At 42.9% G+C, this 72,089-nt stretch overlaps 1 long non-coding RNA gene and 1 pseudogene across 3 annotated transcripts; both read right to left on the bottom strand.

The window, feature by feature from the left end:
- Nucleotides 1–34,660: 34,660 nt before the first annotated feature.
- On the bottom strand, nt 34,661–63,157 carry LOC140470987 (uncharacterized). Of its 3 annotated transcripts, none has more exons than XR_011956820.1 (3): nt 63,087–63,157; nt 58,324–58,406; nt 34,661–35,427 (listed from the first exon to the last, which is right to left on the bottom strand). It is a non-coding gene; the product is annotated as an uncharacterized lncRNA (long non-coding RNA). The 3 variants fall into 3 exon arrangements; XR_011956821.1 differs by lacking the exon at nt 34,661–35,427 and adding an exon at nt 54,460–54,752; XR_011956819.1 differs by lacking the exon at nt 34,661–35,427 and adding an exon at nt 56,537–56,560.
- A 7,094-nt stretch (nt 63,158–70,251) lies between these two features.
- Nucleotides 70,252–72,089, bottom strand: part of LOC140470628 (cyclic AMP-responsive element-binding protein 1 pseudogene) — a 4,915-nt pseudogene continuing 3,077 nt past the window's right edge.

Here is a 72,089-nt window from a genome sequence, read left to right as displayed (position 1 = left end):
CTGTCTGAATGTTGATTAGAGAGCACCTAAGCACAGACTGAACTGCTTTTCAATCCAACATTAGACCTGCTTTTATCTATTATATCAATAATCACAAAATCTGATACTTACTTGTGTCAGGTTACCAATAAATATGTGTTGGAAAATTCGCTTTAGCCACTTTGCTTTTACAAAAGACTTACATCTGTCCCTTTTTCCTCTAACTGAATGAAATCTAAAGGGAATTTTCACTTTTACAAAAAAAGGGGAGGTGTTTCCCATATAAATTAATGCTTCTTCGATCTACGCCTTTTCAGTTTATGTAAGATTTCGTAATAACGCTCTACTTTCGGCTAGTGGGGATACCAGTATCTAATTCTGTTGCTTATAGGTTCCTGGAGAATATTTGAAAATGTTGCAGAATTAAAGATTACGATGTCTAAATAATGAGAATGATCTTTTTTTGTTGTAAAGGGGCAAGTCCAAAAAATTGAAACACATTAAACATTATTCTCTCGTGCTATAACTTTGAAATAAAGTTGATATCTTCTTCAGTAAACTAACAAATGCTACCACCTATTACTTGTCAGTCAGCTGATTGCCTACTTTGTAACTAAATGTTGTGATTCATCTAAATATTACTCTGTCCTTTGGTCTAAGTGAATTTGTAATTGTTGTTCAGTTTATGAATTGTCAGAAACTTGTTTTTATTTTTCCATTCACCTGTTCATTTCAACAGTAAGATTGAAATGCTTTGAAAATATTGGAGTTTGTTCATTTAAAAATAAGGTTTGCACATCTCTCACATATCTCACTTCTTATAGTAAGATTCAAGAATGTTTCCTGGTGGAATTCAAGTAAATTCCAAACATTTGTTCACTTCAAATAAGGTCTTTAACACCCAGTTATCAATCTGTTGTTAATGTTTCAGCTGTTACATTGATATTGATTAGGTACTCATTCAGTGAGATCAACTGGCAATTATAAACTACTTGCAGGATTATTGAATTGAGCAAAAGATACAGACGTGGAAACATTTTTTAGAAGGAATTGCTTTGTCATTTAAATGTGTAGGCTGTTCAAGAATTCTATATCGCCTTCCATTGGTTCTCTTGTCGAGAATGCAAATTTATAATTCATGTGAATTTTAATGTGTTCTGTATTTTGAAATTTGTATCAGATTTAAGAAGAAAAAGAGGAGCAAATAACATGAAAACTTCATTGAATAGAAAGCACAGTAAATTAAATAGACAGAGGTAACTTTTAGTATTGTCTCTGAATACTTAGTCAAATATTACTAATGGCAAGAGCGTTGTGCCAGTAAAGCATAGCAGGTCAGTCAGCATTCAAGGAGAAGCAGAATCGTCGTTTTGGGCAAAAGCCCTTCCTCAGGAATCTTTTCGATACTCCTGCTCTTTGAATGTGCCTGCACTTTTGCAACAACACAGCTTTCCTCACTTTCTCCAAATATGCTTACTGAACATGAACTGAAAATGTTAGCATCAGCAGTTGAACAAGACCAAATAAACACATTTTTTGTAATATTTATATTGAAAACTTGTTTGAGAACATGCAACAAATCAAATGGAACAACAACTCTTGCCGTTAGAACCCTTGGCCATTCATAATACAGAATAACCATGCTTTGAACAACCAGTATGGTTATAACGACTGAGCTGAAATACCAGATGACAACGATTGCATTTATTGAAGGGAATGACAACCAGATCCTTACTGTGATAGTGGGGATTGATCTCAGAAACAGTAAAATTTTACTGTGATTATTCCACTGAACAGTAATTAGATGGTCATGAAGATCTTTGTGCGGCTTTATGTGCAGTGTTTTGTTTGAACATTGATTTCAGAAACATTGAGATATTTTACAAGATTGACAATTGACAGTTAAAGATAAGTTTTAAATGCAACATTTAAAAAAATGTCAGTTTTGTTTAGCGAAACACAATTCTAAATTTATGGAATCCCTACTATGTGGAAACAGGTCATTTAGCCCAACAAGTCTACACTGACGTTCCAAAGAATAATCCACTCAGCACCATTCTGCTCTCAGATTACTGGACATTTACTCCTGACTAATGCCTACAACCTACACATCCCTGAACAGAACAAGCAGCTAAGCATGGCCAATTTACCTCACCTGCATATCTTTGCATTGTGGGAGAAAACCAGAACATGCAAACTTCACACAAACATGTGACTGAGGATGGACTCAAACCCAAGTGCATAACACTGTAAGACACGAGTGCTAACCACTGATCCTCTGTTCTCAATACCCAGCCCCCATCTTCAAGAGGTCTATGTAGCTGTTCATTGGTTCTCTTGTCCAGATACTAATTTATAATTCATATCGCTTTTATTGTGCCCGGAATTTTGAGATTTGTCTCAAAGTTAAGAAGAAAATGAAGAGCAATTAATATAAGAACTTGAGAGAATAGAAAGTACAGTAAATTCAAATTACAGACTGTGAGAATCAAAGCTCACTCACTTCAATAATTTCAGCCCAAGACAAGATCTGAAGCAATCAGTTTGTTTATTAGACGCTTGCAAGCGTGGTGCCTGAAATAAGGCACACAGAGTTTAGCAAATACGTATCTTATATTGGACTCACTACTCCAAACCCGGTGCCCATTACTATTGTTTCTCGCTTGCCTTATCCGGCCTTGTGCTTAACAAATGACAAGCTTTACTTGGCCATTTCACCACATCCTGCTGTGGTCCATTGTTAGGTATATCCTCCATCACTTCTATCTAAATCCCCGACTTGTGACATTTCCTCCCTTGTCCCAACCATATTGATCCTTATGACTTTTTAATAGTGGTTTGTTTTTGTGTTTTTGCAAAAGTGGGAAACAGATGCTTATAACTACTGTTTGTACAAGCAAATCTCGCTTAACCTACATCCTCACAGCACCTTCTCTTGTTGTCTGTAACATCTACCATTGTTTGCAGGCACGTTTCGTTCTTGTATGCACATTTTAGTTAATACAAAAACAATTATATATTTCCTTCGCATAGTTTTCATTCTCGTTGACTCAGCTCTTGGTTGAAACAATTATGCACTGGTGTGAGTGCATTAACCTTACATAAATAATGACGATTGCAGAAGTGACACTACTTTACCTATATCCCAAATTTCCCCCTTTTTCTTTAATTACCATTTGTTATCTTCTGAATTTTTCTTTTAAGTATTGCTCCCAAGATTCGCAAGCATCAATCTGGATATTTCATCCATCTGGGTCTCACTCATCCCCTCATTATTTAATCGACAAAGTTCCTCTGCCTGATTCCATTTTAGGGGTATCTGTTTTATTAAGGCTGATTGAATCAGCCTTTGGTTGAGTCCTCGTATACAGGGCATGATACAACAGCCAATGGCTACCAATACCCCGGCTACTACTATCAGGGAAGTAAGGATCAAAACCACCACCCGCTTCCATTTTCCAAACCATGATTCACGCCATCCCGTGAGAGATGTGTCTACTCCTGAATTCTCAGCTAGTTCCTCTGCTAAGGTCGTCAATCCGCTTAATGCCCGAGTAATAGAACCATCAGGTGCAGTGTTATTAGGAATAAAGGTGCAACAGCTTCCTCCTAACATCACACACACACACACACACACACACACACACACACACACACACACACACACACCCTTTTTCCGTTAAAACCATATCAAGGGCCATTCTGTTTTCCCATGCCATCCCACTTGTCACATCAAGCTGTTCTGATATTCTTTTAACCGCATCTCTTGTATAATTTATAAATCGCTGTTGATTATAGAAAATGTAATTTATCCAATCTATATTTTTATTAATTGTTACCCATCAATAGAATGCTGACTCAAGCCTTCTGTAATCTGATTACGAGGCTTGAACTCATCATGTACCCTCCTAGGGACTCATTCAGAATCGAGATAAATCCTGCCATTGAAAGAAGTATCTAACAGTGATCTCTTACTCCTTCCCTCTTCCCCCACTATCTTTCCCTTCTCAAATGCCAGGGTAAATGGAATTACCAATTGTACAATTGCACATATCCCTCTCCAATCCGATGGTAGGGTGGGTCTCAATATTTTGCCTCCACAGTTCGACCACAGATCCGCTCGGGGAGGCTTTGGTGCTGAGTAGTTCCCTGCCTTGTTCATTTCGGTGATATTCTTAATCTCTGTACATACTTTCAGCTCCCCCAAATCTCGAGAGCGATTTGCACCTTATCTACGCACACACGTCGTGTGATTTCCGACTGCAGCTAAAAACGTGGGCGGTGTGGGAGCTTTTGAATCTTTCTTCTCCAAGGGAGCTTATGTCAGAGATAGGGAGGTACAATTCCTATCATTCCATGCAGTCTTATCCTGTGACAGGGTTATTATACATTTCATGCCCTTCCTGTCTCGCTTACACCCGAGTGGAAAGGGAACCTTGGTCACTGGTCTCCTGGAGACACATGCATAGCAATTGCTCTTGTTCAGACTTTTTACAGTACACTTTACCCATTCAACCCAGGCATTTGCATCCCAATATCCAGTTTCTATTTTGATGATCTGTTTCAAGTCCTTTATCACTATAATTTTTACTACTGTAGGATCATCGGGAGGGGTGAAAGGTTGTACCTTATTATCCAATAGTTCTGCCCGTTTTCCCTGTCCTACACTAATTTGAAAACAACAGCCCGAGAAATCCTTCCCGTTTGCTTACATTTCTATCCCAAATGTTTCATCTAATTGTATCTCATAGGTGCCCCCCCCCCACCCCGAGAATTGCTTTGTGCCATGTGGTTTTCTTTATCATTAGGTATATTGGGTTACGCTCTTTATCGGGACAATGGAGAGGTGATCGGAAGGTGGCCCAGTATATTGTGACAAGACCATTATACCAAGTACCATCCCCAAAGGACTTAAGATGTATCTCTGAGCTGTGGTACTGTCTCTGATTATCTACATCACCACAATTTACTAAACTGCATGCATCAGGTCTATTACGTATGGGTTATCAGACTCAGGGACCGTTAATAATACATATGAAATTATATTTGACAAAATCCCAATACTTACAGAACTCGCATCATAACTCTAAGATCCCCAGCATTCTAAAAATTCTGCTGAAGCACAAAAAAACTTAATACACAATCCTACAGAAATAATCCCGCACTCGAGTCGCCACTGTATAATCAGTTACTCTAAGTCTCTTCAGCCTGAGTTTCAGCGGGTCTTCCGTTGATTCGGCTGTCCAGACTTCTTCCTCAACTGGAGATTTCACTGGCCCTTTGATCCGAGTGTAGTGAGTCCAGCCTTTCTCTGCTGTCCTTATTGTCGTTTCGGTAATCAAAGGATCCTGATACGGCCTTCCCAGTCCGGCTGCAATTTAGTTTCTGTCCATGATTTTACTAAGGCCCAACCTCCTGGCCGGATGGGATGAACGGTGAATTCAAGGGGTGGAGTCTGTGCCAATAAACCCTGTTTCCTGAGGAGAGACAAAGAGGCCGACAAGCCCAGTATATATTTCTTTAGAACAAGTCTTTAGTTTCGGGAATTGTCAATTCTCCGTTCGTTCCCAGATAAGGTAATCCAAGTATAATTTCATAGGGGATAGTCCCAAATCTTTCCTTGGGGCTGTTCGTACTCGTAAGAGAGCGATAGGTAATCATTTGGTCCAAGGGAGTCTGGTTTCTATTATCAATTTAGAGAGCTGTCGTTTGAGTGTTTGGTTCATTCTCCCAACCTTTCCTGATGTTGGCGGGTGCCATGGAGCATGGAACTCCCAGGAAATTTCCAACCCTTTCATTATCTCCTGTCACACTTCAGAGGTAAAATGAGTTTTTGGTCGGAATCTATACGGTTCACTAGCCCATATCGGGGAATTATATGCTCGAATATTGTTTTAGACACCGCACTCGCAGTGGCAGTAGCTCGGGGGTATGCCTCAACCCAACCAGATAGATGATCTACTATGACCAGCATATACTTTAGTCTTCCTACCCTGGGTAGTTCAGTATAATCTACTTGTATACTCTGGAAGGATCTCAATCCCGGGTCTCTTCCTCCCGGGGTCTGTTTTCTCAAGACTTTATTATTTACCTTTGTGCACATTATACATCCCTCACATATGTGTTTAGCAATTGTATATATTCCTTTACATCCATATTCCCTAAGAACTAAATCACACATTGCTTGTACTCCCCAATGGCTGCTTTGGTGTTGCATGGCCATAATTTCTCTCATCATCATTTTGTTTAACATTTCTCTTCCATCGGGTAACATCCAATCTGCTGTGTTTGAACCTCCTAAATCTTTAAATTCTTTTTTTTCTCTTTCAGTAAATATAGGAGCTTCTGGGGATCAGGGACAGTAGGTATTAGGGAATGAATCAGCACGCCCTGTGGGTCCAAGGCCTGCTTCCTTAGCCACTTCATTGTCTAATCTATTCCCCCTAACTTCTGGTTCATTTCCTTTCTGATGACCATTTACATGCACCACTACTATTTCTCAGGGGAGTAATAGGGACTCCAAGACACGTTTAACCAACTCCTCATGTCCTAATTCCTTCCCCGGCTATTTATCAGTGCTCTTTCCTGCCATATCTTTCCAACAGTGTGCCCAACACCAAATACATATTTAGAGTCACTGTATGCTGCTCCCTCTTTATTTTCTAACGCCCTTAGAGCTCTTTCCAATGCGTAGAGTTCGCAGGTCTGAGGTGACCACCCATTTGGCAACCTTCCTGCCTCTACCACACTACCTTTCGTCCTGTCTACAACTGCATACTCATTATGTCTTTTCCATTCAGTCACCCGGGATGATCCGTCTCTAAAAAGTTAGGCTCCTGCATGAAGTGGAACATCTCTCAGGTCCATGCAGACCTAGTTTGGTATTCTATAATGTCAAGGCAGTTGTGCTCTGGATTCTGAGGAGATTCTCCTTCCTCTTTCCAAAGAAAGGCAGCTGGATTTAAACAATTGTACGTGACCAACACTCGATCATCATTTTCTATTAATATTTCCTCAAAGTTCAGAACCCGCGAGTCTGTCAACCATCTCCCAGCTTTTTGTTTTATGATCAGTCTCACTTGGTGTGGGGTGCTTACTATTAGGGCTCCCCCAAGTGTAAGCTTCCTGCTTTCCCCCACCAACAGTGCAGTGGCAGCCACGGCCTGCACACACTCAGGCCACCCTCGGGATACTGGATCCAATAGCTTCGAAAGATATGCTACTGGCTGTCTCATTCCTCCCCATCTCTGGGTTAATACTCCTAAAGCCGCTCCCTTATCTCCAGTAGCAAAGAGGTGGTAAGGTTAATCTAGAGAAGGTAAAGCTAACATGGGGGCATGGATCAAATCTCTTTTGAATACTCAAATAGTTATTTTTCATCTTCTTCCCAACTCAGACACTTTGGTTCCTCCTCCAATAGTTTGAGATATAAGTTATTTGTCTTTTCAGCATAAGAATCAATCCACAATCTGCAATATCCCGTTAAACCCAAAAAATTACGTAATTCCCGTTTAGTCCTGGGCAGCGGAATCCCCACTATACCCTCTTACCATTCCAGTCTGATCTTTCAATTTCCCTCACTAACTAAATGTCCCAAGTATTTCAATTCTCGCTCCATATATTGTATTTTGCTTTTAGATACTCACAGTCCCTGCTGACCCAGGAAATTCAATTTTTTTTTAGTGGCTTCTACTGCTCTTTCCCTTTTCTTTCCTGTTACTAAGATGTCATCGACATACTGCAAAAGTGTAGTTCCCTTGGGGCTGCTAAATTGCTCCAATATTTGTTCTAACACTTGTCCAAATAAATTCGGGGATTCTGTAAACCCCTGGCGGAGCGCGGCACACTGGTATTGCTGTTTCTGTCCTGTCTTGGGATCTTCCCGTTTAAAGGCGAAAAAAATCCTACTTTCCTCCGCCAAGGGACAAGCCCAAAAGGCATCCTTTAAATCTATCACACTCAACCATTTGTGGTCATGAGGGATCTGACTTAATAACGTATAGGGGTTTGGCACCACTGGATGCCTCATTTGTTCTATTCGATTCAATATTCTCAAATCCTGCACCAATCGATAAGTTCCATCGGATTTTCGCACTGGTAGAATTAGGATATTATAAGGAGACATACGTGGCTCCAACAGTCCATCTCTAGCCCCTCAATTACTGGCTGTAGTCTTCGTTTACCTTCTGTGGAAATGGGATATTGTCGCTCATAAACAACGTCCCCTTTCTTTTTTAAACTTATTTCTCGGGGACGGATCTGTTTTTTTCCATGATTCCCTTTTCTAGCCCATTTAATAGGGTCTATCTCTCTCTCTCCACATCTTCTGTCAACATTGCCATTTGTACAACTAATTCTTTTTCCTGAATTCAAATCTTCAGTCCTAAAAGGATAATTAAATCTCTCCCTAGTTAGTTACTTCCTATATCAGGGATATGCAACAGTTCCCCTGTGACTGTATACTTAGGACCTTCTGTCATCATAGGTTCAAATACTGGAACAGTAAATCCTTCCCCTTTTACCCTGGAAACAGTAATTGACCGTGTTGACATTCCGACTTCTTTGGTTTAAAATTCAGCGATGACTGTGCTGCCCCCGTATTTACGAGGAAGACGACCTCTTCCCCACAGGGTCCCACCTTCAAGTTTATCAAGAGTCCTAGTGGCTCCCCGGGGGCAGGAACCCCTGACACCCCTATTCTTCATCAAAATTCATAAGCGGAATTGCCCTTTCTTCCCTTTGTAGATGAGGACACTCCCGCTTAAAATGTCCGAGTTTGTGCAATAACAATATCCTGCCTGTGGAGACTTCCATCTCTGGTCCTGTCGCCCGAACCTTCTCTCAAATGCTCCCCCTTTTTCTCTCCCTCTCCCTCTTCCTCTATGTCCTAAATGCTGCCACCCACCGCTCTGGTTGCTCACTATTGGTTCCATTCTTTTCTTAACTACATCATCAACCGTAGCTACCATCATTTTTGCCTTCTGTTTGTATCTCATCCTCTCTCTTTGCAAACACTTTCTGTGCCTCTCTTAACAATTCATCTAATGGTGTTTTACTCCTCCCTTCTATCTTCAGTATCTTTCTCTGTGTCTGGCCATGCCTTTGTCACAAAATATACTTTCAAAAGACCCTGTGCCACTGGGTCCTCAGGGTTCATTCCAGAGTATTTCCGCATTGAGTCTCTTAATCTTTGCAAGAAAGCTGAAGGTATCTCATCTTTCTCCTCTTTAATTTCAAAGGCTTTAGTCAAATTCTGCGACTTCGGAACTGCCTCTCTTATTCATTTTAGTATAAGTTCTTTCAATTCCATCATCTCTTCCCTATGCTCCGGGTTTTGATTTTCCCACTGGGTGTCTCTGAGGGGAAACTCCGTCTCTCCCTGTCCAGTATCCCCATCGCCAATGGGAAGTTCCCTGTCCCATATTTTAATGGCTGCTCCTGGTATAAGTCCCCTTTCTTCCCCAGTAAATAGTATATTCAAAATAGACATTAACTCAGTCCACGTATACAGACTGGGCCCCAAAAATTCATCAATTTGTTCAGACAGTCCTACCGGATCCTCTACCAGGACGTTCATCTCATTTTTAAATGTTCTGCCCTCCCCACTGGTGAGGGGGGAACTTACAAACCCAATCTCTTTGTCCCCTATTGGTACTTCCCGAAGGGGATAAGTCTTTATATTCTTCCCCTTTTTTTGTTTTTGTTTTCACCCCTTTGGCTTTCGTTCAGATACTCCAGAGGCCTCCTCTACATCTACTTTATCTTTCCTTTCTTTAGTTGCGGATTGATGGTGGGGAACAACACCATCCCCGTCCACCGCCCCTTCGTCCTCCTCTTGTGGGTCATCCGTTCTCTGTCCCTGTCTGTCTGTCTCTCCTCCTACCCCATTTTCACCTAATCTGATTTTATGGTACGGGGGTGGGATTGCAAACAGGCAAAAGGATCCCAGGGACTGGGTGGGGTAGAGGGGGAATCCTTTGTCTTTACTACCATCATTCCCAAACTGCCTTTCCATCAGGACGCATACTCCGCCTATTCTTGACTAAAAGGTTGTTTTTTATTCACATACAAATTTCAATACTGACAGACCCAATCCTCGGCCGAAGCATACTTTGGCCAGAAGACAGCTGGACGAAGGATTGGTTCTTTGGTCCATAATAAACAACAATATTTAATCATTTTCTTTTTATCTTTTTCCCTTGTACAAGTGTTACTTGTCCATTCCCTCAACATCCTCCCCAAAGGACTTTTAGAAGGAATGTTACCAGGGACTTTTTCTTCCTTTACTCCATGACAGTTCGACTTACTCTGCCTACCCGCCATTTCTTGGGGCCCTCACCAGTCCCTCAGCGATTAAATACCCCTTTACCCGGCCACCAAGTTAATACTTAAAAGTCAATTTTCTGACGTTCGTCTGTGCACAGAGTTGCCTGGCCGCTTTTTTCCCTTTTTTTTATTGACCTCCTTTCACTGTCTGACTCAGATGTCTCTCTTGTGGGATTCATACCAGTCTCCCAAGGGAGTGGGCAAAACAGGGTCAAGAAACCGCTCCTCAATTGTGAATGGGAGGCATCTTCCCAGTGTCCAGGGCAGGCCACTCCCCCCGGCGATGGAAGAATATCCCGGATGATCCCCCAATTGTGAGAAACTAAGGCCACTCACATCAATAATTTCAGTGCAAGACAAGATCTGAAGCAATCAGTATCTTTATTATACGCTTGCAAGCGTGGTGCCTGAAATAGACTCGGAGAGTTTTGCAAGTACATAGGATTCGCTACTCCAAACCCAGTGCCCATTACTATTGTTTCTCTCTTGCCTTATCCAGCCTTGTGCATAACAAAGTGCAGGTTTTGCTTGGAATTTTCACCACATCCTGGCTGTGGTCAACTGTTAGGTATATCCTCCTTCACTGCGATTTATTTCCCCCACTTGTGACATTTCCTCCCTTTCCGTTTACTGTATACTTGGCTCTGGAATTAGACTTTCCCAAATCATCACCTCACATTTGCTTGGATGGAACACCATTTGCCACTTCTCCGCTCAACTCTTCTCTCTATCTATATTCCCCTTCATTCTTTGACAGTCCCCTCTGTTTTCTGGCTACTCTGCCAATCTTTGTGTCATCTGCAAATGTAGTGGCGAGTTACTGGGCTAGCAACCCTTGGAGATTGGAACATGGCAGTTATTCATCCCATGCAGCAAGGAACCATGTTTGGACGCTTGTTCCCAGTGAGGTACCACTGTCTCCTGATGTAGATCAATAATTCACACTTTTTTATTCGGAGTCAAGATGTAGAAATTTACTGACGATACATAGTCGTGTCGTTGACTATGATGAATAATGTCAGGGACCACAGGGATGTATCCAGCGGGTGGAAAGGAAAAATGGCGAATGGAATTGAATCCAGACCAATGAGTGGTAGTGAATTTGGGAAGTTGTAACAATAAAAGTGAGGATTCTGAGTGGTGCACAGGAACAAAGAGATCTTGGAGTGGACATTCACAGATCCCTAAAGATTGTTAGGCAGGGAGATCAGTCGTTCCAGAGGATTTTGGATATTTCTATTGTTGACAACAGAAAGTGGATGATATTCGATCTTTAGCAACCGCCGGTTTAGGAAACAACGAAAGGAACGAGCACAAGTCTGGTCCATGCAATAATCTACATTTTTAAAAATTGAAAGATGAAAGATAGACGGCTGAAGTGTAACTCTTTGCCCATCAAACTACTTCACCGCTCAATGAATTTACCACTGATTCCTCTCCAGGTCATGCTGGTATGTGCCTTAGAGGGTAATTTGCAAATGGTGAAGATTCAGTGCATCTTCAAACTTGTCCTTATAGTCGTTACAATTTTTGAGCTTTGAAGATTCTGCAAACAAAGCCTGGATGACTTACTCCAGTGAATCTTCTATGTGGTGCACTCTGCTGCAATTGCGCCTTAGCAGTTAAGGGAATAAATATTCAGGTGTTGAACAATATACAGTTTAGTGACTGCATTGTAGTGGAGGGTGCCCAGTTCCTTCAGTGGCATTGAAGCTGCACCCACCGAGGCAAATGGAGAGAGTTCTGTTTAACATCTAATTTGTGCGTTGCGGATGATGTAGGCTTCAAGGAGACAAGAGTTGAGTTAATAATCAAACTAAGTCCACCCAAGGACAGGTTTTTGTCGTCAACTTCTTTATATGGGCGGTCAGGTTCCATTTTTCCTAAATACTAGCTCCCAGGACGATTACACGGAGGAATTCAGTTACATTGAAGCCATTGAATGTCAATCGAATATGAGTAGATTCTCATTTGTCAGAGTTATCTTCGCTGTAATTGGTCCTTCTGTGGGTCAATCCGATTCTAATCGCTTTCTGATTTCAAGTTTCAATTCCCATCTGCGCCTGATATTTCAACCCGTTTCCTTGCCGAAATTTCTCCACCTGTCTTAATAATATGTAAGGACGCTGTAAGGGACAGCACAGACTTACAAACATGTTGCTAACTCTGTATACAGTAGAACTTCGTGAAATGATTGGTTAGACTGGGATTATTCTCCTTAAACAAAGGAGGAGGAGGGGAAATCTATATTCACATAATAACAATTATAAACTTCCAATATTCGTGGGATCTTGACAGGGTAGATATGGGCAGGTGGCTTGGCCTATGCTCTGAGGAGAGCACTAGAGGACATAATCTCAGAATTAGATATTGCCCATTTAATTCATAAATGAGGAGTAATTTCTTTGCTCAGGAGTCAAAGAATCTGTGGCATTTTCCAGTAACCGCTGTTGAGACAGTGTGGTTGGGTATTTTCAAACTGTGCCAGATAGTTAATAAGAAAGATGATGAAGCTTTGTTGATCTAAGTGAGCAGAAAGAAATTCAAGATTATCAGATGAACGATGTTAAAAATCACACAACACCAGGTTATAGTCCAACAGGTTTAATTGGAAGCACACTAGCTTTCGGAGTGACTATCACCTGATGAAGGAGCATCGCTACGAAATCTAGTCTGCTTCAAATTAAACCTGTTGGACTATAAACTGGTGTTGTGTGATTTTTAACTTTGTACACCCCAGTCTAACACCGGCATCTCCAAATCAGATCATCCATGAGTTCGTTGAGTGGTTGAGCAGACTCCTTGGGCTGAATAGCATACTTCCACTTGGTTTAACATTTCGTCTAACGCCTTATTTTATTCATAAGTTCAGAAATGTGAGGGGATGGGAAGAAGTGACAGAAAAGGTTCATTAAACAGATAAAACAGATCAGGAACAAGCCTCGAATACTCAGGAAGAAGAAATGTGCTATGACCTGGGGGCGACAAATGACACTGGGCCCCAGCACAGGTGGCTGTCCAGAAGCTGTGATTGCTGAAGGAAGTTGCCAGATCTTATACAGTTGGCAAGTCAATGATCACTCTGGATAATGGATCCTTGTATGATTCGCACACAGCAGAAATTTGTGAAAGAATGAAATGTTTGTTTCATTGAAGAAGTTTTCTGTGTTTCCAATTCCGAGTGACTGTTTGAAATGCTGATCAGATCTTTGTGTGAAGTGTTAGGTTAAAATACTCATGAACAACCCCACTGGATAAACTTGTGCTCCCGATCTCTTGTTAATGTTTTCTCTTTCTTTCGATGTAAATTCATAGAAAGACAAGATGGAATCTAGGGCAGAAAGAAAAATGCGTTCCATCTCATTACACCAATTTCATTTACAATTGAATAGAATGGCTGCTCTCACTCTTCATTTCGACTTTAATGTGGTGAAGATTATTTGTGAATCTTCCGTGCAGTGAAGGGCAAGATTCTCGATCCAGTGTATACCAGAGTGTGAGGTGCAAAGGAAAACTACTAGAGCGGTGTGTAAAGTTAGCAACCAGAGTGTGACTCGAACCCGTGAATGTGGAGCACAGCGGTATAATAACCCAGCACCGTAATCTCACAATCTCCTCTGCAAATTTTGTAGTGGGGTGACATGTGACCTCATCAGGTTATATGCAGTGAAAGTCATGGATGAGAAAGTTCCAGAGCGGAATCGAATCCACACCATTGTGTTACTGCTTTCACTAGAATTATAATAACAGCAAATTCCAATAAATAGCCATGCTGGTCAGAATGAATTGCTGTCATTGATACATACTGAGTCAGAACTGAGTCAGAATGAAACAGGACAAGAATTTTCCGTCATATTTACACCTACATTTGACTCATTTCTTCAGTCACTTTTTCTCTCACGTGAAGAAGCAGCCGTGGTGAGTGAAATAAAGGCGATGTTGTCGCTCAATGGCCTTTCTCATGTGGCTGAACCTGAATTGGATTCAATCGCAAGAAATGCTGATTTGTTCCTTTCATTTTAATTTAGCTGAAACCTCACAATTTTCAGAAGTGAATTAGATATATCTCATTGGAACGATTAATGTATTCAGATTTGCTCTGACTTTAATTCAGCTTAAGGAAAATACTGCTTAGAAAAACAGAGGGTTAAAATGCAAAAGAAATCCCACCAGTTTTGTTGCTTGTTGCTTTATTAAATGTTGAGTATTAAATGGACCAAACATCATGGTGTTTGTTCTCACATCCTTCAAGCATGTGATGAAAGCAGGAAGTCGATCTCCAAGCAACTGGTCACTTCCTATTCATTATGTAATATCTTCTGTTCACAATAAATAAAAATCCACTCAGTTCCATTTACAATGCTTTAGGTGGAATATTATGCCAAATCTTTCAAAATGCGAGTTTTGGAAGCGAATTTATTCAGTTGCACACATTAAAGAAATTTCTTTACATTTAAAGTCAAGCAAATAAGACATTGTTTCCCGCAACTTCCGACCGACTACACCCCACCTCTGCACCTTTACCTAGCCACACGCTGTGAAATGTATTCCTTGTATTTCACCAAATGTGCCTTTCCAAATATTTTGAAAAACAGATTCTTGGAGTGACAGCGATTCTGTTCTCATCATTTCTTTGCCCTTCCAAGGTTTTATCAAAGCTATTGAATGCCTGACATCTAGATGTTTACTTACTTGAAAGAGGGAATTTTCCACCTATTTAGTCTGTTCAAACATTTCATAACCTGAAAAAACCCCATTAAGTTTTCCTTGGTTCAGGGATAACTGGCCTCAATTTTCCCAGAAGACAAGTGAATAAAATCTCATCCTCAGTACACCCCCATCAGCATCTTCTCTAATGGCTTTACACCCCAGTAAACACCGTCATTATCGATTCATAGAATCACGGAATCCTACAGTGTAGAAAGAGCATTTCAGTCAATCGAGCCGGTGTCGACGCTCTGAAGAGCATCTCACCCAGACCTAGCTCCCCTCCCTATTTCCTTATATTTCACCTGAAGAAAGGGAATCCCTCCCCCATATGATTTCAAATAAACCTGTTGGAGTATAACCTGACGTCCTGTGACTTCTGACCTTATCCCCACGTTACCCATGGCTAATTCACCGAATTGACTTAATTCACTCCCTGGACATGAGAGGGCAATTTAACTTTGCCAATCAACCTAACCCTCCCTCTGAACAGCAATGCGAATTACTGAGACAATGTTCCATCATACTGAGCATATGCTGTATCATTTCGTAATGGTTTTCTACCCTGGTAACAGCCTCATCAAAACAAATGAACCCAAATTCAATGTATCTAAACGCTACTCTGTCATTTACAATTTCATTCGTGCTGCGGGAAATGTTTCTGCACTCATATTTGAATGCGTTCATGTTGTTTCCTCCTCTGCTTCCTGCTTCTCTTTAACACTTCAATCCGGAACAAGTCTGCCAAATGCTTTTCATTCCAACACAGTCACAAGGTGTAGTTTGCAGAAGTCACGTGTTTGGCCGTTCACTGACACTCTGCCTCCCTGAGAGTTGCAGTCCTTCCCCAACTTTAGGGAGAAAGTGAGGACTGCAGATGCTGGAGATCAGAGCTGAAAATGTGTTGCTGGAAAAGCGCAGCAGGTCAGGCTGTATCCAAGGAGCAGGAGAATCGACGTTTCGGGCATAAGCCCGTCTTCAGGAATCAGGATTCCTGAAGAAGGGCTTATACCCGAAACGGCGATTCTCCTGTTCCTTGGATGCTGCCTGAACTGCTGCGCTTTTCCAGCAATACATTTTCACCTTCCCCACATTTATTCAGGCAGCACTGTCCTTTCTGTGACATGCCCCATCGAGAATGGAAGGACAGGTATCAATACCCGCCCTTGGGAATGGAGCGACAGTTTTAAAATGTTTACATTGTCCCCAGGGGAAAATTGAGCCCTGTTACAGGCGGGGACATTAATCATTATACTACCAAGGACAAGACTGTCAAAGAAGGCCCTTCAACTAAATGTGGCCACTCTTGTCAAAAACAACTGCCTAATGAACTGAATCCCATTTTACAATGCTAACCCCACAGCCTTATATGTCTTGGTATCAAAAGTTCGCATCTGAATATTTATTCATGTTATAAAGGTTTCTGCCGCTCTGAACAATGCAGACAGTGTATTCCAAATTCCAACTACCCACTGGCTAATAAAGCTTTTTCTCACATCTTCTCAAAACTTTCTGTCTTTCTCCTTAAGTCTCTGGCCCCTGCTGATCGATCCCTCCATCAATAGGAAACTCGTTCAGTCAACCCTGTCTATACCCGAACTCAATCATGTCTTGTCTACATCCCCTTTACGCTGCGACAAACACTCCACTCTGTCCTGTCTTTCTTCACAACTGAAACTCTTCAGCCCAAACAGTATCCCGGTAAATAACTCCTGTAATGTTCTCAGTGTGATCGCATCCCTGCTATAATGTGACTTGCAAAACTGCACAACGACACTCTTGTGTGAGTCTTATGAGCATTTGTTTTAAAATTTCTGGATTAGTATGAGGGCGATTCTGGCTAAGCAGAATTTATTACCCATTCCGAATTGCCCAGAGGGCAGTTGAGACTCAACCATATTGCTATGAGTCTGGAGTCACATGCACCCCAGACCAAGTAAGGATAGCAGATTCCATTCTGAAATGACATCAGTGAAACAGATTTTCTTTCAACAACTGTCAATGGATCTATTGTAGTCATTAGATTCTTCCTTGCAGATATTTTTTGGATCCAAATTTGACAATCATGGCATGGTGGGATTCAAGCCCGAGTACCCAGACTATTACCTCGGACTCTGGATTATCAGTCCTATGAAATTACCACAAGACCAACGCAGAAAGCCATAAAAGCTGATCTTTAACAATAAAATGTCTTTTCACCAGAACTGTCCTGGGTATTTTCCATGAGCCTGACGCTACAATTGTCTCTGTCCTATATCAGTAAAAGCTGTTACATGGGGATTGATTTCACAACCGCGGTATCCAAATGGATCGATTTGTTTGAAGGTCCCGATGGTGGGATTGGGGCACGTTCACCCAACAACAGTGACCGCAGCAGCAGCACAGACAGAACAGTATGAATGTGAAAGAGAGTGATAGATTGGGCATTGCCTCAGAGAAATGGGAGGAGGGATGGAAAGGAGGTTTAATGATCGTGGGAAGGACCGGAATCTCTGACAACAGGTGAGTTTAATCCTGATATATGTAACGCAGAGATGTAAGAGAGCGGAATTTGAAGGTAAAACAATTAATTTCTTAGCATGTGTCACAAAAAGGACAACAGAGAGAACACTTAGTGCCGTGATTTGGTTTCAAATTGAGGTTGCTGTGGTCACAATTCAAAATACCGACAACCACGATCACAGTAACCACAGAACAGGATGCTTGCAAGCAGCAATAAGTATACTAGCAGAGGAAATGTTCGGAAGAATAGCACATGTACAATATCAGTACTCAGTGAACAGTGACAGACATGTGGGAACTGAGAATGAGCTGAATCTTTCAGTTCCATGTCTTCAGAGGCGGTGGAGATCACTTGAACGAGAATGTTGAAAAATGAGATTGATTGATTCCGACAAAACATCAAAGACTCGGGGGACAGTACAGGATATTGTTGAAATGTATGCTTCAATAGCATTTCAGCTTAACATCGGCACAGCCGCTCATCTCCAACCAGAAATGGAGATGGGAAAAAGTGCACAGTTACTCTCTGGCTCCAGTGATGCAATCGGTGAGCGTGCTGTCCTTCTATGATGGAATAGAGGCGCAGAAAATTACGAGGTTGAGTGTGCTCCTGCTCAAGGGAATGCTTGTCCCCGTTTATACTATCATAGCGATTTACACTGCATCTCTCTAAGACAGCTGAGTGGCACAAGTGGAGCGTGTTGAGCCCTTAACTTGCAAACACCAAAGAAACTGCGTCGTTCGGGAGCAGAAAGAACCACACTGATCGATTACAATTCAAATGCATTTGGCTTAAGGTTCGTAGCAGTTTATCAGCAGCACATAACCCTGACTCCAAAAGTCTGCGAGTCTCCAGAAGAACAGTGAGCGATCGTTGAAGGTACGTTTCTCCAGACGATATTTGTCAACGTTACAAGCTGCAGCTGAGCTGGTGTTGTTGCGATTGAAATTGCATGCGTCCGGACATTGTGCTTAATTTTGGATATCAGAGCAAATGGTTAAGTCGAGTATGCGCGTTTGGAAAAGTAAATGCTTTTTTTGTTGAAACCCTTTGCAACGAAAGGAAATACTTCAGACTGTCGTGCGATCGATAAGAAGCAGAAAATGCACAGCAGCCGTGGTTGTGTGCACCGGCAATATAGGCATTTGCTTTCGCCAGCCCGCAGGCATTGGTTGTTAAGCTCTGCTGGTTCGAGCGTGGTGCAAATGACGCCAAGGTCGTGGCTTCAATCACCACACTGAGCCTGTGCAGTGCTTGTGTTGTCAGCAGCGCAGTGTCACGGTTCACTGTCTGCAAGCGTTTGTCACATGATCAGTTGAGACGTGTATTCATACGAAAGCCGACAATCGCTGTCGTGGAACATGAATTCCCCGCTCCCATACCGGATCTCAGCTGTGTTTCCAAACAACGTGCTCCACGAAGCAGGAAGCGTCCCCTGCTCAATAAAACATTTAACAAGGATAGACGCACGACTTGATCGCCGTACCCGTGATGGCTGGTGGATGTTGTCTGTAGCAAAACAACCAGTCTCAATTGTTTTCACCAACAAATGCAAAACATGAAATATGTGCAGTATGAGGCAGACCTGGCACCGTCTCGGAGGAGAACCAGAGTTCAGGCTTCAATTCAAATCAAAGATTCGTTCATGTTATTTGCCTGGATCTCTGTTAATACTCGTCACACGACTTCCAGAGGGAATTCGTTCGCTTGCTCACCTCTCATGCATCGACACTGGAGTTATCATATCACCAGCAATATCATAGAGCCATTAATAAAAGCAAATTACTGCGGATGCTGGAATCTGAAACCAAAAGAGAAAATGCTGGAAAATCTCATCAGGTCTGGCACCATCTGCAAGGAGAGAAAAGAGCTGACGTTTCGAGTCTAACTGATTAAAGATAAAGATAAAAACAAAGGGGGAGTATTATGGAGCTATTTATACCACGCTGAGAGAAGGTGAGTCAAGGCTCCAGATGCAAAGGTGACAATGACAGTGCATGGAGAGATTAAAGGGAGATTAAGAGACGTGAATGACCCAGGCTGAAGCCAGCGCTATGTGACAAAATATGTGAGGGATGGGTGAAGCAGAGACAAAATGGAAAACAGGGGAGAAGGGTAGCAAAGCAGGAAGAGGAAAGGTATAATGTATTGAGAGAGTGGGGAGCGAGAGAAAGAGAGACAATCAAGAAATAAGAGGTACAGAACAGTGAAAAAAAACACAAATAAAAAAGATAAATAAAACAATTGAAATAAAATTACCTGAAGTTGTTTGAATTCAACAACTTCAGACAATTTTACTTCATTTTTTTATTTATCTTTTTTATCATTGCACCTGCACTATCATAGAGCCATTAGATATGGACAGCACTGAAAACACAGTCTTTGGACGAACTCGTCCATTCCGAACAGATATCCTCAACTGATCCAGCCGCGATTGCATGCACTTGACCCATTTCTCTCTAAACCTTTCCTATTCAAGTACACGCCCAGATTCCTTAACAGTATTGGAATTATACCATCCATCACCAGCTCGTCTGGTACCTTATTCCAGAAACGCACTACCCTCTGCGTGCAGCCGTTGCCCCTCACTGCCTTTCGAATTCTCACCCTCCCACACCAGATTTATACCCTCTAGTTCTGCACTGCCCCACCTGAGCGAAAGGAACTTGTCTATTTACCCGATTCATTCCCCTCATGATTGAAAAACCTCCATAAGATTAGCTCCCAGCTTCTGACGCGCCAGGCGAAATAGTGAGCGAGTGTTCAGCCTGTAAACGTTTGCACCTTTTCCATTTTCAAATGTAGGATGTAGCATGCTGTCTGAAGCAATCATTTTAGCAGCTGACCTGTCGCTGACAAACTCTGCAGGAAGGCCTGATAACCTGCTAAATATGCTGTCAAACGAAGATTTCATAAGCAACATGAGTCATTGAGCAAAACGTGCAATTGACTTCTGAGCTGTTGCTGACACCAAAGCAACTGTGTGGTTCGGGAGCAGAAAGAACCCCACTGATAGATTACAATTCAAATGCATTTGGCATAAGGTTCGTAGCAGTTAATCAGCAGCACCTAACCCTGACTCCAAAGGTCTGTGAGTATCCAGAAGAACAGTGAGCGATCGTTGAAGGTACGTTTCTCCAGACGAAATTTGTCAACGTGACAAGCTGCAGATGAGCTGGTGGCGTTGCGATTGAAATTGCATGCGTCCGGACATTGTGCTTAATTTTAGATATCAGAGCAAACGGTTAACTCGAGTATGCGCGTTCGGAAAAGTCAATGCTTTTTTTGTTGAAAAGCTTTGCAACGAAAGGAAATACTTCAGAATATCGTGCGATCGATTAGAAGCAGAAAGTGCACAGCCGCATTTGCTTTCATCACACCAGCTGCACTCCTCAGTTAGCTCAGCTCTAACCAGCACACAAACGCTGCACATCGTCAGTGTGGGGATTGAACCCACATTCTTCGCGCTACTCATAGCGCGCTCTAACCAGCTGAGCTAATCGACCAACGCCTGCAAACTACCGAAAGCAAATGCCTATATTGCCGGTGTTCACAATCACGGTATCAGGGGTTTTGCCCCGCGGAGCCACCGGGAACTCTTGATAAACTTGAAGGTGGGACCCTGTGGGGAAGAGGTCGTCTTCCTAGTCGATACGGGGGCAGCATGGTCGTCGCTGAATTTTAAACCAAAGAAAGTAGGAATGTGAACACGGTCAATTACTGTTTCCAGGGGTTCAAGGGGAAGAATTTACTGTTCCAGTATTTGAACCTATGATGATAGAAGGTCCGAAGGATACAGTTACAGAGGAACAGTTGTACATCCCTGATATAGGAAGTAACTTAGTAGGGAGAGATTTAATTACCCTCTTAGGACTGGAGATTTGAATTCAGGAAAAAAGAATTAGTTGTACAAATGGCAATGTTGACAGAAGATGTGGAGAGAGAGGTAGACCCTATTATATGGGCTAGAGAAGGCAATCGTGGAAAAATACAGATCCGTCCCTTAGAAATAAGTTTAAAAAGGTAAGGGGATGTTGTTTATGAGCAACAATATCCCATGTCCACAGAAGGTAAACGAGGACTGCAGCCACTAATTGATGGGCTAGAGATGGACTGTTGGAGCTAAGTATGTCTCCTTATAATATCCTAATTCTCCCAGTGCGAAAATCTGATCGAAGTTATCGATTGGTGCAGGAGTTGAGAATATTGAATTGTATGTTATTAAGTACGATCCCTCATGACCACAAATGGTTTAGTGTGATAGATTTAAAGGATGCCTTTGGGAGAAAAGTCGGAATTTTTTGCCTTTGAATGGAAAAATCCCCAAAAAAGGACGGAAACACCAATACCAGTGGACCGTGCTCCCCCATGGGTTTATGCAATCGCCAAATTTATTTGGCCAGATGTTAGAACAAATTTTGGAGAAATTTAGCAGCCTCAAGGGAACCACCCTGTTGCAGTATGTAGACGACCTCTTAGTAACAGGAAAGAGAAGAGAAAGAGTAGTAGAAGCCACGAAAAAAAAATTGCATTTCCTTGGTCAGCAGGGACCGTGGGTATCTAAAAACAAATTACAATATGTGGACCGAGAAGTGAAATACTTGGGACATTCAGTTCGTGAGGGAAGCGAAAGGGAAGCCTGGAAGGGTTAAAGGGAATAGTGGGGAATCTGCTGCCAGGAATAAACGGGAATATCATAATTTTGCGGTTTAACGGGATATTGCAGATTGTGGGTTGATTCTTATGCTCAAAAGACAAATAAATTATATCTCAAACTATTAGAGGAGGAACCATAGTGTCTAAGTTGGGAAGTAGAGGAAAAGGAACTACCTAAGAATTCAAAAGAGATCTGATCCATGCCCCCGGGTCAGCCTTACCTTCTCTAGATAAACCTTTCCATCTCTTTGCTACCATATATTAAGAGTGCGGCTTTGGGAGTATTAACCCAGAGGTGGGGAGGAATGAAATAGCCAGTAGCGTATCTTTCAAAGCTATTGGATCCAGTATCCCAGGGGTGGCCTGAGTGTGTGCAGGCCGTGGCTGCCACTGCACTGTTGGTGGAGGAAAGCAGGAAGCTTACACTTGGGGGAGCCCTTATAGTAAGCACCCCACACCAAGTGAGAACGATCATAAACCAAAAAGCTGGGCGATTGTTGACAGACTCGCGGGTTCTGAAATATGAGGCAATATTAATGGAAAAGGATGATCTAGTGTTGGTCACGCATAATTCTTTAAATGCAGCTGCCTTTCTTTGGAAAGGGGAAGGAGAATCCCCTTAGAATCCAGAGCACGACTGCCTTGACATTATAGAATACCAAACTAAGGTCCGCATGGACCTGAGAGATGTTCCGCTTCATGCAGGAGCCTGACTCTTTATCGACAGATCATTCCGGGTGACTGAAGAGAAAAGACATAATGGGTATGCAGTTGTAGACGGGATGGAAGGTAATGTGGTAGAGGCAGGAAGGTTGCCAAATGGGTGGTCAGCTCAGACCTGCGAACTCTATGCATTGGAAAGTGTCCTTAGGGCGTTAGAAAATAAAGAGGGAGCAGCATACAGTGACTCTAAATATGTATTTGGTGTTGGCACTTTCGGAAAGATATGGCATGAACGAGGGCTGATCAATAGCCGGGGGAAGGAATTAGCACACGAGGAGTTGATTAAACGGGTCTTGGAGTCCCTATTACTCCCCTGAGAAATAGCGGTAGTGCATGTAAATGGTCATCAGAAAGGAAATGAACCAGAAGTTAGGGGGAATAGATTAGACGATGAAGTGGCTAAGGAAGCAGGCATGGACACACAAGGAGTGCTAATTCATTCCCTAATATCTCCTGTTCCTGATCCCCGGAAGCTCTTATATTTACTGAAAGAATTGAAAAAGAATTGACAGATTTTGGGGCTGAAAAAAAAACAGCAGACGGGCATTGGATGTTACCTGATGGAAGGGAAATGTTAAACAAAATGATGATGTGAGAAATTATAGCTGTCCTACATCAAGTCAGCCATTGGGCCGTACAAGCAACGTATCTTTTAGTTCTTAGGGAATATGGATGTAAAGGAATATATACAATTGCTAAACACATATGTGAGGGATTTATCATATGCAGAAAGGTAAATAATAAAGTCTTAAGAAAACAGACCCCGGGAGGAAGAGACCCAGGATTGAGACTCTTCCAGAGTATACAAGAAGATTATACTGAACTACCCAGAGTAGGAAGACTAAGATATATACTGGTGATAGTAGATCATCTATCTGGTTGTGTTGAGGCATACCCCCGAGCTACTGCCACTGCGAGTGTGGTGTGTAAAACAATATTGGAGCACATAATTCCCCGATATGGGCTAGTGAACCATATAGATTTCGACCAAGGAACTCATTTTACCTCTAAAGTGTTACAGGAGATAATGAAAGGGTTGGGAATTTCCTGGGAGTACCATACTCCAGGGCACACACCATCATCAGGAAGGTTTGAGAGAATGAACCAAACACTCAAACGACAGCTCTCTAAATTGATAATAGAAACCAGACTCCCTTAGACCAAATGATTACCTATAGCTCTCTTGCGAGTCCAAACAGACCCAAGGAAAGATTTGGTACTATCCCCTATGAAATCATATTTGGATTACCTTATCTGGGAACGAACGGAGAATTGACAATTCCCGAAACTAAAGACTTGTTCTAAAGAAATATACACTGGGCTTGCCCGCCTCTTTGTCTCTCCTCAGGGAACAGGGTTTATTGGCACAGACTCCACCCCTTGAATTCACCGTTCATCCCATCCGGCCGGGAGATTGGGCCTCAGTAAAATCATGGACAGAGACTAAATTGCAGCCGGACTGGGAAGGGCCATATCAGGCTCTTTTGACTACCGAAACGGCAATAAGGATGGTGGAGAAAGGCTGGACTCACTACACTCGGATCAAAGGGCCAGTAGAATCTCCAGTTGAGGAAGAAGTTTGGACAGCCGAATCAACGGAAGACCCGCTGAAACTCAGGCTGAAGAGATTTAGAGTAACTGATTATACAGTGGTGACACGAGTGCGGGATTATTTCTGTAGGATTGTGTATTAAGTTTTATTGTACTTCAGCAGAATTTTTAGAATGCTGGGGATCTTAGAGTTATGATGCTAGCTCTCTTAGTATTGGGATTTGGTCAAACAGAATTTCATCTGTATTATTAGCGGTCCCTGCATCTGATAATCCACAAGAAATATACGCTGATGCATGCAGTTTAGTAAATTGTGGGATGTAGATAATCAGAGACAGTACCGCAGCTCAGAGATACATCTTAAGTCCTTTGGGGATGGTACTTGGTATAATGGTCTTGTAACAATACACAAAGCCACCTTGTGGTTTTCTCCCACAATCAAAAGATATGCAGGTTAGGTAAATTGACCATGCTAAGCTGCACGTTCTGTTCAGGGATGTGTAGGTTATATGCATTAGTCAGGGGTAAATGTCCAGTAATCTGAGAGCAGAATGGTGCTGAGTGGATTATTCTTTGGAACGTCAGTGTCGACTTGTTGGGCCAAATGGCCTGTTTCCACACAGTAGGGATTGTATAAACTTAGAATTGTGTTTTGCTAAACAAAACTGACAATTTTTTTAACTGTTGCATTTAAAACTTACCTTTAACTGTCAATTGTCAATATGTAAAATATCTCAATGTTACTGAAATCAATGTTCAAACAAAACACTGCACATAAAGCCGCACAAAGATCGTCATGACCATCTAATTACTGTTCAGAGAATAATCACAGTAAAATTTTATTGTTTCTGAGATCAATCGCACTATCACAGTAAGGAACTGGTTATCATTCCCTTCAATAAATGCAATCGTTGTCCTCTGGTATTTCAGTTCAGTCGTTATACACCATACTGGTTGTTCAAAGCATGGTTATTCTTTATTATGAAGGGCCAAGTGTTCTAACGGCAAGAGATGTTGTTCGATCTGATTTGATGCATGTTCTCAAACAAGTTTTCACTATAAATATTGCAAAAAATGTGTTTATTTGGTATTGTTCAGCTGCTGATGCTAACATTTTCAGTTCATGTTCATTAAGCATGTTTGGAGATAGTGAGGAAAGCTGTGGTGTTGCAAAAGTGCAGGCACATTCAAAGAGCAGGAGTATCGAAACGATTCCTGATGAAGGGCTTATGCCCAAAATATCGATTCTGCTTCTCCTTGAATGCTGTCTGACCTGTTGTCCTTTACCGGCACAACGCTCTTGCCATTAGAAATATTTGACTAAATATTCAGAGACAATACTAAAAGTTACCTCTGTCAATTTAATTTACTGTGTTTTCTATTCACGGAACGTTTGATGTTAATTGCTCCTCTTTTTCTTCTTAGATCTGATACAAATTTCAAAATACAGAACACATTAAAATTCACATGAATTATAAATTTACATTCTCGACAAGAAAACCAATGAAAGGCGATATAGAATTCTTGAACAGCCTACACATTTGAATGAAAAAGCAATTCCTTCTAAAAAATGTTTCCACGTCTGTATCTTTTTCTCAATTCAATAATCCTGCAAGTTTATAATTGTCAGTTGATCTCTCTGAATGAGTACCTAATCAATGTCAATGTAACAGCTGAAACATTAACAACAGATTGATAACTGGGTGTTAAAGATCTTATTTGAAGCCAACAAATGTTTGATATTTCCTAGAATTCCACCAGAAAACATACTTGAATCATAATACAAGAAGTGAGATGTGCAAACCTTATTTTTAAATGAACAAACTCCAATATTTTCAAAGCATTTCAATCTTACTGTCGAAATGAACAGGTAAATGGAAAAATAAAAACAAGTTTCTGACAATTCATAAACTGAACAACAATTACAAATTCACTTTGATCAAAGTACAGAGTAATAGATAGATGAATCACAACATTTAGTAACAAAGTAGGTAATCAGCTGACTGACAAGTAATACGTGGTAGCATTTGTTAGTTTACTGAAGAAGGTATCAACTTTATTTTCAATTTATACTACGACAGAATAATGTCTAATGTGTTTCAATTTTTTGGACTTGCCCCTTTGCAGCAATAAAAGATCAATCTCATTACTTAGACATCGTAATCTTTAATTCTGCAACATTTTCAAATATTCTCCAGGAATTTATAAGCGACAGAATTAGATACAGGTCTCCCCACTATCCGAAAGTAAAGCGTTATTATGAAACCTTACATAAACTGAAAAGGCGTTCGTCGAAGAAGCATTAATTTATATGGGAAACACCTCCCCTTTTCTTCGTAAAAGTGAAAATCCTCTTCAGATTTCTTTCAGTCAGAGAAAACAGGGACAGATGTAAGTCTTTTGTAAAAGCAAAGTGGCTAAAGCGAATTTTCCAACACATATTTCTTGGTAACCTGGTAATCTGATAAGTATCAGATTTTGTGATTATTGATATAATAGATAAAAGCAGATCTAATGTTGGATTGAAAAGCAGTTCAGCCTGTACTTAGGTACTCTCTAATCTCCATTCAGATAGATCTTGATATATTTGTGGTGAAGGTTTGATTTGAAACCTTCCCTCGGGTCTAGTAATAGAGACACTGCCACAGCTCCACAGGCTCCTTTCATAATGTTCCGACTCAGGACGGCAGGACTACAATATTATGTTTAATGTGGTTACACAAATGAAAACCAAACAGCTGTTTATTTTAGTAATTTGAATGGGAATTAATTAGGTAGTTTCTGTGTGTCATGGACTGGAAATGAAACAATATTTTACACTAACAATAAAGAGAATCTCATGACAATTCTTTGAAAGACAAATTGACAAAACTGCGTGATCATTGTACTTTAATTTTAAAAATGCATCAGTCATTCAATATGAACATTCAGCCGAAGACAAGTTCCCTTCCTGTCAACAACGTACAACTTCCACAATTTCAAAATGAACAGTCATTGATAAAGGAAGGAACAAACAGATGCTAATTCTATTTTCTTCACATAAACGTGCGATGAATTTTAAGTAAGTTTCATATATGTAAAAAGGAAACTCTTATTGTGGTTCTAAATACAATAAGTGTTAGCATGAAGTGAAACATAATCAAATCAATTTAACTGTGTTTTCTCAGTTAAAATACCGTTCAATATTCAAAGTAGTCGAGTGATTGTACACTGCAATATCTTTACATTAATTCAGTGCTGAGACATAATTCCACATTTATACCCCTTATAGTGAAGCAAACTTGTGCCAGGAGTCTGAGCGGTTGGGGAGATCTTTACTGAGTACTTTGCTTCAGTATTCACAAGTGAGTCGGACCTTGTTCCTTGTGAGGACAACGTGAAACAGGCTGATATGGTGGAACAGGTCGATGTTAAGACAGAGAATGTGCTGAAAATATTTAAAAATCATGGGGATAGATAAGTGCCCTGGGCCAGAAAGGATATAACCTAGGTTGTTATGGGAAGGGAGGCAAGTGATTACTGTGTTTTGGCAATGATCTTTGCATCCTCACTGTCCACTGGAGTCATACCAGATGATTGGAGGGTGGCAAACGTTATTCCCTTATTGAAGAAAGGCAATTGAGATGATCCTGGGAATCATTGATGAGTCAGTCTTACATCAGTTGTGGGCAAATTCTTGGAGAGAATTCTGAGAGACAGGATTTATGATTATTTGGAAAAGCATAGATTGATTAGAGATGGTCAGCATGGCTTTGTGAGCGGCAGGTTATGCCTCACAAACCTTATTGAATTATTTGAGGTTGTGGCAAACACATTGGTGAGGACAGAGTAGTGGATGTGGTGAATAAGGATTTCAGCAAGGTATTTGATAAGGTTCTCCATGGTAGGCTCATTCAGAAAGTAATGAGACATGGGATATAGGGAAACCTGCCTGGTTAGATAATAAATTGGTTGACCCATAGAAGATAGTGTGAGATTAAATGGATAGTTTTCAGCTTGGAGCACGGTGACCAATGGTGTTCTGAAGGGATCAGTTGTGGGACCTCTGCTCTTTGTGGTTTTTACAAATGATTTGGATGAGGAAGTGGAAGGGTGGGTTAGGAAGTTTGCCAATGACACGAGGGTTAGTGGAGTTGTGGATAGTGTGGAGGGCTTTTGTAGGTTGCTCGAGGACATTGACAGGATGCAGAGGTGGGCTGAGAAATGGCAGGTGGAGTTCAACCTCGGAAAATGTGAAATTATTCATTTTGGAATTTCAAATTTGAATGCATATTTTTCAGATTAAATACAGGATTCTTGACAATGTGAAGGAACAGAGGGATCGTGGGGTGCATGTCCATACATCCCTCATAGCTGACATCTAAGGTGATAGGGCTATTAAGACAGTGCATAGCGTGTTGGCTTTCATGAGTAGGGAGGTTGAGTTTAAGAGCCACGAGGTTATGCTGCAGCTCTATGGATCCCTGATGAGACTATACTTGGAATATTGTGTTATGTTCTGATCACCTCATAAGACATAGGATGTGGAAGCTTTAGAAAAAGTGCAGATGAGATTTATCAAAATGTTGTCTGGACTGGAAGGCATGTCTTATGAATAAAGGTTGACAGAGCTGTGGCTTTGGTCATTGCAATGAAACAGGATGATAGTTTACTTGATAGCTTTGGGTAAGCTGATGAGAGGCATAGATAGAGTGGATAATGAAAGACTTTTCCCTACAAAGTGGCATAATTTTAAGATGAATGGGGGAAGTTGTGCGGAGATGTCAGAGATAGTTTCTTTATAGATAGTGGTGAGTGTGTGGAATGCACTGCCAGTGGTGGTAGTAGATTCAGATCCATCAGGGACATCTAAGCGACTCTTGGATAGGCACATGGATGATAGTAAATGAAGGGCATGTTGGTTAGTTTGATCTTTGAGTAGGATAAAATGTCGGAACAACATCGTGGACAAAGGGCCTGTACATTGCTGTACTGTTCTATATTCTATGGATTGAAATTAACAATTATTTTATATTAACAACATATAGATTTTCAAAATTCTATTACCATACTTAAGAATAATGAAAAATTTCATCTTGTTATTTGACTGTGATATCTGCAGAAATGAACGGAATTATTGCAGGGAAAAGTAATTAGGATTTTCTAAATTTTTAAAGCTGGAATTACACAGATCATTCAAATGAGCAAAAGTCATATTTTTGACAGTGCGCATTGCATCAGAAATAATGGATTCTTTTGTAGGTGTGTTGATTGGAAATAAAATGGATTTTTATATTACTGTATAGGTACTAGGGAAGATTGGATTAAATTCAAATATAAACTTCACTGTAGTTGTTAGCAAGACTAAACTAAAGCATACTATAATTATTGTCATTCAAATGCATTAACAGTTACTGTTAGAATCCTGAAAAAAGGATATATTGCACCATTTTTGAAAAAGTCAATAAATTAAATTGTGAACCTCCGTACGCTTGTTACCCAGGCCAATTATGATGCAATTGTTGTAATGGTAATGACTTGATAACTAATGCTAAAACCTAAACAGATAAATTGGTTCAATACTTTGTCAGCATGTTCGTCTGAAATTGATTGGATATTTGTGAAGATCGGTAAACTGAGGGACAAAATATTGATCGATTGAATTGAAGGAAAAAATGAGACAGTGTTTACTGAGCAGGATTGTTTTTGTTTAAAAATGCAGTTGATGCAAGAAGAGTATATTTTCCTCCATTGGTTTTCTTGTAGATACACTTTTTTTAAATTGTCATGATTCAAGGTTGAGACACTTGTGTCAGAGTCTGCAAAGGGGAGAGTGAGAGAGTAAGAAATTCTAAAAAAGCAGTAAGGAAAGGAACTGGCGAGCAGAGGAGCTCCAACTGTAGTGTCTCACCCTGCTAACATCTTATTGGGTGATTTGGAACGCAGACTAGTCAAGCAACAAGCTGACACAGTCATACGCACAGAATCATAGCTTACAATGCCCTAGATACCATCGTCACCATCCCTGTATGTCCTGTCCCACCGGCAGGACATGGATGTAACTGAAATTCTGGAACATGCAGGGTAATGGACTAAGATCTGCAGAATATGATCAATGTGATTTATTTAACATTTCTCCAGAATATTAAACTCCAGTACAAATTGAAAAGTTACTAGCGCCATCAGACTTGAACTACAAATGTCAGAAAAAGAAATATCAGATATTTACAGCACACTTGGCCAATCCTGGGTATGTGTTGGCTGTAATAGAACTCCCCAGACTTTACAGCTTTTTGTACTCAACATTGAGAGCAACGATTTCAGACTGAACTCTGCCATCTATGCTTTTATAATCTGTTTTTAACATGTTACTTTGGCAGCTGGACACCTTGTTTCCTTGTTTCTTTCCCAGCTCTAACTCCATTCCCCGTGGCCTTGAGGGACGACCATTTCTGCCATTTAATCTCTCCTGCCTTCCCCCGTGTGACAGACTGTCTTTATATCCTTGTCTCACCCCCACCTTGCTCACAATCTGTTACATTTCTGATGGTTCCCAGACCTCAGTAACTTTCACTGCACCCCCTGGGTGAATGGCGCGAGTTTTGCATTCTCTTCCTCCTGAGATAATCAGAAATTTTTCCGGTTGCAGTGTCCCCCAGATTTTATTTTGAAAAGCAGAGCATTTGTGTCAGACTCAAGTATTTGTGAGCCTTCATCCACAATTCCTAGCATTTGGATGTAATTTGTGACCCTCCCACAGATGTGTAACGTTACTGGCTTGGGCATGCTAACATGGTCGCAGTGTGCAATTTAGGTGGGTTGGGCTAGCCATGGTTAATGTGTGGTTATTGTGGTAGCGTGGGTGAGCAAGTCATTGCAGACTTGATGGGCCGAATAGATCTTTCTGCAACCAAAGGATTCTGTGCTTCTAACTAGTTGTGATTGTTGTCATGTTTTCCTCATGCCAGGTTCATTCAACTCAGATACATATGCTTCCTTTATGATTCTGTGAGTGCTCACTCACTCATTTCCTTTAGTTTTACATCAATTTCACACTGTATGAGAGGGTGGGAATGGATTTGTAAATATAAATACTCCAACCAAAACCCCTCACAGGTCAGGAACTGTTTCTGCAACTTTCATCACTCACAAGGAAGAGGAAAATATAGGTTCTGTCACGGATCTTACAGGACCATAGCGGTTATACTCACCAGGAAAGGCTGACCAGCTCAAAACGCTTTTCTCAAGAAAAGAGGAGGCTCAGAGACAAGCTGTTACAAGTAGAAAGCTTTGTGTCTGTGTTTTCAGAGATTTGTGGTTGAAATCATTGGTTTGGAAGCATGTTTCATTGCCCCAGATCATCAAAGGTGCTGTCGAAATGTGCATATTTCTTTCTATCTGTCTGAGTAAACAATCAGATGGACAGGTCAATGTCTGAGTGTCTTACCAAATCCCTGATTGAATCTGTCTCCGCCCACAAACTCAGGTGCCTCACCACTCACTGGGTCATGGAGAAACTCTGCCGTTACAACGAGAACTGTCTTTGCTGTCACCGCTCCTCGTACTTCCGCCTAATCCCCACATCCCTTCATTATATCCCAGCTGCCTCTCGTCCACCCACATGGACACGTTGAAGAGCATGACAGGAGATTGGATTGAAACCGAGAGTTCAATAACCCGAATGAAATAGGAAGAAGGAAATAAACGGTGATTGTGGATCCCAGGGGATACAGACTCCAGGATTAGTCCTTGTGGGCATTCCTGCAGTAATACGAGACAGCATTCCATGATGAGAGTTAAACCCGGGTGGCAGGAAAGGGAGCCACTGACCATTAGCAAGTTAATTTCAAACACAGGAGGTTTGTTCAGTCAGTAACAATGTGTTAGACATGGAGGTGAAGTGAGCAGTGAGGGGAAATGTTGCCACAAGCTGACAACGGTTAACTTTCATTGGAACAGGAGGAGGCCATTCAGCCCCTCAACTCTGCTCTGCCATTCATGATGATCATAGCTGATGTGTGACCTAACGTACAATTTTCAAAACCCTCTAATTTCATCAATAAACTCCTCTGCAACAGACAAGAGGAGTATTGGAAAACTAAACATCTGCAAATGCTGGGAAATCAGAAAAAAAAACACAGAAATCGCTGGAAAAATTCAGCAGATCTAGCAGCATCTGTGGAGAGTGAACCTTTCAGGACCAGTGACCGGTCAGGTGACCAGCTGCAGCTGACCATTCTGCATCTTCTGGAACACACTCTGGAACAGGTTCTGGTGTGAGATTGTCAATAATAACGGAGAGAAACAGGAGGACGGGCTCAATCAGAATAAGGAATTCATTAAACCCTCCCAGTGGGACACTCACTGACACAGTCACACTGCGGAGAGGCCGTTCACCTGCCCCACGTATGGGAAGGGATTTACTCGATCTTACAACCTGCTGAGGCACCAGAGATGGCACAGTTGGTTCAGACCCTTCACCTGCTCCATCTGTGAGAAAGGATTCATTCAAATCTCTCACCTGCGGAGACATTGTTGCATTCCCACCGGGGAGAGGCCATTCACCTGCTCAGTGTGTGGGAAAGCATTCATCAGTCCTCTGACCTGCTTAAACACCAGCGAGCTCACTCTTGGGAAGGATCATTCACTTGTTCCCAGTGTGGGGAGATTCACTCAAATACAGGACCTGCGGAGTCCCCAGTGAGCCCACACAGGGGGAGAGGCCATTCAGATGGTCAGTGTGTGAGAGAGGATTCGGTGATTCATCCTGCCCCACTGAGACCCCAGTGAACCCACACAGGGGAGAGCTCATTCAGATGCTTAGTGTGGGAGAAGGGATTCAGTGATTCATCCCACCCCCTGAGACCCCAGCGTGTTCACACTGGGTAGGAGCTGTTCACCCCTATGTGTTACAAGGGATTTGCTGTGTCTTCAACTCGACTGAGAGCCCAGTGAGTGCTCACAGGGAAGTGGTCATCCCCCTGCTCCATGTGGACTGCAGGACTCTGATTCTGATGTTACTGTCCATCAGAGTCAGGAGTGGACCTTGTACATGATGACACTGCTGGAGTATTGATGTTGTTGTTAACCACATTAACTGGGCTGGAGGTGACTGAACTTACATTGCCACTTTCTGAACCTCAGGATGTCTCTCTAGGCAGTAAGTCTCCACAAACAGCAATGTGACAATGAACAGGGATCATCAGTTTTGATTTAAATTGTGACTGTAGCACGGCTGCTTCACAGCATCAGGTACAAGGTTGGAGTCCAGCCTTGGTCAACGGCCTGTGTGAAGTTCCCACATTCTCCCCATGATAGTGTGGGTCCCCTCCAGGTGCTCTGGTTTCTTCCCACAGCCCAAAGATGTGCAGGTCAGGTGGATCAGTTGTGCTAAAATGACCACAGGATCCAGGATTGTGCAGTCTAGGTGGATCAGCCATGGGAAATGCAGTGTTACAGTGCTCTGGGCATGATGTTCTTCGGATGGTCGGTGGGGTTTGATGGGCCAATGCTCTCCTTCCACACTGTAGGGATTTTATTCTATGATTGAGGATAAAGGCTACACAGCAGGGTGTCCTTGGAGAAGAAGCATGTGGTGTGCATCAGTGCTCTGGATGCCTTTAGATGGAGGTGGGCACCGCAGGGGATACAGTGCTTTATCTCCACCACTGCCCCCTCCTCACAACTCTGATTTAATCCCTTCTCACTCTGTCACTTGTAATGGTTTGCTTGGCCTGTAATGGGCTTTGTTTGGAAATATTTATTTGGTTACACAAATGGTTTACTGCTGTTAATTATATGTCTAGATTAGAGTGGTGCTGGAAAAGCACAGCAGATGAGGCAGGATCCAAGGAGCTGGAAAATCAACGTTTTGGCGAGAGGCCTTTTCCAGCACAACCCTAATCTAGGCTCTGGTTTCCAGCATCTGCAGTCCTCACTTTCGCACTGCTGGAGATTATAGGTTAACCAAAAGCAAAATGGCACAATGATGATTTTGATGGGGGGAAGTTTGCTGTGATCACATTTCTGGGTCGGAGAAAAGGGGAAAAAGAACACTTCACAGCTAACAGAATGAGAACTGAAAAGTAGTTCAATCAAACCAAAGGTTCAGATAGGGAGGGAATATTTCCCTGGAGTTTGAGGAACTGGAAAGTGATGGTGTCTGGGAATAGACAGGATTTTGTTTTACAGAGGTTGAAAACTTTAAAACTGTTATATTCAGACAGTTTAATTTATTTTCTTTAATTTTATTTGCTGTGCAAAAAGCTTTTACGACATTTTAAAACCAAAATTTACAAACCTTGTTTTAAAGATAAATGTTAAATAAAATCCATCAAACCATCCATCACTGAAAACTGTTGTGGAAGTGCAATCTTCTGGAGATTCCCTGCCCACTTCTTCCTACCCGGGCTCCATGGCTATATACATACCTGGGAGATAGCAGCAGGAGGAGACCATTCAGCCTTTCAATCCTGCTCCACCATTCAATGGGAAACAGCTGACCATCCAGCTCAGTCTCCTGTTCCTGCTGTGTTCCAATCCCCTTTCATGACGTTATCTCAAAGACTATATCTAAGTCCTCTTTTGGTTTCACTGTCTTTTGTTCCAGTGATGTTGCGGTGTTACTGTGTGGATGTAGGCAGGGGTAATGTGATGGTGCTGCTTCCTGGAGGATGCACTCAGCATCCCTCATCATCCTGCAGTAACATCAATTGGGTTTCAGCAACTAGAGATAGAAACCGTTTCCAGGATATGGGCATCACTGGCTCAGCCAGCATTTATTCACCATCTCTAGTTACCCTCGAGAAGATGGTAGTGAACTGCTGTCTTGAACCATTCACAGTCCGTTTGGTGCAGAGAGACCGACAACGCTGGGAGGGAGAGTGTTGCAGGATTTTGGCCGAGTGATTCTCCATCTTTGGTTCTTCAAATGTTGTTTAATCTAATCACAATCTGCACATGATTTTGAGATTTCAGTCAGCAAATCTTCACCATCTAGCACCCTGAATAAAGGAATATGTACAGATTAGAAATTCAGAGCAGACAATTCTAATTTCTCTGGAATATCTTATTCCCCTTTCTTCGCCCGAAGCTGTAACCCTCCAGCCCACTTACTCTCTCCTACCATTCTGACTCTGCTATCCCCTAATGTACACCCGACTCATTCTCATGGAGTTACTGGTAAACAGATCCATGCCACCACTTCCCATCCCTGGTTACAGTCTGCACCCTTTCTGGGTTTACTTCCTTTCCCTTCAGTTGCTGCAAGTCAATAATGTAAGAGCAGAATGAAACAGACGGAAACAGGAAGGGAGGTGGCAGATCCTGGTCAGAAGAGGCACCTTCAGGCTGGGAGAATGGGTCAGATCCTTCTTCGTTCCTCATTAGTTGATTCCCATCATTGCAATGAGTTGGAGATGGAGGATGGTCCTATATGGATGTGGTGACACTGACCCCCAACAGATCAATACTATGAGCAGATGCATTCCTCCTCCAGCCAATCACAGTGTGAAATACTTTCTGCAAAGTATACTTACCCAAAGCACATGTTGCAAAACCTGCCCACTTTCTGTACATGTACAGTGCCAGGTTTCCCCACACACGTGTGGGCCCTGCTTCAGGGATTGTGGGAGTTGTAGTCCCCATGAAGCCACTGGAGCCCCGTCTCTGGAAAGTGAATGAAAAGTGTGGACTGGAGGGTGTTGTGTATCGGATCCCCATTCAGACACACAGAACATATTGACCGCCACTGGGTTTTACTGAGACATCTGCTTCCACAACCTGATTTCTGATGTAAGGAATATAGATTTAGCCAACTGGGGAGTGGGGTGGTTAATAGGAGGAGCAGATTTTAAGCAGAGGTGGCTCAATGGTTAGCATTGCTGACTCACAGCGTGTAGGACCTGGATTTGATCCCTGCCTTAGGTGACTGTGTGAAGTTTACACGTTCTCCCCGTGTCTGTACGAGTTTCCTCTGGGTGCTGCAGTTTCATCCCACAGTCCAAAGATGTGCAGGTTAAGTAGATTGGCGATGCTAAATTCCCACAGTGTCCATGCCTGTGCAGGTTAAGCCATTAACCATGGGAAATACAGGGAATGGGTGAGTCTGAATGGGATGGATTATAGGGTTGGTGTGGACTCTATGGACGATTACCCTGTTTCTATTCTATTCTCATGAAGAAGAATGTACCTATATCAATGTGCTGTGAATCTGTGAAATTTCCTATTCAAAATGCAGTGGATGCCAGGACAATGAGCAAATTTACTGAAGAGATACAGATGTTGAATTTGCAATGAGTTGAAGGGTGAGAGAGAGAGAGCAGGTGGGAAAATCCAGCTGAGACCGAGGTGAGCTCAATCATCACCGTATTAAATGGTGGAGCTGGTTCGAAGGGCTGCATTGCCTCCCCTGTGCCCAGGGCTTATCTTCTTCCAGTAATAACTGGTAAGCTGAATCCAAAACTCACCACCTTCACCAAAGGAGATTTTCGGAAAAAGCAGGATAGTCAGGTGGATTAGCGTTCCAAACTGAGATAGTGAGGAAGCGTGTAGGAGATAATGATTTTGCAATTTTAAGCTAAGGTGAGTTACAAAATAACACAAGTTATCGTCCGACAGGTTTAATTTGATCATGATGAAGGAGCAACGCTCCGAAATCTAGTGTGCTTCCAATTAAACCTGAAGGACTATAACCTGGTGTTGTGTGATTTTTAACTTTGTACACCCCAGTCCAACACCGGCATCTCCAAATCATGTAAACTGAGGGGAGACGGTAATTTATGGTTTTAAACTGTGTAGTACATTCACACCGTCCAGAATACTCTGTTGTGAATATCTATCCTGTACTTTATTACAAAGCCAAGGTCTCTGACAATGAAAACCAAAACACCCAGGAAACATCATCTCACCTCGTAATCTGATAAAAGACTTGTGATAAGTATGGTTGAATTTCGAATACAGTTGGAAAGCGGGAAGATTAAATCCAATCCCACGCTCCTGTGCTAAAACAATAGGATGAGGCAGGAGTTGGCTAATGTAGACTGAAAGTAAAGACTTTAGGGTGGGACAGTTGACAGACAGTGGAGGAATATCAAAGAATTTTTCAAACTGCTCAGCAAAAGTATATATCAGTGAAAAGGAAGGACTGTAGGAAAAGGAGTAATCTGACACGGGTGGCTAAAGAAATAAGGGAGTTTATCAAACTGAAATAGAAAGCATTCAAATTGGCAAAGACCAAGGAGAATCGAGGAGATGAGAAAAACTTTAAAGATCAACAGAAAGCTAGATGGGATTGGGGGAGAAAAGTGATGAGTAGCTATCCCCAGGGCCAGAATAGCTGTTTATACTGCTAGAGGGGAACCTATTGTGTGGGGAACATATGGCCTCTGTAATTGTTGAAGCACTTAACTGTTACCATAGAGATAATCCTGATCAAGTTCAAAATCATAGCACACCCCAAAAGCTTGTACTTCCAAATAAACCTATTGGACTATAACCTGGTGATGTGTGGTTTTTAACTTTGCCCACCCCACTCCAATACCTGATCTTCCACATCAGAATCCTGACAGACAGCCCCACTGAAACTGAAGTGCCTGTCAGATATCTGACTGAGCCACAGGGGCGTGAGGGAGGGGTATGTGGTTTAACCACAAAGTGTTGAGCTGAACTCGACTTTTTAAACTGCCGTTGCCATGGAAATAATACTGAGAGACAGCGTCCATTGAAAACCACAAACCACAAAGGTATAAGAATGGGAGCCATACATCGGAAAGGCAGGGAGTTACCTGATGCTGCCTGAAGGTGTTTTGCATGTACACTATCCAGGTAACTGCCATGTCTCATCAATAAAGACTCAAAGAAGTCCTTTCAGAGTTCTGTGCCCAGGTATTCCTATCCAGCAGGGTTCAGGAATATGAGTACACAGCAGTCAGTCTTCACAGTGGAGGATACGAAGAACATGCCAGTAATTGATAAGGAAACTGAGGAAGGTGAGGAGCAAGGAACAATAATTATCACGAAAGTGTTAAAGCTGGGCAATCTAATGAGCTAAAGGTGGACAAGTCTCTTTGCCCTGATGGAATACATCCCAGGGTGCTACCAGAGATATTGGGAGAAATAGTAAATATACTTAGAGTCAGAATCCTACAGCAGAGACAGGCCCTTTGGCCCAAACTGGCCCATATGCTAACCAGAATGTCCATCCATGCTAACCCCATTTCCCTGCACTTGGCCCATCTGCTTCTGACCCTTTCCTATCCATGTATTTGTCCAAATGTCTTTTACATGTTGTTAATGTACCCACCTCAGCCACTTCCACTGGCACCTCATTCCAAATATACATACCACCCTCTGTGTAGAACTGTTGTCCCTCAGGTACCCTTTCATAATTTCTCCTCTGACCTTAAACTGATGCCCTCCACTCCTTGATTCCCTGGGAAAGAGACTGAGTGCATTCACCTTACCTCAGCATCTCATGTTCTTATACACATCCAGAAAAGATTCCCCTCTCGGTTTCCTCTGCTCTAAACAAAAAAAAATTCCTCGCGTGTCCAACTTCTCCCTATAACTCAGACCCGAGCCCTGGCAAAAATTCTTGTAAATTTCTTCTGCACTTTTTCCAGTTTAATAACTGAAACCTACACTGCACTCATCACGTTTCCAGTGTTTCCCCATGGCACTTGAACCGACGTGACAATGTCAATGGATTACAGACCATGATCGAGAATTAATTCCTTTACTACAATCCCGTTTTCATAATTTTTTCCATGGTGCAGGCATCCTTGTGTCTGTCTGGTTGTATGGTTAATTAAAAAATTGTCCTCATACAAAACAAATCTGCAGCTTAATTGTTCCTGGGAAATATGCCATGATTTTTTTTTTCAGACTTTTAACAACAAATGAACTCTCTCTCCACAGTCACCACTCTAACATGGATTGGCTGTGTCTCAGTACTTTTCCAGTCACACTGACATTTGAAATATTCGCCCACGGACAGAATACACACCTTTCCTTCCATATGAAAAGGCCAATGATATTCAGATCGGCACGTATCAAGTAACTATCAAAACTGAACATGGAGTTCAATTTGAATTTCTCATCCACAAATCCGCCCTTTCAGTACACACAACAGAGAAAACAAGTCGCCACCGTTAACACAGGATGGAAATTCATAAGACAATTATATAGTATTAAATATTAGTTTCTTTGTTCCCCCAAAGCTTTAAATCTCAGTCTCACAATTGCTCTCTTCTGTGAACTGAAATCCAAACCAATCTCCTCACCCTTTTTCCTCCACAACCAGTTCTCACACACTCTCTCTTCTCTTTGAAATCAGCTACCTAGCTCCTGCCTGCAGACTCAGAACCAAAAAAAAGGTTTCCTCCCAAAATCCAAAGATGCGTAGGTCAGGTGAATTAGCCATGCTAAATTGCCCATCGTGTTTCGTGCATTAGTCAGAGGGAAATGGGTCTGGGTGGGTTACTCTTCCGAGGGTTGGTGTGGATTGGTTGGGCCGAAGGGCCTGTTTCCACACTGTAGGAAATCTAATCTAATCAAATCAATGAATCTGACTCGGAGCCTCCTGGATGTTGGTGAACCCTCCCCCCACCTCCCAGGTTTCCTTCCTGGTCAGAACCAAACTGATTTTTTTCCCCCAATCTGGAACATTTTATTTATTTCCCCCACACAGACCCTCTGATGAAAGCCATCCTGTACATACTGGCCAAATCATATCTGATTGAACTAAGATGAACTAAATTAGAACTTTAATTACAGGCCCTTCTGTGTTCCTTTCCATTATATTCCTGAATCTTCACCCGAGTTCTGATAACTTTCTGCAAAATGCTCCCCCCACTGATAGCCGACCACTTGTCACGATATCAGGGCAGGGGCCATTTCCCTGGGTCCTGTTCCCAGAGGGAGGAAACTGCCAATGACAGATTAATCCCACACACGCACAGCCTCCCTCCTGGCACTGGCCCGCCCTGCACATACACCAACAATTGGCCAGCACTGCGCCAGTGCACTGTTCTCCCCTCCTGCCGCACATGCTCCAGATCACACACGAAGCTGGGTGATTGACAGCAGCAGCTGTCCAATAGTGTGGAGGGGGCAGGGCTGGATATTGTAAACAATGAATGAATGTGGAGAACACTGGGGGATGGACAGGTGAGTGAGGGACAGGATCAGTGCAGCAGTAGGAGGGGACCCTGGACAAAGTGAGCAATGGGAGAGTCTGACAGGAGAGCAATGGGAGAAACTACAGGAAGGTTCTGTTGAGGCTCAGGCAGGGACAGCTGGGAGACATTATGGCCTGGTGGCTTGGGCACGTTTTCCAATCAGCCTTTTCAAAGATGCTGTTACTCAACTCTGAGGTCGATTGTCCTGGTTCAGAGGTCAGGGCACAATTTCGTGGTGGGCTAGTGGATAGAAGGGAAGATTTTCTCAATCTCTCTCACATGGAAACTCCATGAGCTCCTCCCACTTACTGTCTATGGTGGGGATGGAGACAGAGCAGATGGGAGCGAGGTTAGGGATATAGGGACTGCCTTTCAAATGGAACTTACCTGTGTGGGTGGTATTAACAAGACTCAACACACAGTCACTAACACAAATCTGATGTACTTGAACTTTATCCAGAATATTAACACGCATAACGACACAGATCCCAATGTACAAAGTTAAGTCCTGGATATTAATAATGGCTTTGTGTATGAGAAATCACGCCTCATGACCTTGAGTCATTTTTTTTGAAGTAACAAAGAGGATTCATGAGGGCAAAGCAGTGGAAATGATCTACATGGACTTCAATAAGGGGTTCAATAAGGTTCTCCATGGGAGACTGGTTAGCAAGGTTGATCTCATGGAATACAGGGAGAACTAGCCATTTGGATACAAAACTTGTTCAAAGGTAGAAGATAGAGGGTGGTGGTGGAAGGTTGCTTTTCAGATTGGAGACCAGTGGGGTGTCACAAAGGATCGGCGCTGGATCCACTAATTTTCATAATTTATATCAATGATTTGGATGTGAATATAGGAAGTAATGTTAGTAAGGTGACACCAAAATTGGAGGAGTAGTGGACAGTGAAGAGGATTACCTCAGCGTATAACGGGATCTTGATCAGATGGTTGAATGTGCTGAGGACTGGCAGATGGAGTTTAATTTAGATAAATGTGAGGTGCTGCATTTTGGAAAAGCAAATATTAGCAGGATGTATACACTTAATGGTAAGGTCCTCGGGAGTGCTGCTGAACAAAGAGACCTCGGAGTGCAGGTTCATAGCTCCTTGAAAGCAGAATCGCAGGTAGATAGGATAGTGAAGAAGGTGTTTAGTATGCTTTCACTTATTGGTCAGAGTACTGAGTATAGGAGTTGGGAGGACATATTGCAGCTGTACAGGACATTTGTTAGGCCACTCTTGGAATATTGCGTGCAATTCTGGTCTTCTTCCTATCAAAACAATATTGTGAAAGTTGAAAGTGGCCAGAATAGTATTACAAGCATGTTGCCAGGGTTGGAGAATTTGAGCTACAGGTAGACACTGAATACACTGTTTTCCCTGGAGCGTCAGAGGCTGATGGGTGACCGAAAAAGAGGTTTATAAAATCAGTAGGGGCATGGATAGGTCTTTTCCCTGCGGTTGGGAGGAGACACAATGGGAGGTGGGAGATAGAGGGGGAAGACCGAGAGCGGAGGGTGACCGTTATTTTGTAGGTCCACAACACAACCCTGTTCCTGTTCTCTCCCTATCCCCTTCAATCCCTCTGTAGGGCTCAGAACAAGTGTACAGTCCCTGGAAAGTGGAGTTTCAGGGTGACCAAGTGCTGAAGGCTGCATTTGGGACACTGACCTTTATTGGTCTGTGCACTTATCAATAAATAGACCTGGGTTCAATTCCACTGTCGTGGATTTATGTCTGTGGCCACAGATGCGCCTGTCTCTGGCCCTGACTACTGAATCGCCTGTCACTATGGGTCTGCCATTCTCCTTCCTCCAGTTCTGTGCAGCGGAGCTATCTGTGGTGTCATGAACCTGGCTGTTGCTGATTTCCCCAGAGAGTCCACCCCACCCTGAGGAATCCCAACCGCTGCACAATATCTGTTTGAGAAGGGGAATGATCACTGGGTTGTCCTGCACTTCCTTCCTGAGCCTTTTACTTGATCTGATGGTCACCCATTCCCTTTCTGCCTGTGTAACCCTCACCTGCAGTGTGACTAACTCACTAAACGTGCTGTCCATAACATTCTCAGTATCGCAGATTCTCAACAGTGAGTCCACTCACAGCTCCAGGTCTGAAAAACAGTTTCCCAGTAGTTGCAGATGGGCACTCTTCCTGCACAAATAGCCGTCACAGACACTGGAAGCGTCCCTTATTTCCCATATTGTGCAAGAGGAGCACACCACGGGTCTGAGGTATCCTGTCACAACGTCTCTCTAGTTTCAGCTTGTTACTCCCATTAAGAGAATATAAATGATCTAGCAACCTTCCTTCACTTCAAACATGTCCTTTATAATCAAAAGCCCCGATCTTTACTTAAGCTGACATTTTACACTTTTAGAATCTGTTTTAAAGTAAACTTAGCAGGTATCACTTACAACTTGGCAGTTCCCATTGGGAACATGTGAATTTCTGAACAGCCTGAACTAAAACTGAAGCTGAGCTTCACCTTCTCCCTGTCTCCCCTCCCTCTGTTTACACCCAACTCCAAAACGCACTCATTGAGCCAAGCAACCCTCACAGTGCAGCCCTGTCATTTTCATGGTCTTCTCACACCTACACTGCCCTCAGCCTCCTGTACTGTTCCAATGCACCTCAATGGGAGCTCAGGGACAGCACCTCATCTTTCAATTCAGCCCTTTGTAACCCCAGAGTCAACATGGACTTCAGCAGTTTCTGAATGAACAGACAGTTGTCAGAACCTGGGACATTTCACCTGAAATGGTGCTGGAATTTGAGTCCACAAGGAATTTTAATGAGAAGTTTGCAGGGAATTGAAAATAAGGAGTTTACAGGCTAACATCATGAAGTGGGTGACTGGGACAAAATCTGACATCTCTGAAAAAGAGACGAAGTGTAATTTGGATAAATCTGTGCTCCCTCTCAGGGCAATATCACCTTCCACAGCTGCAGGGCCCAGAAGAGAGCACAAACCCAAAGGGTGATCCAACCACAAATCTTTCTGATTTTTGCTCGAAAATAAAAGATACTTTCCCACAGACAGAACAGACAAACCTTTCTCCTTTCCACAGTTAAATATCAATGGTATTCAGATTCTGATGACCCTGCTGATTATAGAAAATTGCTTTTGAGATCCCTGTCTCAATTATTCTCAATTAATATCCTGTAAAATGAATTCAGAAAACAAAGCTCACAGTCAATGCAAGATGAATAGTGAAAGCAAACACTTCTCTTGGTATGTGTTTGATGTGTAAATGTTCCTCTTCAAATCACCCCTTCCCCACCCAGGAAGAGGACATGTCCATGTGCCTCGCTGTACCTTGCCCTAAGTAAAGATGGCGACCATAACCCAGGACCTATCACTGACTGAGGCCCACAGCCGTTTTCCCATTTGCTGTAAACATGGGACCAAGAGTTTCTAATTCAGGCCTAACTACCTGTACAGAGTGTAATTAAACCCTCCCAGTCTAAACTGGATCCAACTCCCCTTTCCCGTTTCCTCCTCCTATACACACCAAGGGTCATTCCACGTCCAGTGACCCTCCCTCAGAACATATAGCAGCTGGGAAAATTAGAATCCCTAGAGTGTGGTAACAGACCATTTGGCCCAACAAGTCCACACCCACTCTCTGAAGAGTTTCTCAACCAAACCCATTCCCTGACCCTATTCTTCTACATTTCCCCTGACTAATGCACCTAACCTATACATCCCTGAACACTACGAGAAATTTAGCTGGGCCAATTCACCTAACCTGCATATCTTTGGACTGCAGGAGATAGGGATTAAAGAGTAAATAATAGGTGGGGACAGAGCCCAAAGAGAGACAGGAACATTTGGAAAGACAAAGGAGTGGACAACAATCTGGCTGGGAGGGTGCATAGCTGTTAATGGAGGGGACAGGAACCTGTGTCTGGCGGCATCTCAGTGGAGGTGCTGGAAATGGCAGCTGATGATCTACATTCTGCTGCAAAACAGACCCTGAACTTCCAGTTGCCTATCACTTTAACACACGAGTCTGTTCCCTGTCCAACATCTCAGTTTCATACTTACTGCAGTGTTCCAGTGAAGCTTGATGCAAGCTGGCAGAACACTCTAGAACACCCCATATTTCAAGGACTGCAATTTCCCCTTCCATGTGGTCAACAATACTCTCCAGTGTATCTCCACAACTTCCCACACCTCTGCCATTGAACCACACCTCTCCAACTGCAACAAGGATAGACCTCCCAGTCCTCACCTTCCACCCAGATACAACACATCATCCTCCACCATTTCCACCACCTAAAATCAGATCCCACCAAATATATTTCCCTCTCCATTCGTTTCAGCATTCCACAGAGACCATTCCCTGTGAATTCCTAGTCAGATCCATGCTCCCCACTAACCCACCCTCCACTCCCAGCACCTTCATTTGTCAATGTAAGAAGTGTAAAACCTGTGCCCACACCTCCCCCCTCACCTCCAAAGGACCCTTCCACATCCAGCAGAGATTGTCCTGCACATCCAAACACCCCACCTATTATGGCCTTTGCTTTCGATGTGGCCTCTTGTCCACTGGGGAGTCAGGACACCAACTTGCGGAATGTTTCAGGGAACATTTCTGGGACACATGCACCAACCAACCCCACCATCCTGTGGCCGACCACTTCAACTTCCCCACCCACTCCGCCAAGGACATGCAAGTCCTGGGCCACATCCACCACCAAATCCCAGCCACCCGACGTCTGCAGGAAGAAAACCTCATCTTCCACATTGGGACCCTTTCACCACAGAATCAAGGTTTCCTCATCTCCCTTCCCCTGCCTTATCGCAGGTCCAACCCTCCAACTCGACACCACCCTCTTGAGCTGTCCCATATCTTCCTTTCCAATTATCCACTCCACCCTCTCTCCATTACCATCCACCTACATCTACCTATTGCCCTCCTAGCTCCCTTCTCACCAACCCCACACATCTCTCTTATTTATCTCTCAGCCCTCTTACTACTCCCCCTCCCCCTCTAATCCCGGCATTCCTGATGAAAGGAATATGCCCAAAACGTTGATTCTCTTGCTCCTGAGATGCTGCCTGATCTGCTGTGCTTTTCCAGCGCCACACGTTAACGCAAGCTGGAAGACAACACCTCATCTTCTACTTGGGGACCCTGCACCGCTCGAGCCCCAGTATCAAATTCAATAATTTTAGGTCCTGAACTCTCCAATGTCCTAGTGCCCTAGCCTCTTAACCCACATGCCAGGCCTTGTTATTACAGCCAACCATTACACATTAACTATGGTTAGTCACTAACAGTCCCCATAAACAGGTATTCACCCTCCCCCAGCCAGATCATTATCCACTCCTTTGTCCAATTGCTCCCATCTCTTTGGACTCTATCACCACCTATCATTTACTCCTTAACCCCTACCTTCTGCATATAAACCGACATTTCTTTTCAGTAACATCTGTTCTGAGGAAGGGTCAGCTGACCAAAGTTTTAACTCTGATTTCTCTTCACAGATGCTGCCAGACCTGCTGAGCTTTACCAGTCCCTTTTGGTTGTTGTGTGAGATTGACAGCATCCGCAGTTCTTTTGGTTCTAATTTACCAGGAATTTCTAATTCAGGTCTAGCAGCCTAAAACCGTGCATTTATAAACCCTCCCAGTCCACAATCGCTCCTTTTCTTCCCCAGACTTTGCAGACTCTCCCACTCTCTTCACATTCACTAGGTTCCCCCCTCACCGTGACACTGCGCCTGCACAGATCATGGCCACGTGTTGGCCTGCTGGACCCATCCCAATTCACTCCCATTGGCTGGAGGATCACGCCAATTCTCCTATTCGTCTGAAGCTGCTGTCAATCACCCGAAACCCATTGTGACAAGCTCCTCTCAAGAGCATCGGATGCTGAGGGGATAGAGCTTTATAAAATCATGAGGAGTATAGATGGGAAAAATAGACAATGTCTTTTCCCTGGGGTGGGGAAGTCTAGAAGGAGAAGGTGTAGGTTTAAGGTGAGAGGGGAAAGATTTAAAAGGGACCCTAGATGCAACTTTTTTCACACTGAGATTGGTGCGTGTATGGAATCTTCTGTTCAGGGAAGTGGTGGAGGCTGGTACAATTACACCACTTGGCATCTGGATGGGTATGTGAATAGGAAGTTTGTAGAGGGATATGCGCCAAGTGTTGGCAAATGGGACTAGATTAGGTTGGGATATCTGGTCGGCATGGACCAGTTTGACCAAAGAGTCTAATTCTATGCTGTAGGTGTCTATGACTCTGCCCTGGGATGAGCTTCATCATTCACAGTGAATGGTGCAGTAACACAAAGCACAGGGGTTTGGAGCTATTCAGCCCATTGGGGCTGTACTCTCTCCCTCTGGAGATGGTGCCAGTCTATCCCATCTCACCTCCCATTTGCCTGTAGCCCTCCAAATCCTTCATTAAAAAAGTTAAATCCCAAATTTATTTTGACAATAACTACTGAATCTGCATCCAGCTGTCGGTCAAACTGTTCCAGATGCTCAGAACTTAGTGAGTAAAATAATCTTCACATTTTTAACCTGCATTATTTGCCAGTTACCTGAAGGTAGTTACTAAAAATTGTGACGTTAATAATTTCTCCCTCTGTCTCTCTGTAAATTAAATATACTGGATTCAAGTCTGCTCCTGGTCAAAATCACTGCCTAGCCTTCTCAACTCCAAGGAGAATTATCTGACCTTCTGCTAACTCTCCATAAAAGAGATACCCATCCTAATTTTAGTAGTGCCATAAAGATGTACAGCAGAGAAACAGAACCTTCGATCCAACTTGTCCATGCCAACCAGATATCCTAAATTAATCTCATCCCTTATGCCAGCTCTTGGCCTATATTCATCTAAACCTTTGCTAATCACGTACAACATCTCAAAAGCATAATTTGGTAATTGTACCAGCATCCACACTTCTTTTGGCAGCTCATTCCATACACATACCATGTTCAGCTGAAAACATTGCCCCTTAGATCCCTTTTAAATCTTTTCCCTCACACCTGAAGCTTGTGCCCCCAAGCATTGGACTCACATATCCTGGGAATAAGACCCTGGGATTTCACCCTATCCATGCCCCTCACAATTGTATCTGATGCTCCAGGGAAAACAGCCCCAGCCTATTCACCCTCTACCAATATAGCTCAAACCCTCAACCCTGACAACATCTTTGTGGATCTTTTCCGAACCCTTTCAAGTTTCACAATATCATTCTGATAGCAGAGAGACCAGGACTGAAAGCAGAATTCCAGAAGTGGCTGAATCAATGTGCTGTGCAGCCGCAAAATGATGTCCCAACTCCACTGCTCAATGCTCTGACCAGTAAAGGCAAGTACACTAAACACCTTCAACACTACCCTGCCTATGATTCCACTTTCAAGGAACTATGAACCTGAACTCCAAGGTCTCTTTGTTCAGCATCACTCCCCAGGAGCTTCCCATTAAGTGTATAATTCCTGCTCTAATTTGCTTTTCCAAAATGGAGCACCTCACATTTATCTGAAATAAAAACGATCTGACACACCTCAGCCCATTTGATTGAAGTCCCATTGTACTCTGAGGTAACCTCCTTCGCTGTCCAGTGCGCCTCCAATTTTGAAGTCCACTGTAAACCGACGATCTATACCTCATATATTGACATAGAAATCATTGATATAAATGATGAAAAGTAGTGGACCCAGCACCGATCCTTACACCATATTGCTCATCACAGGCCTCCAGTCCGAAAAGCACTATCCTCCGTCTCCAACCTTCCAGCCAATTTGTATCCAAATAGCTGGTTCTCTCTGTATCCCATGGTGTCTAACTTGCTAACCAGGCTGTTATGTGGAACCTTTTTGAAAGTCTTTCTGAAGTCCAAGTTAGTGATTTATGGACAAAGCCATGCTGACTATCCCTAATCACTTCATGCCTTTCCAATTACATATAAACCTGTCCTTCAGAATTCCTTCCAACACCTTGTCTGCCACTAACTTTAGGCTCACCAGTGTATTGTTCCCTGGCCTTTCCTCATCACCTTTCTCAAATAATGGCGCCTGTCTTGCAGCACCTCACCTGTGGCTGTCGGTGATAGAAATATCTAAGCGAGGGGCACGGCAATCACTTCCGTAACTTCCCACAAAGATTTGGGATACACCTGATCAGTTCCCACAGATTTACTCAGCTTTATGTATAAGACATCCAGTACAACCTACTCTAATATGGATAGTTGTCAAGTTATTACTCTTTATTTCTCCAAAGTCTCTAGCTTCCATATCCTCTTTCAGTAAAAGCTGACATGAAATCCTCAGATAGCTCTCTCACCTTCTGTGGTTCCAGAGACAGCCTTGTTGATCTTTGAGGGTCCGTACTCTCTGCCTGGTTACTCTTTCGTCCTTAAGTGTTTTGTAGAATCTCTTTGGATTGTCCTTAAACCTCTTTCCCCCCAAAGCTATCTCATGTATCCTTTTTGCCCTCCCGTTTTCCCTCAAGTGTACTCCTACTGCCCCTATAGTCCGAGGGATTCACTCAAACTCAGCTGTCTGTCCGTGCCATCTCCCTCCATCATCCTTTTGACCAGACCGTCAATTTCTCTAGACACACAGCATTCTCTACATCTACCAGACTTGGCCGTAACAGGAACAGACTGTCTATGTACTCTTGTTGTCTCATTTTCACAGGCCTATGGAGTCAATGGCAAATGAGGACATGGAAACTGTCATTCTCAGTAAAGAGGTAGTGTTGGGAAAGATAACAGCCCAAAGGTACATGGGTCTCCTGGTCATAATGGAATGCATCCCAGGGGACTAAAAGAGATGGTGAAGAGTCTACTGTCCTTCCTTGCTAGAGGGATGGTTATGCTGCAGCTGTACAGGATGCTGGTGAGGCCACACCTGGAGTACTGTGTACAGGTTTGGTCTCCTTACTTCAGCAATGATGTACTGACACTGAAAGGGGTGCAGAAGAGGGTCACTAGTTTGAGTCGGGAGTTGAGAGGGTTGTTCTATGTGGAGAGACTGAATAGACTGGGACTATACTTGTTGGAATTTAGAAGAATGGGAGGCTGTATTGGAAAAAATAAAATTAAGAAGGGAATAGATAAGATAGAAGCAGGGAGGTTATTTCCATTAGGGGGCGGGTCAACCTCAACAGCATGACGTCAAAATAAGAGGTTATCTGATTTAGGACAGAGTTGAGGAGGAACCTCTTCAGTGAAAGGGTTATGAATCTGTGGAATTCCCTGTTGAGTGTAGCAGTTGACATTATCAACTTGAATGTCTTTAAGGCAAAATGTAGATTTGCAAACAGCAAAGGAATTAAGGGTTATGGTGAGAGAGCAGGAATGTGGAGCTGAGGCCATGGAAAGATCAGCCCTGATCTTATTGAATGGCAGTGCAGGCTCGAGGGGCCAGATGGCCTACTCCTGCTCCTATTCCTTCTGTTCTTATGTTCCCACTTTCCAGCCGTCCCTTCACCTGGGGGTTGCAAAAAAATATTGAAAGTTCTCGCCTTGTACCGTCGTAATTCATCATTGTCCAATTTTGAACACCAACTTTTAGATCTGGTCTATTATTTTCTGCAACTATTTTAAAAATAGTTGAATTATCGTCAGAGAATCCCAAGTGTGGAAGCAGGCCATTCGGCCCATCACATCCACAATGACCCTCAGAGCCTTTTATCTTACCCCTGTAACGCTGCATTTCTCATGGCCAATCCACCTAGCCTGCACATCCCTGAAAACTATGGGCAATTTCACATGGCCAATCCACCCAACCTGCACATACCTGAACAATATGGGCAATTCAGCCTGGATTATCCACCCAATCTGCACATCGTTGAACCTTGGGAGGAAACCAGAGCACCCGGGTGAAACCCACACAGACAATCTCAATAAGGTGATCATCCTGTCCTTATTTCCCAGTTCCACCCAAGTAATTTCAACGGGCGAACTCCCATGAATATCTTCCATAAGCACAACAATGTTATCCCTAATCAAAAACACCATTCCAACTACTCTCTTACATCTCTTCCCTGGAACATTAAGCTACCTGTCCTGTCCAAACTAAGCCACGTTTCTGTAGTACCTACTATATCCCAGTCCCTTGTTCAAAACCTTATCTTAAGCTCATCTGCTTTCCCTGTCAAACCTCTTGCATTGAAATAACTGCAGTGCAGTGCTATCAAAAGGACAGACTGATGGGCAGAGGGGGTGGAATGGCCCTGTTGGTGAGGGATGACATTCAGTCCGTTGCGAAGGGGGAGACACAGAATCAGGAGACGTAGAGTCAGATTGCAGGGTGGCTAATGTTGTCCCACTTTTCAAGAAAGGTGGGATAGAGAAAACAAGGAATTATAGACCGGTTAGCTTGATGTCAGTGGTGAGAAAGATGCTGGAGTCAATTATAAGATATGAAAGTATGGCTCCTTTGGATAGCAGTAATAGGATTCGTCAGAGTCAGCATGGATTTACAAAGGGGAATATATTGACTGTGATTGAAAATCGGCTGGCTGACAGGAAGCAAAGAGTAGTGATAAACGTTTCCTTTCGGAATGGCAGGCAGTGACTAGTGGGGTATGACAAGGTTCGGTGCTGGGACCGCAGCTGTTTACAATATACATTAATAATATAGATGAACATATTAAAAGTAATATTAGCAAATTTGCTGATGACACAAAGCTGGGTGGCAGGGTGAAGTGTGAGGAGGATGTTATGAGAATACAGGTTAACTTGGACAGGCTAGGTGAGTGGACGGATGCATAGCAGATGCAGTTTAATGTGGATAAATGTGTGGTTATCCACTTTGGAAGCAAGAACAGGAAGGCAGATTACTATCTAAAAGGAGTCATGTTTGGTAAAGAAGAAGTACACCGAGATATAGGTATTCTTGTACATCAGTCAATGAAAGCAAGCATGTAGGTACAGCAGGTAGTGAAGAAAGCTCACTGCATGCTGGCCCTCATATCAAGAGGAATTGAGTACAGGAGCAAAGAGGTACTTCTGCAGCTGTACGGGGCCCTGTTAAGACCGCACCTGGAGTATTGCGTGCAGTTTTGGTCTCCACATTTGAGGAAGAGCATTGTGGCTATTGAGGGAGTGTTGGTAGGGTCACAAGGTCAATTCCCGGAATGGCGGTATGATCATACGTTGAAAGATTGGAGTGACTGAGCTTGTATACACTCGAGTTTAGAAGGCTGAGAGGGGATCCGATTGAGACCCCCAAGATTATTAAAGGGTTGGACATTCTGGAGGCAGGAAGCATGTTTCAACGGATGGGTGAGTCCAGAACCAGAGGACACACTTTAACAATAAGGGAGAGGCCATTTAGAACAGAGTTGAGGAGAAATGTCTTCACCCAGAGAGTAGTGGGTTTATGGAATGCTCTGCCCCAGAAGGCAGTGGAGGCCAAGTCTCTGGATATTTTCAAGAAAGAGATGGATAGAGCTGTTAAAAGATAATGGAATCAAGTGTTACGGAGATAAGACAAGAACAGGATACTGATTGTGGATAATCAGCCATGATCATAATGAATGGTGGTGCTGACTCAAAGGGCAGAATGGCCTATTCCTGCACCTATTATCTATTGTACCTTGTCAGTCCTACCTCATTCTGTACCTTGCCCTTGCCTGCCTTGCCTGTCTAACTTCTCAACTGTACCCGCCTCAGACTTACCTCCTTTCTCACTATCTCTTTAGGCTTACCCCCATGCCCTCACTGGTTTAATGTCTCCCGAGTAGCACTAGCAAATCTCCCTGCTTGGATATTAGACACCTTCCAATTCAGGTGTAATCCATCTTTCTTATGCACGTCAATTCTACCCCAGCAGAGATTCCAGTGATCCAAAAACTTGAATCCTTCTCCCCTGTATCAGATCCTTGGCCACGCATTCATCTGCTCTACCCTGCTATTCCCACTTATGTCATTGGTACCAGTGTACAGCGACCTCCCACTGATCATTCTCCCCTTTCAGAATATTCTGCACCCTCGGAGCCATCCTTCACTCAGACAGTAAGGAGGCACCACCCCATTCTGATGTCTCACTGTTAGCTACAGAAACTGCAGTCTGTGCTGCAGACTAGAGAGCCCCCTATCACCATCGATCGCGTGGAACCTGATATACCTCACATTACACTCGTAACTTGGCTGTCAGTGCGATATTCCCCTGAGAGTCTGTGACCCCTGACGCTTCCCAAAATAGTACACTTGTTTGAGATGGAAATAACCACAGGAGACTCCTGCAATACTTGCCCTCCACTCCTCCCTTACCGAGAGGAAACCCATCTACCTGACTGGATCGGCAGTTTTACTACCTTTCTGATACTGCCACCTATCACACCCCCCGGCTCCTGTAAATTCTTCATTACCTTTAACCATCGCTCCATCTGATCCATGAAATCCTACAGGATTTGCGTCCTCACTTCCTGCAGACAATCAGGATCATTGAAACTTTCCTTAATCTCCTATGTCCAACTGGAAGAGCACATCACTGTACAAATGGCCATCTCCGCACCTGAACAGTCCACAGACTCAGAAAAAGGCACACAGTCTTACAGCTTTACAACACACAACTCGAGAATAAATTAGGACCAATATTTTGTATTTAAAAACTTAATCAAAGTATAAGATGTGTATTTAAAGAAATAAACCGTCGCCCTACTGAATGTTGTAGCTCTACTAAAATAAAACAGACGAAGATTTATCTTTGAAGAGACTGAAACCTACCGAGCTGTGAGTCACAGATGAACAGCACTAAACAGAACCTTCGGTCAAATTTGTCCATGCCGACCAGATATCTGAACCTAATCTTATCCCTCTTGCCATCACCTGGGCCATATGCCTCTAAATCTTTCCTATTCATGTCAAGTATCCAAATGCCTTTAAAATGTTATAATTGTCAGCCTCCACCACTTCTTCTGGCAACTTATTCCATACACGCACCACTCTCTGCGTGAAAAAGTTGCTCCTTAGTTCCCTTTTATATCTTTCCCCTCTCACCCTCAACCTATGCTCTCTATTTCTGGACTCCCCTACTCAGGGAAAAGACCTTGTCTGTTTACCCTATCCATGCTACTAATGATTTTATAAACCTCTACGGAGGTCATCCCTCAGTCTCTGATGCTCCAGGGAAAGTAAGCCCCAGCCTTTTTGCTCTCTTCCTGCAGCTCAAGCCCTCCAACCCTGGCAATATCCTTCTAAATCTTTTTTGAACCCTTTCAAGTTTCACAACATCCTTCCGAATGGCGGAGAACAGAATTGCACACAATACTCTAAAAGAGGCCTAACCAATGTCCTATACATGACCTTCCAACTTCTGTACTCAATGCTCTGATCAATAAAGGAATGTATTTCAAACACTTTCTTCAATATCCGATCGATCTGCAACTCTACGTTCAATGAAAAATGAACCTGCACTGCAAGATATCTTTGTTCATCAACACTATCTAGGAATTTGCCACGAAGTGTATCAGTCCTGTTAAGGTTTGTTTTTCCAAAATGCAGCACGTCACATTTATCTGAATTAAACTCCATCTGCCACTTCTCACCCATCTGAACAACATCCTGTTGTAATCTGAGGTAACCCTCTTCACCGTCAACTATACCTCCAATTTTGGTATCATCTGCAAACTTACTAACTATACCTCCTATGCTCATATCTAAATCATATATATGTAAACGACGAAAAGTAGTGGACCCAGCACCGATCCTTGCGGCACTCTACTGGTCACATGCCTCCAATCTGAAAAACAACCCTCTACCACCACCCTGACTTCTACATTTGAGCCAATACTGTATCCAAACTGCTAGTTCTCCCTGTATTCCATGAGATCTAACCTTGCTAACCAATCTTCCATGGGGAACCTTGTCGAGCGCCTTACTGAATTGCATTGATCATGTCCACCTCTCTGCCCTCATCAATCCTCTTTGATACATCTTCAAATAACTCAATCAATTTTGAGAGACATGATTCCCACGCACAGTCATGCTGACTATCACGAATCAGTCCTTGCTTTTCAGAATACATGCGCATCTTGTTCCTCAGGATTCCCTCCAACAACTTGCCCAGCATCAATGTCAGGCTCACCGGTCGATCGTCCCCTGGCTTGTCCTTACCACCTTTCTTAAATAGCGGCACCACGTTAACCAACCTCTCGTCTTTCAGCATCTCACCTGTGATAATCAGGGATACAAATATCTCAGCAAGAGGCCCAGCAATCACATTCCCAGCTTCCCAGAGTTCTCAGGATCACCTGATCAGGTGCTGGGGATTAACCAAGTTTATGGGTTACAAGACACCCAGCACGTCCTCCTCTGTAAGATGTCGACATCTATTTCCCCACTTTCTATATTGCCCATGTCCTACTCCACAGTAAACACTGATGCAAAACATTCAGTTAGTATCGCTCCCATTTCCTGCAGCTCCATGCGTAGGCTACCTTACTGATCTTTGAGGTGCCCTATTCTCTCCCCAGTTACCCTTTTGTTCTTAATGTATTTATAAACACCCTTGGGATTATTCATATCCCTATTTGCCAATGCTATCTCATGTCCCCTTTTTGCCCTCCTAATTTCCCTCTGAAGTATACTCCTACTGTCTTTAATGCTCAGGGTTTTTTTGGGATTTTTGGATTGAAATAAATGCAAAATATTACATATTGATAAAACAAACGAGGGTAGACTTACACTAATTAAAAACAGGGCCTCGAGTAGTGATATGGAACAAAGAGGCCGAGGGGTTCGGGTCTTTCAAGTCTGTGTCACATGCAGACAGGGTGGTTAAGAAGGTGCTTAGCACACTTGCCTTCATTGCTCAGACCTTTAAGTACAAGAGTTGGGACGTTATTTTGGATGTTGAGTAGGCCTTTTCTGGAATTCTGTGTCCAGTTCTGGTCGTGCTGATATCGGGAGGACATTACGTAGTTGAATCGGATTCAGAAGAGATTTACCAGGATGTTGATGGGAATGGATAGTTTGAATGATAAGCAGAGGCGGGGTGGCTGCGACTTCTTTCACTGGCGCGCAGGAGGCTTAGCAGTGACCTTATTAGACGTTTCTCAAATCGTGGAGGGTTGGTATCAGTAATGTGAACAGGCGTCCTTACCAGGAAGGGACACGATTCAAGACTGGGTACATACATTTTAAGGTGACAGCAGAACAGCTTTAAAAAGGCGTTTGGAATTTTTTTTTAATTTTTCTTCACATAATGGTTTGTGTGAGGAATGAACTATCAGAGGAAGTGGTAGTTGTGAATCAAATTACAATTTTAGGGTGACACAGTGGCTCAGTGATTAACACTGCTGCCAGGGCCCCAGGTTCGATTCCAGCTTTGGTCAACTGTCTCTGTGGGCCTTGCACATTCTCCCAGTGTCTGCATGGGTTTCTTCCAGGTCCTCCAGTTTCCTCCCTAATGAGAGAGCAGCCCTTTGGTCTGGTAGGACAATGCTGCCTTTACCTTTTACACAGTGATGCCACTGTGTCTCTGGGATGGGAAGAGGGAATGCCGAAGGTGGTGGATGGGACACTACTCAGGCACAATGCTTTGTCCTGGAGGATGTTCACTTTCGTTAATAGTGTTGGGTGCTGCACTGATGCAGGCAAGTGGAGAATGTTCAAACACAATCCTGACGTGTGCCTTTTCGACAACAAAGAGACATTGGGGAATCAGGGGTTTGGGGAAACTGAGATTGTTCTCCTTGTAGCAAAGGCAATTAAGAGGAGCTGTGAAAGAGTGGTTTAGAAAAGTTACATGTTGGAATAATAAACCTTATACCCATCAGCTCATTATACAAGGATTACAGGACACACATTAAAGGTTTGGGAAGATTCAAAGGAGAACTTTTATGCATCAAATGGGATTCAGATGGAATACAATATTCACACACAATGTAAATATCCAGGTCCTGATGAATTGACTAATTCAATCAGAGTTAGGTGTTACAATCACTGAGATTACAATCTGAATGTCCACCTGTAGTATCCTGTAATACAAGTTTATGAAATCCATCACTGTCAGTTCAGGTTAGAAACTCACACCATCCCTTCCTCCTGGCCCAGGATGACTGGACACATTACCCCTTGTGGAGGTCAGCAGTCAGTTCAGGTGGAAATCTATGTGGGTTTCTAGGAGTTTCCACCTTGGAATTTCATGTGATTGAACAGGGCAGATCATTGACACATGGGACTGAATATTCCAAGAGTCAGTGAGATGTGTAGAGCAGGATTTGCTTCATTTTTACCCTTCGGTGTTGCTGCTGTGGTTCATCAATAAGACATGGGGGGTGAAAGGCTCATGCAGCTCGATGGGTAAGTTGCCTCCATGCTGACCAATGGGCAGCAAACTCCTCCCATAGAGTATCTCTAAAAACAGAGCAACTCTGCATGCTTCACACTGCCCAGTGCTCCCAGTAAATGTTTAGAAGAATGGGGGAGGGGGGGGCGGCGGCTCCTGGAAACGGCATAACTGTAAAGTTCTAAGAGGATTGTGAAGAGGGAGAGATGCACAGGAGAAGGGGGCAACAAGTTGTCAGATGAAGTATAATTTGGGAAAAAGTGAAGTCGGTCATTTTGGAGGGGAGAATAGGAGAACAGAGTGCTATTTACATGGTGAAAACTGTAGAAAACCGCACCACAAGGGATCGGTGGGGGGGGGGGGGGGGGGTAATTGTGCAGAAAACACTGAAAGCTAGCAGATTCTGTGTCAGTCATGAAATCAAGGGTTCATTTCAGATTCATCAAGTTTAAGGTAACACTGACACGGGTATGGGGTTTCAGTCGCAATGGAGGTGGGGTGAGGTGGAGACAACCAACATTTTAGAGATTGGATCCTGGTGTTTGTGATTGCGTAGATGTCTGATCAGAAGGTCACCTTGGGGTGACAGATATGACAGCAATGTTGTGAAGAGTGTAGTTCTGCCTCAGACTGCACCCAGTGAGAGGGAGGGGCTCAGCAGTAAGGGAAAGGAATTTGTAATAACAACTGAAAATAATGGGTTTAACCATAACATTGTTTCATTGGAGGAAATTGCAGCTAATCGAGTAGTGAGAATGTGATAAGCAGTTTGGTAACTGAGTAACAGTGGAGCAAAGGAGAGGGATGGTGGGGAGGGAGAACAGGACATCGTCAGTGTACATGTGAAATCTCACACTGTGCTTTTGGACGATGTCACCTCCTGGTAGTGCGTAGGTGAGAAACAGGAGGGATCAAGGATAGATCCTTGAGGGACACCAAATACAAGGAATTCAGAAAGGAAAGGGAGAGTGGAGATGGAGCAGGATTTACAAACGACGGCGAGATCAAATGTTAGTTTTTTTGCAGAATGGATGAGAAGGACATAACCAGAAAAGACAGACAGACATAACAAGGAACAATACCTGTGAATTGGCGAAGGGGAGTGATGAGAAGGAAAATGAGTTGGAATGTCTGTAGTTTTGCGAGACTAGTAAAAGATCAAGATGAGCTCTGATAAGGCTTGAGAAGAGACTGGAGAAAGATGTAAGTTTGGGACAAAAATCAGGAACACCACGTGAGGCAGTTTGTCTCGGTGGGCTAGTGGGAGGGAGGGAAGCAGCAGAAGCAACTGATCGGATTGTCTCAGTCTTAGTGACAGAGAAACTCAATGTGCTCCTTGCTCTTCTTGTTGGACGGAAGGATGAAGGAGACAGGGTGATGGACACAGGATGATGGACAGTTTTACAAAGAAACAAAACCAGGGTTAGTGATATTTAAAATGAGTGAACAAACCTAATGTATTTAACTTTTATCCAGAATATTAAAATGTACAAATGAAGTCCTTGTTCGAATCCCAGCTCGGCAGATGGTGGAATCTGAATTCAAGAAAAAAATAACTGGAATTAGGAATCTCCTGATCTCCATGGAACTATTGTCAATGGCGAAAACATTCCTGCCAACCTGACAGTCGCCCAACAAGCTACTCACTGTATTAATCACTGAAAAGTCTCAACAAAGGAATGAAACTGGATGGACCACTTGGCATTTAACAAGGCATTAGAAAATACAACCACAGAATCAGCCCTCTCGACTCTGCAACATCCTGCTCACTAACATCTCTTTTTTTTGTGCCAAAACGTGGCAAGTTGTCTCACAGACTAGTCAAGGAACAGCCTGGCATAGTCATACTCACAGAGTAACCCCTTACAGATAATGGCCAGACACCACAATAACCATCCTTAGATATCAAGAGTGTGATGATGGAAAAGCACAACAAGTCAGGCAGCATCCGAGGAGAAGGAAAATCGACGTTTCGAGCCTAAGCCCTTCATCAGCCTGACCTGCTGTGCTTTTCCAGCACCACACTCTTGACTCTGATCTCCAGCATCTGCAGTCTTCACTTTCTCGTGAAATCTCTGGATATGTCCTGTCCCACCAACAGGACAGACCAGGCAGAGGTGATGGCACAGTGGTGTACACACAGAAACCATTTGCCTTGGGAGTACTCAGCATTGACTTTGGACACCAGGAAGTCTCATGGCTCCTGCTGAGTACCACGTACCGTGCTCCCACGGCTGATGAATCAGTGCTCCGCCATGTTGAACAACACTTGGAGGAAGCACTGAGGCAATAAAATGGTGACAAGCCTACTCTGAGTACAGGATTTCAATGTCCTCTACCAAGAGTAGCTCAGCAGCAGGATGACTGACTGAGCTGGTCGGGTCCTCAAGGACAAAGCTGCTCAACTGGGTTTGCAGCAGGTGGTAACGGAACCAGCAAGAGGGAAAAACATACTAGATCTTATCATTAAGAATCTGCCAGCTGCAAATGCATCTGTCCATGACCATATCGGTAAGAACGACCATCCCACAGTCTTGTTGGAGACAAAGCCTCACCTTAAAGTTGAGAAAAACCTCCATTGTGCTGAGTGGTACTATCACTGTGCGAAATGGGACAGATGTAGGAACTCAAACTGGATCTCTCTGAGGTACTGTGGGATAACATTACAGCAGCAGAACTGTACTCCAGCACAATCTGTAATCTCATGGGTTTGTACATCCCACACTCACCCATCACAATGGACAGGAAAGGACGGCATGCCATGAGCAGCACCAGGCATACTTAAAAATGAAGTGCCAACCTGGTGAAGCTACCAAGCAGGACTACCTGCATATCATAAAACCATAAGACATAGGAGTGGAAGTAAGGCCATTCGGCCCATCGAGTCCACTCCGCCATTCAATCATGGCTGCTGGGCACTTCAACTCTACTAACCCGCATTCTCCCCGTAGCCCTTAATTCCCCGAGACAACAAGAATCTATCAATCTCTGCCTTGAAGACATTTAGCGTCCTGGCCTCCACTGCACTACGTGGCAATGAATTCCACAGGCCCACCACTCTCTGGCTGAAGAAATGTCTCCGCATTTCTGTTCTGAATTTACCCCCTCTAATTCTAAGGCTGTGTCCACGGGTCCTAGTCTCCTCACCTAACGGAAACAATTTCCTAGCATCCACCCTTTTCAAGCCATGTATTATCTTGTACGTCTCTATTAAGTCTCCCCTTAATCTTCTAAACTCCAATGAATACAATCCCAAGATCCTCAGCCATTCCTCATATGTTAGACCTACCATTCCAGGGATCATCCGTGTGAATCTCCGCTGGACACGTTCCAGTGCCAGTATGTCCTTCCTGAGGTGTGGGGACCAAAACTGGACAGAGTACTCCAAATGGGGCCTAACCAGAGCTTTATAAAGTCTTAGTAGTACATCTCTGTTTTTATATTCCAACCCTCTTGAGATAAGAGACAACATTGCATTCGCTTTCTTAATCACAGACTCAACCTGCATGTTTACCTTTAGAGAATCCTCGACTAGCACTCCCAGATCCCTTTGCACTTTGGCTTTATGAATTTTCTCACCGTTTAGAAAGTAGTCTGTGCTTTTATTCTTTTTGACAAAGTGCAAGACCTCGCATTTGTTCACATTGAATTCCATCAGCCATTTCCTGGACCACTCTCCCAACCTGTCTAGATCCTTCTGCAGCCTCCCCACTTCCTCAGTACTACCTGCCTGTCCACCTATCTTCGTATCATCGGCAAACTTCGCTAGAATGCCCCCAGTCCCTTCATCCAGATTATTAATATATAATGTGAACAGCTGTGGCCCCAACACTGAACCCTGCGGGACACTGCTCGTCACCGGCTGCCATTCTGAAAAAGAACCTTTTATCCCAACTCTCTGCCTTCTGTCAGACAGCCAATCCTCAATCCATCCCAGTAGGCCACCTCGAACACCATGGGCCCTCACCTTGCTCAGCAGCCTCCCATGTGGCACCTTATCAAAGGCCTTTTGGAAGTCTAGATACATCACATCGACTGGGTTTCCCTGGTCTAACCTGCTTGTCACCTCTTCAAAGAATACCAACAGGTTTGTCAGGCATGACCTCCCCTTAGTAAATCCATATCAAACAGCATCAGCAGCAAGCAACAGAGCTAAGTAATCCCAACAATCAATGGATCAGATCAGAGCTCTGCAGTTCTGCCACATCCAGTTGTGAATGGTCATGGACAATTAAACAACTCGTTGCAGGAAGCACTACAGATATCCCCATCCTTACTAATGGAGGGGTCTCACACATCCATGCAAAAGATAAGATGACAGCATTTGCAGAAATATTCAGCCAGATGCAAAGTGAGATGATCCATTTCAGCCTTCTCCAGTGGTTCCTAACGACACAGGTGTGAACTTTAAGCCATTTCAATTTAGTTCGAATAATACCCAGAAATGGTTAAGTAGTGTAAAGGCTATGGGCCCTGCTAACATTCTGGCAATAATACTGATGGTTTGAGCTCCAGAACTAACCACCCACCAAGCCAAGTACCGCTCCAGCACTGGCATCGACTGACAATGTGGAACATTGCCCAGGGATGTTCAACAGAAAAACACAGGGCAATCCAACCCAGGAAATTTCCCTCTGTCAGTCCACACTCGATCAGCAGTAAAGTGATGGAAGTATTCATCAACAGGGCTATCAAGCAGCAGCTGCTCAGCAACAGCCAGCTGAGCGACACTCATTTTAGGCTCCACCAGGGCCACTCAGCTCCCAATTGTGTTACCGCCCTGATTCACAACCTGACAACCAGCTGAATCCCAGAGGTGAAGTGAGGGTGACAGCCCAGTCCCACTCCAAGATCACTAATTCTAGCTGATTCTACCCTCATCTCAGCTCATATACTGAAACTCTCATACATCGTGTGTTATCTCCAGACTTAATTATCCAAACACACTCCTGGCCAGCCTCCCAAATTCAACCTCCCTGTCATCTCAAGAAAAAAATAAAAGCTCTATCGCCCACGTGCTCACTTCTCCCCAAACATGTTCATCCATCAAAAGGCTCATATTCATAAGCGACAACAATTTAAAATTCTCATTCTTGATTTGATTCCTGGCTGTGATCATCCCTAGCTCCCTGCACCACACATCCTTTGAGACCTCAACAACACATTTTCTTTGAGACTCCCAATGATTTGTTAATTCATTACTTCAACTGTGTGGCTGATTCTACAGTTGCTAAAGCAACATGGTCTGGAATTTGCAGACAAAACCTCACAGGTCTGCTTTCCACCTTTAAGACATCCCTCAAAACCTGCTTTTTGGCAATGTTTTTGATCACCTGACCTAATATCTCCATCTCTGGCCTTATATCTAAAACTCTCAATAGTATTTTTGTGAATTTATAAGCATGATAATAAAACTACAAACCGTTCTTGATTTGGACATTATCTTCAAATAATCAATGTTGCTGTAATGAACACTCTGTAATGTCTCTTACCCAACCACATTGTGGGAGCACCTTCACCACACAAACTGCAGCTGTACAAGAAAGTCAAACATCACCCTCTCCACAGACAACAGGGCTTTGGCATTAATCACTGGTTTCTGTGGAAGGAGAAACACAGTTGATGTTTCAGGGAGTACAAAATAGATTACAGGGAATGAAAATGGTGCAGAATTTGATAGTCAGAAATGGAAGGAAAATCCACTCGCTTATTGGAAAAAAAGAATTCTTGACTGTCAAAAGTATTCAAGAAGAAAGTAATCTGATAATAGAGCAGTACATGGTCAGGGGCTGGGCCGCAGTGAAAAACTCATTTACAAAGGGTCTGTAAAAGTAGTAATACAGTACTAAACAGACCAACAATACACCCATGGTTCGATACTGAGGAAGCTTGATATTGACAAAGTGGTCATGAGGGAGCCCAGAGGTGAATCAGAGCAGTATTGGCTGCTATACTAGAGAAAGGCTGCACATGCGCCTGACTGCACCTTGCCCCCTACAAAGATGGCGGCTCCGCACGTGTCCAGTGAATCTTTGTCCCGAATAAAGATGGCGGCGCACACTCAGGCCTGCAGCCGCTGAGGCAACTCTCTATTTACTGAAAACACGGTACTGGGGCGTTCAAGTTTGTCTTTTCCGACGTGCACAATTTGCATAACGTCTCCGCTATTAGCGACACAGTTTTTCTCCCGTTTCCCTGTTTATTTCTTTCCTTACCGTAACCTTTCTCTCCATAACTTCCCGAGCATTCATTATGGCGAATCTGCGCCACGCGCGAGGGTGATCACATGGTTTAGTTTAGCTCCGCCCTTCATTCCCTTTGATTGGTTGGAGGACCGACCGCCCCTTGGTCCTCCAGTCCCGCCCGCCCCTTGGTCCTCCAGTCCCGCCCGCCGTCCTTTCATTGGTCCGGTGTAGATATCAATCCCCGAGGGCCCTTTGTTGGATAGAGCATGCGCAGTGTGTCCTACTTTTGCTGATGTGTTGGGTAAAGTGATAGGGGGGTTTACTGAGGGGAAGGATCCCTTTGTGTGAGCGCTGCAGTAGATTTCCTTTATTCATGGAGGGAATTCCCTTCCTACTCATGACTGCATAGCTGTGATTGATGAGTCAATGCCATCTGAATCAGTACATAAACACCCCATTTTCACAACATCTGAGATCTTTAGCACATTGTATCGCACTCTTCTGTGGAGACAAGAAAAACATGAAACGGAGCCTCAAGGAATCGGAGCAGGAGAAGGCAATTTACCTCTTTCAGCTTGTTGCCCCATTCTATCAGATCATGGCTAGGCCAACCCAGGCATCAACACCTCTTTTATGCTTGATCCGCATAGCCCTCAACTTCTCAATATTTCAAAAATCTATCTGCCCTCTTTTAAAATAATTTGAGATAGAATCATAGATTCCCTACTGTGTGGAAACAGGCCCTTCATCCCAACAAGCCAGAACAACCCTCCGAAGAGTAAGCCAACCATTCCCCTCCCGCATTTAACTTTCACAAAAGTTCGGGCGAGAAAATTCTAGCCATTCAATGAGAGAAAAAAAACTTACTTTTTCTAAAATCAATGATCCCTTCTGTAAAGTCCCCTGGTTTGAGACTTTACTGGTGCTAGAAGATCTAGTCAACATCCACCCTGTCAAACTCTTCAGAATCTTGTTTCCATAAGATCACACCTGCTTATCTATTCTTGGTAGGTCAACCCTTTCGTCGTCGAAGTAGCTAAGTGAATCTTTTTTGAATAGTCTCCGATGTTGGTTTATCCTTTATTAAATATGGGAGCTAACATTGTATGCAGCACTGCAAGTGAGGACTCAGCAACAACCAGTGTGGTTAACCAATCCTCATTCCATTCTAATACATTACCCTGATACCATGAGCTCCGAAATTGTGCAATTAACTTTTATGTAACACCTTATCATTTGCATTTTAAAAATCCAAATACAGAACATCATTGGATTGCCCTTTATCAGCCCTGCTTGTTATCTCCTCAATGAATTGTCATAAGTTTGTCAAATATAGTTTCTCTTTCACAAAACCCAGTCTACCATGTTTATTGATAAGCTTTTCTAATTGTCCTGCAATTTCTTAATTTAATATTCAACTCTGTAGATTCTTTCAGTAGATTTGCTAAGCATGATTCCCCTCTCTTAAATCCATGTGGACTCTGTCCAATCCTGTCACAGTTCAGTAAGAAACTTGACTGTACTCCAATATAGTTAGTAAATGTATCTGTATTTATTTTTAAAAATTGATTACTTATAAATGCTGGACCCATGCAATATCAATGAATTAGTGACTCTGAATTTGTGTTATAATGTTTTTTTTTGTTAATTCCTCTTCATATTGTGTTATGCAGACAGCACCAAATGATCACTCTTAATTGTGAGTAACTTTGAAAATAATATATTTTAAAAATGACATCCCAAAATTCTGCCTCATTACTGTGCAAGGAGGATTTTGCATTCAATAGTTTGCAGATAAAAGTGAACACATTTTTGCTGCAATTTGGCCAGACTGCAAGTTACACTAAAGTGGCAACTCTGTTGTCAAATTCTTACTTGACACTGCCCAAGGCGATACTGATGGGACTTCACTTTGCCATTCTTGTTCACCAGCTTTATTTCCAAGTATAATCGTAAAATCATTCTAGAGCTTGTAATTTTAGACAACTTCTCTTTTAGGTACATATGTAAATATCATATTGAAATGTTGCACTGAATGGTACCAAATCTGAAATTAGTCTCTAATCTGATAGTAACATGGTCTGACCCGTGTACATATGTATTGGCATCAGTCTATGCCAGTTATTTTTCTGAAGCCTGTGATGCCTGATGAAGGGCTTATGCCCGAAACATCAATGCTCCTGCTTCTCGGAAGCTGCTTGACTTGCTGTGCTTTTCTAGCATGACACTTTTTGACTCTGATGTCTAGCTTCTTTGGTCGTCACTTTCTCCTTTGAGTAGATTCAACCAAGAATAATTTTTGTTGATCAAAGTGCGATAGGAACCAATTCATGAAATTCAGATATCTCACATTTACCTTAACTATGTGAAGGCTAAGACATTACTAAATTGTCAGTAATTGAAACTGTGCTGACAAACTTGTGCAGTATCAGTGCCTCACCTTTAGAGTGTTCCCAGATATCGCGCAGCTGCAGTATTTTGTTTTGCACTCAGCAATATGCTGTCCTCACTTGTTTCTTTGTGAAAGATTACAAAATTAACTTGGATGAACGAACTTATGATTTCTTTAACCAATGTTGGGAGAAAAGAAAATTTCAGTATTTCAAGTGCTGATAAAGTAAAACAAACTGATAATCAGTAGAAAGGGTTTAAGATGGATATGGAACAAATGCTGGCAAATGGGACTAGATTAATTTTTGATATCTGTTCAGCATGGGCAAGTTGGACTGAAGGGTTTGATTTCGTGTTGTAAAACTGTGACTTCATTCTCTCAATTATTCAAGAAGTTGAACACTTCGAGGAGGAAAAGGAGGATTTATGCAGAGAATGCACTTGAAATGATGATTGAGGTATATCAAACTCACATTATTTCATGACCTTTTCCTCTAGGTTCTTCAATGAACAAACTTGTTTTGTTATCTGAATAACTATGTATCATGTGATTTGTTTCGCACCAAATATTTCATTAGGATCTAGTGAACTATTAAGAAGTGTTCATGTTTAAAATTTAGACAGCATGATTGTTAAGCAAGAACAGGATTTACTCCCACTGAATCATTGCTCTATAAAAGGTAACAAGCTTTTTATCTGTTCTGGGCACTGATATATGGGAAAAAAATCCTCGTTGGCAATGTTCTCACATATGTGGAGTAATTGCTTCTGGTCGCTCTTCAGGTTATAGAGGCTCGGAAAGAAATGAGTTGGCCAAAGTTAGCAACATCATTTGGATGGACTATGCTCATTGGGGAAACTTGCAGGATCTGTAGAAGAAACACGTGTTTCAGAGTGTATGCAATAAACCTGAACATTGTTATTTTTTCACAGAGCTTGGGACCAGACTGGAGCAGCAATGAAGCTCGTATAGTTTTTTTAAATTTCCGAGCTTGCCAAATTATTGTTGGTAAATGCAGGTGACTTTATCAAAGCACATTTCACACGCCCCAGCTAGGAATTTGGTCCCAATTCTGTCAGTCCATCTATTCCAATGGATAACAGGTATTTTAAATGTGAGCACTCCATTTAACTATTTGAATTGGATACTTCAGTGGTTACGTCCTCTTAGATTCTTAATTTCAAATTACTCAAATGTTATTTTTTGTCCCCCCTGAATTTGCCAAGCACTGGGCAGTTCTGGAATATTCCAAATATTTACAATAGTAACATTCGCACTATTGAAGGCAACCTGGCAGATTTGAATACCATTCAGGTAGTCAACAACAATACATAAGTAACTTTATGAATTGCTTACTGTACGCCAACAACGCAAGCCAAGTATTAGTGAAACCACAGATTCTCTCCCAAGGATTCCAAAATCTAAACAGTGCATTCCAGATGTGCTCACTATCACCATCTGGGAGCAGTCTCCCAAAGTGCTCCCAGAATTTAGAAAGCACACACACTGCCCTCCAAAGATAAATCTGCTGTCACAGGCTTCACTCTTATTGTATACAATGACATTTATTGTCCAGTTCTTTAATGTGACAAATTAGTTTACAAAAAATTTATAAAATACTTTAAATCCTGAAGAAATGTGATGTCAGCCCTTTGGAGAAGTGAATGGAAAGTGTGATGTTTGATTGACCTTTGGCTCTATGTATCAGACTGAACTGAACCTTTAGCAAGATGTGGGATGTTTCCCACACACTTTGTTTTAAAAAGCAAAGATTATGCTCTGAGATTTAAATGTTCAGTTTTAATAAAAATTCTTCCAAAAATTGAGAGTTTGACTTCAGCTCCTTTAAAGAGACATGTTCTCGGCCTTCAATTTTGTGACATGTGATCATTCTTAGGTAAAGGTGGCTATGTGCAACACTGCAGGATGTTGTGCTGAAGTGTCTCATTGGGTGGAGGAGCTTTATTACTGGTGTAACTTGGCTAATTTTGAGATGGAAAGTCACAGAGTTAAATCTTGTTTTTAAACTGAGGCGTGCTTGTGTAACTCAAATGTGGACACTATGCTCATGTTTACAATGAACCTTTCACTTTTGCAGATTAGTATTTTCCGATCTGTTTTGTTAATAATTTTCACTATAGAAAGCACAATGTTGGAGAACCGCAGGTCCAGCAGCATCTCTGAGGGGAAAAAAACTTTGTAAGTTCAAAGTCTCATGATCTTTTGTCCGTTCAGACAAAGAGTCAGTGAACTTGAAATGTAACATGTTTTTCTCTTCACCGATGCCCTCAGAACTGCTGCGTTTCTCCAGCACTTGGTTTCTGGGGTTCAGATCTCCAGCATCTGCAGTGTATTGTTTTGTTATAGATCCTCTGATTTGACTTCGGGAGTGAGGCAGCAACTGTGATCAACGAGGATAAAACTCCCCAACCATGGAAAAAAAACAGTTCTTTATACTTTGCAAAACACGACTGTAAATAAGAAATGCAGTTAACCTAACTGTAAGAAGGCATAGCACCTGTCTTGTCTCAAACTTGCTACTCATCTCTGAGAACTAATCTGTCAGAATTGTGTATACTCATTTCCTTTGAGATCACAGTTTTGAGTCACAGTTCCAGTTCCTGGGCTGGGCCTAGTTACCACATTGCAGTGGGGAGTGGAGCTTTGTGTCAGCCTGAAGTTTTTATTAAGAGCATCATTGCAGGTTGAAGTTGACGGTTTTGACTAAAATTGCATCATCAAACATGGAGGAAATCCTTTCAAATGTATTGATTAACTGGACTGAGCCTGTTTACATGCAGTCCTATTAGTAGTGCTGTCATATTCTAAGTTACGAATCACACAACACCAGGTTATAGTCCAACAGATTTAATTGGAAGAACACTAGCTATCAGAGCACCACTCTTTCATCAGGTGATTGTGGAGGGCACAATTCGAAGGCAGAATTTATAGCAAAAATTTATAGTGTGATGTAACTGAAATTCTCCATTGAAAAATAGCTTGATTGTCTGTTCAGTCTTTCATCTGTTCAAATACCATGATAGTTTCACTTCTTTCATGTGTAAATCACAAATACTTTTTTTTAAAAGTTGCATTCCTGACAGTGGCCCACCAAATCACTCATTGTATTAATCACTGCACAGTCTCAACAAAGGAATGAAACTGGATGGACCACATTACATCTACCAATGCACTGGAAAATACAATAACACAATCAGCCCTCTTGACCCTGCAACTTCCGCCTCACTGTGGGCCAACAACAGCAACAGAACTGTACTCCAGCCCAATCTGAAATCTCATGGCCTAGTATATCCCCATTCAACCATAAACATCAAGGCAGGGGATCAACACTCGTTCAATGGAGAGTTCCACAGGGCATGCCAGGAGCAATACCAGGCATACCTAAAAATGTGCCAACCTGGTGAAGCTACCCAACCTGCATGCCAAACAGTGCAAACAATACCAAATAGAACTATGTGATCCAACAACTAATTGTTCAGATCTGAGCTCTGCAGTTCTGCCACACCTAGTCAGGAATGGTGATGGACAATTAAACAACTCACTGCAGGAAACATCACAGATATCCCCACCCTTACTGATGGAGGAGTCTCACACATCCATGCAACAGACAAGACAACAGCATTTGCAGCAATCTTCAGCCAGCAGTGCCAAGTGGATGAGCCTTCTACATTGGTCCCTGACATCACAGACGTGAAATGAATTGGTTGAAGCTTATTTCAAATCAGATCAAGAAATGGAGAAATAGTGTAAAGGCTGTCGACCCTGCCAGCATGGTGGCAATAATACTGATGGCTGTGCTCCAGAAATTGCTGCCCACCAAGACAAGTCCAGCACTGGCACCTACTGACATTGTGGAACATTCCCAGGGATGTTCAACACAAAAACGCAGGACAGAGCCAACCCAGCCAATTTCCCTCCATCAGTCGACACTCGCTCAGCAGTGAAGTGATGGAAGGTGTCATCAACAGTGCTGTCAAGCAGCTGCTCAGCAATAACCTTCTGTGACACCCAGTTCGGTTTCTGCCAGGACCACTCAGATCGTGGTCTTGTTACAGACTTGATTCACAAACTGACAAACAGCTGAATTCCAGAGGGGAGGCGAGGGTGATAGCCCAGTCCCACTCCATGACCACTGTTTCGACTTCAGTAATATCACCTGACCTCACCACAGTCTCAGCTCATTTACTGAAACACTGATTCATTCATTTTGTTAACTCTAGATTTCATTACCTAAACCCACTCCTGGCCAGCATCCCACAATCACCCTCCCTATAATCTCCAGAATATTGAAAACTCTACCGCCCAAGTGCTCACTTGTACCAGAACTTGCTGATCCATCAAAATGCTCCCATTTATAAGCAACAGCAATCTACTTTCACACCCTGGGTTTAAAATTCCTGGTTGTAATCATGCCTATCTTCCTGCACCACACACCCTTTCAAATCTCAATAACTCATTTTAGTTTAGACTCCCAATGATGTGTTTATTTTTGAGTTCAGCTGTGTGACTGTTTCTATAGATTCCAAGGCAACACGGTCTGGAATTCCCACCCTAACCCTCTAAGATCTGCTTTCTTCCTTTAAGTCGTTCCTGAAAAAATGCTTATTTCGCAAAAGTTTTGTTCACCGGACATAATATTCTCCATCTGTGGCCTTATGTCAAAAGTTCAATATTTTTGTGAAATTAAAAACGTATTGATTTGTACAGATATCTTTAACTCTGCACTATCTTTGAGTGAATAATTTGTAATGTCTCCTACCCAACCAAGTTGTGGGAGCAACTTCACCATACCAACTGCAGCAGTACAAGGAAATCAAACATCACCTTCTCAACAGGTAACAGAGCTTTGGCCTTGATCACTGGTATCTGTGGAAGGAGAAATACACATCATGTTTCAGAGAGTGCAATATGATTTACAGGGAATGAAAATGGTGCAGAATTTGACTGTCAGAAATGGAAGGAAAATCCACTCATTTATTGGGAAAAAGAACTCTTGACTGTCAAAGATATTGTGGAAAAAATAACCTGATAATGGAGCATATGGTCAGGAGCCAGGCAGCAGGGGACAATTCATTTACAAAGAGGTCTGTGAACGTAATAGTAAAATATTACACCGAGCAAAAATACACACGAGAGACTGAGGAAGCTAGATAACAAACAAATGGACATCAAGGAGCCCGGAGATTAATCAGAGCAATGTTCACTTTTATGATCCCACAGTCAGAGGTGTCTAGCACAGAAACAGACTCTTCAATCCAACCCATCCATGCCAACAGATATTCTAACCGAATATATTCTCATTTGCCAGCACTTGGCCAACATTATGTAAACCTTTCCTATTCAAATGCCTTTGAAATGTGACAATTTTACTTGTCCTTTAGGCTCCTTTTGAATTCCCCCCTCACCTCACCCTAAAACTATATCCTCTAGTTCTGGGCTCCACCAACCCTTGTCTATTTATGCTATCCATGTCCCTCACGACTTTATAAACCTCTATAACATCACACATCAGCCTATGACACTCCAGGGAAAATGACCCCAGCCTATTATGCCTCTCCCTGCAGCTCAAATCCTCCAACCCTGGTAACATCCTTGAAAATCAATTCTCAAAACTTTCAAGTTTCGGTGCCTCCTTCTGAAAGGAGGGAGACCCGAAATGCACAAAATATTCCAAAAGTGACCTAACCAATGTCCTGTCCATCTCCTCTACTCAATGCTCTGACCAAAAAAGGGAAACATACCAAATGCCTTCTTCACTGTCCTATCTACCTGCGACTCTACTTTCAAGGAACTATGAACCTGCATTCCAAAGTCTCTTTGTTCAGCAAGATTCTCCAAGATCTTACAACTTAGTGTGTGAGTCCTGCTCTGATTTGCTTTTCTAAAATGCAACACCTCACATTTATCTAAATTAAACCCTATCTGCCACTCCCCAGCCCATTGATCCATCCGATCAATATCCCATTGTACCCTGAGACAACCTTTATCACTGTCCACAATACCAATAATTTTGGTGTCACCTGCAAACTTACTAACTGTACCACCTCTATTCACATTCAAATCATTTAAATGAATGACAAAACAAATCCAGAAAAAAAATCCATTTCTCTGGGTGTGAATATGCTCTATGTAAATCCTGCCCTATGACTGTATACCAGAGAAGGCTGCACATGCGTCCCCCTGAACTTTGCCCCCTACAAAGTTGGCGGCTGCACGTGCCCAGTGAATTGTTGCCCCGAATAAAGATGGTGGTGCTTACTCGCGTCAATCGCTAGATGAGGCATTTTCCCGTGTACTACAAAAACGGGACTGTAAGTTTCAAATTTGTAGTTTCCGATGTGCACCAAATGTCTGTAAACCCTCTCGTCCCATGCCAACACCATTTCCCTCCCGCTTCCTGCTGTTTATTTCTATCTTTACCAACAGCTCTCTGTCCACACATCCCGAACCGACCCCGAGAATGATCACGTGGTATAGTCTACTCCCGCCCCTCATTCATCCTGATTGATCGGAGGACCAACTGCCCCGCCAGGTCCTCCAGCTCTGTCCTTGCCTTTCCATTGGTCCGCCTCTGACATCAATCACCCGGGACCCATTGTTGGCTGGAGCATACGGATTGC

This window comes from Chiloscyllium punctatum, chromosome 52, assembly GCF_047496795.1.
Source record: "Chiloscyllium punctatum isolate Juve2018m chromosome 52, sChiPun1.3, whole genome shotgun sequence".
NCBI lineage: Eukaryota > Metazoa > Chordata > Chondrichthyes > Orectolobiformes > Hemiscylliidae > Chiloscyllium > Chiloscyllium punctatum.
Note: the sequence above shows the minus strand (reverse complement) of the source record. Positions and strands in the feature narration are given on the sequence as shown.